Here is a 72089-nt window from a genome sequence, read left to right as displayed (position 1 = left end):
AGGCCTATAAATTTTAAAAATCATTATTATACTGTACCACACATAACAATCATTCTCACATCTCAGCAGCCAATGCTTTTAAAGGTTATAGTTAAAAACATATTGGCAGCAATAATAAGAAGGGGCATGGAAATGTACAATAAAATATCACATAATTATTCCATACAACAAATATTAGGTAAAATGAAGAGAAAATAAAACAACTTGGATGAGTTTTGAGCTCTTCATCCTTGTGCAGAGGGTCATTTATGTCCGCAAAGAGACAAATGGTGCATAGGCTTTCTGCTGATCTTCACATGGGTAAATTTCACCCTACATGTATAGCACTAATATGTAGACTAACCTTTGTGTCTAAGGGCCAGCAGCAGCCTAAGCTCAACACTATAACTGACCTCCAAAAGATGCATGAGAACAGAGGCAGTACGGTTACTTTGGGGCAGGGACTGTCTTTTTGTTGTGTTAGTACAGCACCTAGCACAATGGGGTTCCGATTCCTGATTGTGGCCCATCAGAACTACTGCAATTGAAATAAATAATAATACCTAGTTAAAGAAATGTTTACTTGAGCTGAAGTGGAAGGGGCCTGTGCTTTTTGCAGAAGAAAGAAGCTGGCCAGAACATTTCTGTCAAAACAACTTTTAATCAGAAAGAAGAAATGTTTTTTCATAGACATTTTTGCAATCTCTCCTTAGTGCCCTTGTCTAGCTCTATGAGATAACTCAAGTTCAATCCCAGTTTATTACTGTAAAGTTCTGGATGGCTACTGTGTGCGTGGCATGCTGGTGAATGAAATCTCTGTGGCAATACATGGCCATAGTCTCAGTTTGGGTGGGACAGCCCTGAGTTTCTGATCTGTGTTTCCAGGCCCTCCTGTATGTCCAAGGTAGAAGGAAATGAAATATATCAGTATTGGTTGCAGTACTGGGGCTCACCACGAGGGGTCTACACATCCTGAAGCTGTTGCACTTGTAGTGGCTGCGTCTCCTTGTTTCTTCCTGTCGCTGCCTGTTTAGGCTGTCTTTGTGAAGTAGAGCAGGCAGGCAGAGTGCAAGAGTGGAGAGGGAAACCTGCAGCCCTAGGGAGAGAAGGCTGTGCTGGCCATCTCGCCGGCTCATACATCTGCTGGCCCTACCTGATGGCAGCAACAGTTGTCAACTCTAACAATTCTTTTCATGAGTCACAGGATTTCAGGTTGGGCTGGAGCTGCAGTCCCCTCTTTTGAATTTCAGCCTGGCCTGAGGGAAAACCTTGCTGATTGGCTGCCTGGCCTACTTGCTCACCTCCTGTTAGAAACTCAGCAGTGCTTAGCCTTAGTGGTTGGAGCAGAGGCAGTCAAACCTAGTGTAGGGACCAGAGATCAGAGCAGGAATCTAGAACAAAGAGAGGGGTGTAACAAGGCTGGAACAGAAGCAGGCACAGGCTGGGGTTGCAACAGAAGCAGGAATGGGAGCAGGAGCAGGCAAAGGCTGCGGCTAGTGAAGGAGCAGGTGCAGTCTGTCAGAACCTCCAAGCAATGGAGAACACTTCTGATGAGGTAAACATGTTGAGCAGACTGGAGTAGATGCTCTCATTGAAGCCTATATCCCAGGCCTTGGGGTCACCTGGTTAGACCTTAGTCTGTGGGTTGGCTGAATCCTGGTTGATTGACATGGAGTCCTTAGGTAATTAGGTTCAGAGATGACTCATTACATTACTCTTCTCCCTCTCTCCCCGCCCCCCCAAGATATTTACCAGGTGTCTTTGGACCAGGTTTATTGACGTGTGACCAATGGAGTCTCCTAGTAGGTCAGGTCCATGTATGTTTTCAGCTGGTTCCCAGGAATGATCAGCTGGACCATAACCCTCCCAATCATCAAGGTACATGAGCTTTCCTCTGAGAATTTTGAAGTCTAAGAGGTGCTTCATCAGGTATTCCTCATGCTCCCGGTCCATGAGAGGTGGAAGTGGCAGTTATACTTCACGGTGTGCTTTTCCAGCAAGGAGATGTGGAATTCTGGGTGCAATTTCATCACCCAAGGCAGTTGGAGTTTGAAGGCTACAGGGCTGATCTGATGGATGAAGTGGAATGGGCCAAGATACTGGTAATCCAGCTTCCTTGAAGGCTGTGTAGAGTCCAAGGTGTCGTATTGAGAGCCATCCTTTAACTCCAACTGTGATTTGAGAGGTTGCCTGCCGACAAAGGTCAGCGTAATGCTTGTAATCTCTTTTGGCTGACTCTAGGTGGGTTTTCACTTCTTCATGAATGCGGTGAAGGTGTTTTAATAGGTCAGAGGTTGCAGATACATAGGAGGCTTGTGGCATGGATGAAACCGAGGGTGGCAACTGTAGTTGGCATGAAAAGAACTCTGGTGGGTTGATCAGTGGACAGAATTATTGTATGTGAATTTGGCTAAGGGAAGGAGGGCAGCCCAGGGATGTTGATAATAGGTAATAAAACAATAGAGTATTGTTTCAGAATTTGGTTCATTCTTCAATCTATCCATCAGTCTGGGGGTGATAAACTGAGGAAGCACATAGTTCACATATTCATCATCCAGGAGCTTGAACAACTCCTGCCAGAAGTGCAAAATGAACTGATACTCAGCCAAATGTAATAGTAGATGGTAGGCCATGGAGTTTGAAGATAGAGTTGAAAAACAGTTGGGCTGTTACCTCCATGGTAGGAATTTTAAGGCATGACATGGAAATGAGAAATTTTAATAAGTAGTTTGATAGCATTGCCAGGTGACCCTGAGCGTCAGGTAGGTCAGCAATAAAGTCCATGGAAATGAATGACCAAGGCTGAGATAGAGTTGGCAGTGGTATCAGAGCACCAAGGGGTTTGGTGTGGGGGGGTGTCTTCATTTGAGCACAGACATTACAGGAGTTGATGTTGGACTCAATGGACAAATGTCATTTTGGCCACCAAAAATATTGAGAGACCAGCTTCAGTGTTTTCCACTGTTCAGAATGGCCAGCCAGGGGCTAGTCATGGCATAGTCAGAGTATTGCTAGACATGGTTCATCATCAGGGACATAGGTCCAGTTCTTAAACATGAGAATCCAATTCTTGACAGAGAATTTTGAGTCAGGAGTTAAGTCTGTACTAGTTGACATAAGGTTTACTGGAAATGGATGATGGGATAGGAGGGGCTTCACAAGAGAAAGCAAGTCATTGTTCACATTACATTGTGAAATGGCAGAGTTTCGGGACTGTGGCAGGTTTGAGAGCCATATATTTCTTGTGCAGGTATCATCCTTGCAGGACAGCACATTGGATTGCCATTCCAGGTACCTGGGCAATAAATCAGGGTGAAAGCCAACAAATTAGTACGTCAAGAACTTGTGGTAATGGTATTCCTTCACTTTTGTGCACTTTTGATCTCACACAGTGTATGTGCAAGATCACACTGCACGGAGGAAACCATTTAATATAGAAATGATGGGGGTGGGTCATATTGGTTGTGGGCTGGTGCAGGTTTGGGATATGTACACTGAAAAAATCAGGACTACACCACTGGTGAAATCAAACCTGGAGATAAAAAGGGACTGACGGTGATTGAGAGCCATTGCAGTTTGCAAGCACTTCAGTTTCTTGAGGTCTATATATACCTGAATGGGAAGCATGCACCTTTCAGGTGATAATACCATTCTTCAAAAGCAGCCTTGATAGCCAGTAGTTCTTTATCACAGATTTCATTGTTTTGTTCCACCAGCATCAGATTCGGAATAGAATGTACAAGGGTAGAGCACATTTTGGGGTCCCTGTTGCTGTGACAATACTGCTCTGACCACATAATCGGTGGTGTCTGATTCAAGAATGATGGGTTTGCCAAGTCCAGATGTACCAAGATGGGTGCCAAAGTAAACGCTTCCTGTAATAGGTGAAAGATGGATTAGGTTTTCTGTGTCTAAGTAAATGTGGTGCTCTTCTGGAGCAGTTGGTAATTGGGGTCACCACCTTTGAAAAGTACTTGATGAATCTTCAGCAAAAATTGGGAAACCCCAGGAAGCATTGGACATCACGAACATTCCTTGGGGCTTCAGAGTCTACAACTGTGCATACTCTCTAGGGATCATACCTATTCCATCAGGGGCAATGCTGTAGACTAAGAAGTCCACAGAAGGGTGGTTGAACTCACACTCCTTGGGTTTTCTGTACAGGCCATTTGCTCTGAGGTGCTCAAGTACCAGATGGAAAAGTTTTGATTTTTCTGAGAAGATGAAGATGTCATCTAGGTAGATCACCATAAACTAAAACACCCTGAAAATGTAATTGACAAAGTGCTGGCATGCGTCTGGAGCTGTAGAAGAGTGTTGTAGGGCCCCTTTGCCTTCTGCCTCTGCTAGGTTCACAGAGTCACTCGGAGACCCTGGGTTCAGTAACCACTGGTGCTCTTTATTCTCAGGCTTGTTCCCATCACCGTTTCACCATTTACAAGTAACCCTTCACTGTCCATGGGAGGGAGAGGCAAGCTACTTCCCTGCTTCCATTCCCCACCTTTATCCTTTTCTCCTGCTCTCCCCAGCTTCCTTTGCCTGAGGCTTTTATGCAGCCCCAGGCTAATCAGGTAGCAGCTGTCTCAACTTTCCCAATTAGGGCCAGCCCACTCTAATTTGTTCCCCTAATGTGGAGCGGGTGTGACAGAGGGCTGAATCTGCAACCGTTTGCCCAGCACCCTGTCACAGGGGCATTAGAGATTGAAAGGCATAACCAGGATTTAATAATGGGTATGAAATGTTGTTTTCCATTCATTGCCCTTCCAGATATGGACTAAGTTGTAAATGCCATGGAAAATACCTTGGCGGAACCAATCCTTTCCAACAGCTCATTGAACAAAGGCAAAAGCGACTTGTTCTTGATGATGATTTTGTTCAAGCACAATAGTCCACACAAAGGTGCAAAGAGACATCCTTTCCCCCCTGCCCCCCACAAACAAAATTGGGGCCCCATTGAGAGACATGGATGGACAGATGATTTCTTTGCAAGTTTCTCATCAAGGTATTCTTGTATGGCCCTGAGTTCTGTTTCTGATAAGGCAGGGGTGGGCAAACCTTTTGGCCTGAGGGCCATATCTGGGAATAGAAATTGTATGGAGGGCCATGAATGCTACCAAAATTGGGGTTGGGGTGCAGGAGGGGGTGAGGGCTCTGGTTGGGGGTGCAGGCTCCGGGGTGGGGCCAGAAATGAGGAGTTCAGGGTGTGGGAAGGGGCTTCAGGCTCAGGCAGGGGAGTGAGGTACGGGTGGGGGGAGATGAGGGCTCTGGCTTGGGGTGCAGGCTCTGGGGTGGGACTGAGGATGAGGGGTTTGGGGTGTAGGAGGGTGCTCTGGGCTGGGATCAAGGGGTTTGGAGGGTGGGAGGGGGATCAAGATTGGGGCAGGGGATTGGGGCCTAGGGAGAAGCTCAGGGGTGCAGTCTCCTGGTGGCACTTGCCTCAAGTGGCTCCTGGAAGCAGTGGCATGTCCCTTCTCCAGCTCCTATGCAGAGGCACGGCCAGGTGGGTCTGCATGCTGCCCCGTCCACAGGCCCCTGCAACTCCCATGGGAGTGCCAGAGGGTGCCATTGGAGTGGAGCCATTGGAGTGCATAGGAGCCAGAGGGGGACCATGCAGCTGCTTCTGGGAGCTGCGTGGAGTGGCTCCCAGCCCTGCTCCATGGCTGGAGTGGGACGAGACCCAGATCCCCCTCCCCAGTGGGAGCTCAAGGGCCAGCTTAAAACAGCTGGCGGGCCGGATCCGGCCCGCGGGCCATAGTTTGCCCGCCTCTGTGATAAGGAGTAAATCCATCCCAATGGAATTTTAGTCCCTGGCTGAAGATTGATGGGGCAATCGTAGGGTCTATGGTCTATACATCAGCAAGCTGTTTATATTTTTCAGGGATTAATGAGCCATTGGCTCTTTGAATCTGCTGGACATGGAAGGCAGTGGGATTCTCAGCACTGGTTCTTGTTTCCTTGGCCCTTGACTCAGCTAGACACCATTGTCATTATTAGCTCAGCTGCAATCATACCGCGAGTGTCTTCCATGAGATGTGTGGATCATGCATTGAGAGCCAGAGAATACTGAGCACTATTGGAAAGCGTGGCAACGAAATTAAGTTAAACTGCAGAGTGTCTAGGTGATTTCAAATTTCAACCTGGAGGGACACAGTTTTATGGGCAACTGGACCAGAGGACAGCATTCTATTGTCAATCATTTCTATTATATCTGGGGTGGGCTTACTTTGCATTGGAAGTTGATAAGTCTCAGTGAATCCAGAATCCATCAAATTGCTAGAGGCACCAGAATCTGCTTGCACAAACTGGGTGCAATTCGCCTCAGGTGTTGTTGGGACCCAGAAATGGAGCAAGACCTGCAGGTGTGGAGGATGATTGTTTGAGGCTACTAGGATACATGTGGGCAGAAGAGGGGGTCTGGTTGGAGGACCTGACTCCGAGATTGTCCAGCCAAAACCCTTCTGATAGGTCTGGATGTGATAGTTTCCCTGGGTCTGCCAAAGGTCTGGATTTCAGTGGCAATGTGGTCCTGCCCACCCACAGTACAGGAAAAGATCATTCTGCTGCTGATACCTCTTCTCTTGCTCCATGAGACCTCTTTGTGTTGCATCAGAGGCTCTGGCTCTGGGGCAGCTTGAGGGGATGGCTGAAACAAAACAGGATGAGACTGGAATTGTGGGTAAGCCCTCTTCTTGGCATCATTTGAACAAACGACTATCAATCTGGAGACACAGTTTGATATACAAGTCCAAACTAGTGGGAGGTTCAACCCTTGCCAACTCATCCTTCACATGGTCATTCAGACCCTGGCAGAAATGGTAAATCTGTGCCACCACATTCCACTCTGTATCAGCAACCAGATGCTGAAAATGGGCAGCACAGGCTGAGATGGGCCGATGGCCTTGCTGGGAAAAACTGCAAGGTGGCTTTGGCAGTATGGATGTGATTTGGATCATCAAACATTACAGAAAAGGTGTGGATGAACCCATGAAAGTTATCGAGAATTGGGCTGGCCTGTTCCAGGAGTGGCGAAGTGCAGTCCAGAGCTTCACTAGTCCATAAACTGATAATAAGTTCCACATTGGTTCATTATTGGGATACATCACAGGACTTATCAGGAACAAAAGGTGGCACTAGAACTTCTGGGTGGTTCCTATGAAATCTTTCTGGCAGTGGAACCTTTGGTCTGAATTCTAAAGGCACCAGGGCTAGCTGCACTGAGGTTACTAGGGCTGTTGGGATCTTTGAGTACAGGGAGGCATTCTCCAGATGCAACTGGTAACTTGAACCAGAAGGCTCTGGACCAACTCTGTCAAATCAGTGATGGATGTTCCAGGGGACTCCATCTCCTTTTGCACCAGGCTCCAGCAGCTGAGGAGTCTGCTCAAATGGTCAGAAACTGAGAAGTGGATGGTCTGGCTTGTGCTTGGAACCGCGGCAGTCAGGCCTAATAGTTGGGCCAGGGGTCAGAGCAGGCACCGGAAACCAAGAGTGGAGTTGGAGCAAAGCTGGAGCAGGAGCAAGCTCAGTCTGGGGCTGGAACAGGAGTAGGAGCAATCTGTCAGAACCACCAAGTGGTGGGGAATACTCCCGGAAGGGTAGCAATGTTGAGCAGACTGGAGTAGCTGCTCATTGGGAAGGTACATCCCTTGGCCTTGGGGTCACTTGGTTAGACCTTCACCTGTGGGTTGGCTGAGCTCTGGTAATCAGGCTCAAAGATGACTCATTACACCTCATAGGGAAAAGCAGTCAATCAGGGCTGCTGGAGAAAGCATTCAGAGCTCTCTCCCACTTCCTTCAGGAGCCAACACCTTTCTCACAACAGCTCAGCGCAGTTCTGTTTGCTCCTCCTCCCGCTCCTCCTGTGAGCAAAGGAGGGCTCTTCTGCTCCTTCTTCTCCCCTCTTCTCCCTGCAATGCCTGGTCTGAGCAGGGGGAGAGAGGGAGTGAAAAACTCCTGAAGCTAGAGAGGAGTAGAGATGAGGCTTGCTGATGTGACTGAACAAATGTGGGGTGTGGGGGCAGATGGGAAAATGGGGGACAGGATTGATTTGGGTGTTCAGGGGTAGAATTACAGGGATGGGCAGAAGTGGGGGTGAAAGCTCCTACAGCACAGGCCAAAATCATAGATTCATAGATACTAAGGTCAGAAGGGACCATTCTGATCATCTAGTCCGACTTCCTGCACAGCGCAGGCCACAGAATCTCACCCACCCACTCCTATGAAAAACCTCACCCATGTCCGAGCTATTGAAGTCCTTAAAACATGGTTCAAAGACTTCAAGGAGCAGAGAAGCCTCCCTCAAGTCAACCATGCCCCATGCTACAGAGGAAGGCGAAAAACCTCCAGGGCCTCTCCAATCTGCCCTGGAGGAAAATTCCTTCCCGACCCCAAATATGGCAATCAGCTAAACCCTGAGCATATGGGCAAGATTCACCAGCCAGATACTATAGAAAATTCTTTCCTGGGTAACTCAGATCCCATCCATCTAATATCCCATCTCAGGGGATTTGGCCTATTTACCCTGAATATTTAAAGATCATTTACTTACCAAAATCCCATTATCCCATCATACCATCTCCTCCATAAACTTATCGAGTAGAATCTTAAAGCCAGATAGATCTTTTGCCCCCATTGCTTCCCTTGGAAGGCTATTCCAAAACTTCACTCCTCTGATGGTTAGAAACCTTCGTCTGATTTCAAGTCTTGGCCAGTTTATACCCATTTGTTCTTGTGTCCACATTGGTGCTGAGCTTAAATAATTCCTCTCCCTCTCCTGTATTTATCCCTCTGATATATTTATAGAGAGCAATCATATCTCCCCTCAACCTTCTTTTAGTTAGGCTAAACAAGCCAAGCTCCTTAAATCTCCTTTCATAAGACATGTTTTCCATTCCTTGGATCATCCTAGTAGCCCTTCTCTGTACCTGCTCCAGTTTGAATTCATCCTTTTTAAACATGGGAGACCAGAACTGCACACAGTATTCTAGGTGAGGTCTCACCAGTGCCTTGTATAATGGTACTAAAACCTCCTTATCCCTACTGGAAATGCCTCTCCTGATGCATCCCAAAACCGCATTAGCTTTTTTCACAGCCATATCACATTGGCAGCTCATAGTCATCCTATGATCAACTAATACTCCAAGGTCCTTCTCCTCTTCCGTTACTTCTAATTGATGCGTCCCCAACTTATAGCTAAGATTCTTGTTATTAATCCCTAAATGCATAACCTTACACTTCTCACTATTAAATTTCATCCTATTACTATTACTCCAGTTTACAAGGTCATCCAGATCCTCCTGTATAATATCCCGATCCTTCTCCGAATTGGCAATACCTCCCAGCTTTGTATCATCTGCAAACTTTATTAGCACACTCCCACTTTTTGTGCCAAGGTCAGTAATAAAAAGATTAAATAAGATTGGTCCCAAAACTGATCCCCGAGGAACTCCACTGGTAACCTCCCTCCAACCTGACAGTTCGCCTTTCAGTAGGACCCATTGCAGTCTCCCCTTTAACCAATTCCTTATCCACCTTTTGATGTTCATATTGATTCCCATCTTCTCCAATTTAACTAATAATTCCCCATGTGGCACAGTATCAAATGCCTTACTGAAATCTAGGTAAATTAGATCCACTGCATTTCCTTTATCTAAAAAATCTGTTACTTTTTCAAAAAAGGAGATTAGGTTGGTTTGGCACGATCTACCTTTTGTAAAATCATGTTGTATTTTGTCCCATTTACCATTGACTTCAATGTCCTTAACTAATTTCTCCTTCAAAATTTTTTCCAGGACCTTGCATACTACAGATGTCAAACTAACTGGCCTGTAGTTACCTGGATCACTTTTTTTTTCCTTTCTTAAAAATAGGAACTATATTAGCAATTCTCCAATCATTCGATACTATTCCTGAGTTTACAGATTCATTAAAAATTCTTGCTAATGGGCTTGCAATTTCAGGTGCCAATTCCTTTAATATTCTTGGATGAAGATTATCTGGGCCCCCCGATTTAGTCCCATTAAGCTGTTTGAGTTTCGCTTCTACCTCTGATATGGTAATATCTACCTCTATATCCTCCTTCCCATTTGTCATGCTACCATTATCCCCAAAATCCTCTTTAGCCTTATTAAAGACTGAGGCAAAGTATTTGTTTAGATATTGGGCCATGCCTAGATTATCTTTAACCTCCACTCCATCCTCAGTGTTAAGCGGCCCCACTTCTTCCTTTTTAGTTTTCTTATTTATGTGGCTATAGAACCTTTTACTATTGGTTTTAATTCCCTTTGCAAGGTCCAACTCTACTTGACTTTTAGCCTGTCTCACTTGATCCCTACATGTTCTGACCTCAATTAGGTAGCTTTCCTTGCTGATCCCTCCCATCTTCCACTCCCTGTATGCTTTCTGCTTCTTCTTAATCACCTCTCTAAGATGCTTGCTCATCCAGCTTGGTCTACAACTCCTTCCTATGAATCTTTTCCCCTTTCTTGGGATACAGGCTTCCGATAGCTTCTGCAGTTTTGATTTAAAGTAATCCCAGGCCTCCTCTACCTTTAGATCCATAAGTTCTTCAGTCCAATCCACTTCCCTAACTAATTTCCTTAATTTTTGAAAGTCAGCCCTTTTGAAATCAAAAACCCTAGTTGCAGATTTATTTTTGTTAATCCTTCCATTTAGTTTGAACTGAATTAGTTCATGAGCACTTGAGCCAAGATTGTCCCCTATAACCATTTCTTCTATGAGGTCCTCGCTACTCACCAAAATTAAATCTAAAATGGCATCCCCTCTAGTTGGTTCAGCAACTACTTGATGAAGGAATCCATCAGCTATTGCATCTAGGAAAATCTGAGCCCTATTATTATTATTACTAGCACTGGTCCTCCAGTCTATATCTGGGAAGTTAAAGTCTCCCATGATCATGCAGTTTCCATTAGTATTTACTTTATTAAAGACATTAAAAAGGGCTTTATTCATATCCAAATTAGATCCCGGAGGTCTATAGCACACCCCAAGCACTATCGTAGGAGAGGCTTTACTAGTTTTCTTCACCAATGTAATTTTTGCCCAGACAGACTCTGTCTTATCCATTGCATCGCTTCTTATTTCTTTACATTCTACCTCATCATTGATATACAATGCTACTCCACCCCCTTTACCTTTGTTTCTGTCTTTCCTAAAGAGCACATACCCTTCAATTCTGCGGAAAAGGACCTAGGGGTGACAGTGGACGAGAAGCTGGATATGAGTCAGCAGTGTGCCCTTGTTGCCAAGAAGGCCAATGGCATTTTGGGATGTATAAGTAGGGGCATAGCGAGCAGATCGAGGGACGTGATCGTTCCCCTCTATTCGACACTGGTGAGGCCTCATCTGGAGTACTGTGTCCAGTTTTGGGCCCCACACTACAGGAAGGATGTGGATAAATTGGAAAGAGTACAACGAAGGGCAACGAAAATGATTAGGGGTCTAGAGCACATGACTTATGAGGAGAGGCTGAGGGAGCTGGGATTGTTTAGTCTGCAGAAGAGAAGAATGAGGGGGGATTTGATAGCTGCTTTCAACTACCTGAAAGGGGGTTTCAAAGAGGATGGCTCTAGACTGTTCTCAATGGTAGCAGATGACAGAACGAGGAGTAATGGTCTCAAGTTGCAATGGGGGAGGTTTAGATTGGATATTAGGAAAAACTTTTTCACTAAGAGGGTGGTGAAACACTGGAATGCGTTACCTAGGGAGGTGGTAGAATCTCCTTCCTTAGAGGTTTTTAAGGTCAGGCTTGACAAAGCCCTGGCTGGGATGATTTAACTGGGACTTGGTCCTGCTTTGAGCAGGGGGTTGAACTAGATGACCTTCTGGGGTCCCTTCCAACCCTGATATTCTATCATTCTATGATTCTATGATTCAATACCTGTAGGCCAGTCATGACTACTATTCCACCATGTTTCTGTTATCCCTATAATATCTGGTTTCACTTCCTGCACCAGTAGCTCTAGTTCCTCCATTTTGTTACCTAGACTCCTCGCATTGGTGTACAAACATCTTAATTTTTGCTGTTTGGCCTCGCTCACATTTTGTACCCTATTAGGCACAGTCATTCTACATCCAGTATAACCTATTAGACTAGTATCCACACCGCCCTCACTCCTTATATACATTCTCCTACCCACGGCTGTATCCATTCTTACTTCGTCTTCTTCCCTCTCAATGCTAAAATCTGGCCTGGAGATTTTCTGGACATCTCCCATCCATCTCCCCCCAATTCCTAGTTTAAAGCTCTCTTTATCAGTTGTGCCAGTCTCGATCCTAGAAGTCTATTTCCTTCCCTACTCAGATGAAGTCCATCCCGAGAGAACTGACCTCTGTCCGTGAATGCCTCCCAGTGGCCATACATCCCAAAGCCCTCCTTATAGCACCACTGCCTAAGCCATCTGTTGACAGTCATAATCTTGTCACATCTTTGTTGCCCTTCTCTAGGAACAGGAAGGATCCCGCTAAAGATCACCTGAGCCTCAATTTCCTTAAGCGTCTTCCCCAGCCTAGCATAGTCTCCCTTGATACTTTCCAGCGAGAATCTAGCCATATCATTTGTTCCCACATGAAGGATAATTAGGGGATTCTTTCCCGCTCCCTTTAGGATCCTTTTCAACCTCAGGTCTACATCCCGTATCTTAGCACCCAGAAGACAGCACACCCTTCTATTCTCAGGATCAGCTCTAGTTACAGGCCTGTCTATTCTTCTCAATAAAGAGTCCTCGATCACATAGACCTGCCTCTTCCTGGTGACAGTGCTATTCTCCAGTCTCTCCCCTGTTCCCTCTGGCTGCAAGTTCTTTCCATTCCTATTTTCCCTTACAATCCTCTTCAACCCATCCTGTATCCTCCTGGGGCTCATATTTGGTGTAGTCTCCCTTTACTCTTCCCCTTTTTCTATAGGACTACCCTCTCTTCTCTTCTTCCTTACCCTTCCACCTTCAACAAGTACCTGCTGAGCCCCTTCTTCATTTTCCAACTCTGCAAACCTGTTCCTAAGCTCTATTTCTCCTTCACTAGCCCATCTTTTTCTCTGCCTGGTTCTTTGAGTCACATGTTTCCACTGACCACTTTCCTCATCCAGTCTCTCCTCAAAATTCCCCAGCCCTGGTTCCATCCGTGAGTCTGAGCTTTTCCCTTCAGATACCTCATATCTTTGCTCCATCATCTGCTCACACCCCTTCCTAAACTCAACCAGACTTTCCACCTGCATCTCCAAACCTCGGATCTTTTCCTCCATCAGCTCTATCAGACGGCATTTCATGCAGAAAAAACTCTTACCGGTTCCCCCCTCCAGGATCATGTACATACTACAGCTTCCACATCCAGTCATCCTTAATGTGTCTTTCACTACAGGAGTCACTCCCACAGCTGCCTCTGTATCTGTCATCTCCTTCCCACCTAAATCCTGTTAATCTGGGAAACACAAGCCACACCAAGACCACCACCCTCCCCCAGCAAAAGCAAACCGCAAACAAGCACCACAATCCAAACTCCCCTTTCAAACTCCTACTCAAACTCCCCTGTTTAGAGCTCTGTTTGCTAGCTCCTGTGCCGCTGCCTGACTGGCTGGCTACCTTTATAGGGCCCCTAGTCAGAAGCCCCACCCCCTAGGCAGGGCTCAGCTGCTCTCCCAGCACAAAACCCCTACACACACACACACACACAAATACTAAAAATACAAAACCAAGTACAACTACCTTCTCCTCCAACAGAACTCCCACTCAAACTCCCCTGTTTAGAGCTCTGTTTGCTAGCTCCTGTGCCGCTGCAGCTGTCTGGAAATCGCCTTACCCAATACATTTAGAAGAGTTGGCAACACTAATAGACACACACCCCACTACTTGATAGAGACACACACACACCACTACTAGACAGAGACTGCCTTCCTCACCAATAGATACACACACACACACACTGAGTGGGCAGGGGGAGTTCAAAAATTAAAAGATGGAGCAAAAATCCCAGTCTAACCTTTAAAAATCCTCATGATTTTTGGGCCTCTCTTATAGTCTTGGGGGGGTCCAACATATTATTTTTGAACCTTTGGGAGTGGCAATACTGCAGCAACTTCAGCCTACTAGGGAAAGAATAAGAGAGAGGAAGCACTGGGGAAAAGAGGAGAGAGGGTGGGAAACACCACAGAGTGGGAAGGGAAAACCCTGTCTGGCATGAGGACCTGCAGCTGCGCTTGCCCACTCATCAGGTAGTCCATAAGTACAGGTGGGCCAGAACAGAACCACCTGACTGGCTAAGGAAGGCAGGTGGCTTGTTGTTAAGCCCAGCAGCTGCAGAGGATTAGTAGCTGCATGATGCACATGCTCATGGATTCTTTGCCTGCCTGTGCTGGCTTCATTTAAAGCCCTGCTCCTGTCTAGACCCTGACCAAACACAATCTTGTTCTAGACCTGTCCCAGACTTGCTCCTGCCTCCTTGATTTCAGGTAACCTGGTTCTGAGTGTGTCTTGACCCTTGGTTCTGGCATTCTAACTCTGACTACAATTCTGACCCTCAGCCCTGGTTCCTGTTTTGGAATCTGCTTTGGCATTTAGACTCTGACCACTAGGCCTGACTGCCTACGACCCAGTCTCCTAACATATGAAGAATATAAATCATATTAGAAAAGTGAGATACAACTCCTGTTGAAACTGCAGGAATAATTCTCCCTCATTCCTCTAGCTGATGCATCCGCATCACTTCTGGCTTGTCTGGGTCCAGCCTTGGACAATTTGCTTTCTGATCCAACCCTCAGTAAGGAATCCAGCAATCATAGGAATAGCAGTATCCTGGTTTGAGAAAAGAAGAGTTGAGTGAGTTGGATAGAGCTGAGTGTCACCCCCATGCTGCTGATGCAGCATCCCATAATGCTTAACAAATCTTCCATGGTAGCTTCTCATACATACTGGATGTGGGAGGTGACAAGACCTCCCCACCCGCACCTCCACCACCCTGCTTCTGAATGCTCTTAGGGAGGAAGAGAAATTATTCAGAGCCACCATCTGGAATCTAAGGCTCCCCAACTACTCTACAAGGCACCACAAAGAAGTCTACAAGGCATTTAAAGACAGAGGAGATGGATGTCCTAAAAATATCTTAGACAGAGACCAAAACTTTGTGGTCAATTGTATCAAAGGCTGCCAAGAGGTATAATAAAATCAGCAGAGAACACCTTTTCAACATCTATCAGGAGCAGATCATCACAAGATGATATCAGAACTATCTCTAGGCCATAAACAGATCAAAAACCTGACGGAAAAGGATCAAGAAAATGTATAGATTCCAGATGTGACTGGATCTGCTTCATCATCACCTTCTTGGCACTTCCCCTAAAAAGGTAAGGGTAATAATTCACAAAATGGCTAATGGCAAGAGATTTTTCTTGAGCAGGGGCCTAATCACTGCCTCTTTAAAGGCAACTGGAATCTTGTCCCCCTGAAGGGCAGCAGTAATAAATAAATAAATAAATAAACTTTCAGTAGAAGGCACAGGCAAGGTTCCTCTGCATGGATAAAACCCTACCAAAGAAGGGAGGACACTTGGCACCTCCATCTCTGACCGTAACTCCAGATAAACTACCTGGAGCAGTCTATTTAATTTAAACAGCATATTAATTACTGTAATTTTATATTTATAAAATGCACCTCCATTAACATGTCTGAGTACATGTACCAAAATAATAAACTCACACAGGTCCAGATTCTCAGCTGGTGTTCAGCTACTTGACTCCATTGATTTCCAATCAGGCAAGAGCTGCTACTTTATATAAAACACTGTAACACTAACTGCAAAATATTGAAGGATATATTGGACAGACGTATAGTATTTTTTGGTTACATGCAAACTGTGATTGCAGTACAGATAGAATGTGATTAAAGACAAATATCTGGCCTGATACTGCATTCCCTGAATATCCCAGATTTCTACTGGCTTCAGCACATTGACTTCAGCAGGAGGTTTGGGTGCCCAAATAATGCTGAATAGGGTAGATCATATTCTCTTTCCAGGTCTCACGTGTGTTTGAGTAGAATGGTATAAAAGTTGGTGGTGGTTTCCCTTTCCAGGAGATGATCTGAATGTTGTGGTTTGGTGTGGGGGTCCCCCCCCCACTTTGGTTTTTGAGATCACCAAGTTGTCAAACAAATCCAAAATTTCAACATAAAACACAGCTAAAATTGCCAAGTATCACTGAAACAATACAATACTGCGAATTCTGCATGATCAGATGTAAAGCCAGAAACCGGTCCAGCTTTGTTTAAAAGGTCTGAACTCTAGTAAACATCTTGAGGAAGATGGTCTGAATTTCAAGTTTGTTATTGGAACCAAGCAACTTTGTGTAGTTCTGAGTTTCACTGAGAACATTATGCACAGTTGACAAGGAGCCTGATCCTGTGAGGTGCTGAGGGCACTTGGGACCTTCCAAGTGGTGCGTGGCACCTAACAGGATTGGGTACATGTTGGCTGAAACTCCATGCTGGAAAGCGAATATCCATCTTTTATATAAACCCTGATTCAGCAAGGCACTTAAGCATGTGCTTTTTGAATTGGACTGCCATAGCTAACCAGATGGTGGTCAAAAAAACTTGTAAGCAGAAACACATACATGGCCATAATTGTGATTTAACCACTGACCATATTTGCCAGAAGTATGGATAAGGAAATGCTTTTTAGAGCCAGATCTCCACACAAGCCTGTGTCTGCCAAAATAAACATAACATGGTATAAGTTGTGCTACCCTTATAGTGTATGGAAATATACCAGTTTTCATGTAGCTCACATTTATCTAACAAAATCCAAAACTGAATCTGTGGAAATCACACCTCTAAGTATGCAATCTGTTTTTAGAGGCCAGGGACAAGCATGATGCTTCCTGGCGTGCTTTAGAGAGTACATAAGAATGGCCATACTGGGTCAGACCAAAGGTTCATCTAGCGCAGTATTCTTTCTTCCAACAGTGGCCAGTGCCAAGTGTCCCAGAGAGGATGAACAGAACAGGTAATCATCAAATGATCCATCCTCTGTCACCCATTTCCAGCTTCTGGCAAACAGGCTAGGGACACCATCCCTGCCCATCCTGGCTAATAGCCATTGATGGACCTATCCTCCATGAAATTATGTAGTTCTTTTTTGAACCCTATTATAGCCTTGGCCTTCACAACATCCTCTGGCAAAGAGTTCCACAGGTTGACTGACTGTGCGTTGTGTGAAGAAATACTTACTTTTGTCTGCGTCTTTTTTTTTTAAACCTGCTGCCTATTTCAATTGGTGACCCCTAGCTCTTGTGTTATGAGAACACCACACCAGTCATGATTTTATAGACCTCTATCATATTCCCCCCCCGTCATCTCTTTTCCAAACTGAAAAGTCCCAGTCTTATTATTTTCTCCTCCTATGGAAGCTGTTCCATACCCCAGCCCTTTTTTGAACCTTTTCCAATTCTAATAGACCTTTTTTGAGATGAGGTGACCACACCTGTACACAATATTCAAGATGTGGGCATACTGTGGATTTATATAGAGGCAGTATCATTTCTGTCTTATTAGCTATTCCTTTCATGATAATTCCCAGTGTTCTGTTTGTGTGGTGTGTATTATTTTTTGACTGCTGCTGCACATTGAGTGGATGTTTTTTAGAGAACTATCCACAACGATTCCAAGATCTTTCCTTGAGCTAATTTAGACCCCATCATTTTATATGTATAGTTGGGATTATGTTTTCCAATGTGCATTACTTTGCATTTATCAACATTAATTTCATCTGCCATTTTGTTGCCCAGTCACCCAGTTTTGTGAGATCTCTTTATAGTTTTTCACAGTCTGCTTTGGACTTAACTATCTTGAGTAGTTTTGTATCTTTGGCAAATTTTGCCACCTCACTGTTCACCTGTTTTTTCCAGATAATTTGACTATGTTGAATGGGACAGGTCCCAGTACAGACCCCTGGGGGACACCACTATATACGTCTTCCATTCTAAAAACTGACCATTTATACCTACCCTTTGTTTCCTATCTTTTAACCAGTTGCCAATCCATGAGAGGACCTTTTTTCTTATCCCATGACAGCTTACTAGGCTTAAGAGCCTTTGGTGAGGGACTTTGTCAAAGGCTTTCTGAAAATCTAAGTACACTATATCCACTGGATCCCCTTGTCCACATGCTTGTTGACCCCCTCTAAGAATTCTAGTAGATTAGTGAGGCATGATTTCCCTTAACAAAAACCATGTTGACTCTTTTCCCAACAAATTATGTTAATCTGTGTCTGACAATTCTGTTCTTTGCTATAGTTACAACCAATTTGACTGCTACTGAAATAAGGCTTACTGGCTGTAATTGCCAGGATCACCCCTAGAGCCCTTTCTTAAAACAGGCATCACATTAGCTATCCTCCAGTCCTTTTGGTACAGAAGCTGATAAAAGATAGGTTACAAACCACAGTTAGTTGTAGACCTCTCACTAGCAGTACTTGCTACATTCTTGAAAAAAGCATAGCTTGCACTCCCCCTGCTGCATGCTGGCACACAGAGGGGCAGGACCATGGACACACATCTCTGCCCAAACACACATCCACTTGGGTGTTGAGCCCTGATGGTAGTAGCCCTAGCAAGGAGTCCAAGCAGCTTGGTTGCTTTCTGTGTAGGTGCATAGGGTAAAAAGGGGGTTTCTGCTCTCTCTTAGGTTGTAACTTTTTATATATATTTTTCAACACAATCACTTTAAATCTTAAGAGGTTTCCTGGTCATACTTGCAGACTAGGGGGTTTTGAGGGAAGCATGTGATCTTGGTTCTGACTCCTTAACAGTCTGCGAAAGAACCAGTCAGGACTAAGGTAGGCTGAGTTGTGCCTCTCTGCCTTAGGAAGCAGCCTGCTGTGTCTCTTGCTATATTTGGTGGTTGTGTTAACATTTGTTAGACTCCAGAAATCTATGTTGCAATCTTTCAGGAACAGAGTTTATTTTGTTTCTAGCTCCATGTATATGCTGTGACCATAACACTTCAATCTGGCACACTCATGCTGGAGCAGCTATAGTTTGGTCCCTAATATTGCTCATCTCTAGCCTCATGGCATTTTTGGAACACTGTTTGTGGTGTCGCTGTTAGTTATTGGGTGGGTGGGTGGGTGGTAAATAAGATTAGATAACAATATTATGCATACAGCAATTTCTTTATGCTGTAAAATGCACAGTTTCTGAATGTTTATTGTCAGCAGTACTTTACCTGCTGGGGCACAGGAGACTTTCCTGAATATTTTATCGGCAAGAGAATATTTTTGATTGGCTGTAGTTGACCCTCTAAAATCTCTGCAGTTCATTCATGCTTCTCCCGTCAGCAAGTGTCATTCTGGAAAAAGGAAAATATTGTAAATCCCAGAACTGAAGCATTTGGCTGTGACAAAGAAGAATGAAATGTTTGCTTAAAATATAGCTAGGATAGGTTGCCCTGTATTAAATAAATTGCATCTCATAGTGGAATAATTTCTAAGAATCATTGTATCATCTGTGGAATAATTCCACACAGTTGAGAGGGTATAGATCAAAGAAGCAAACCAAACTCCTGGTTAAAGCTGTCTCCCTCGTGTGTGTGTGTGTGTGTGTGTGTGTATGTGTGTGGTGGCTTTTTGTTCTATCTTCACACTTTCACTCACACTCATGCCTATTCTATTTAGAATTATAAAAATGGTGATCTCTGTCAATCTTTATTAAAGGTTTATTGCTTTAGTTCTCTTAAATAATATATAGGTCCTTGTCTACACAGGGACATCCAGGTTAGTTAATCTGAATTAACTAACAGTGTGAATTTGAAGTAGATTAGTTTAGTTAAACTGTATGAAATCCCTGTGTGGATGCTGTTCTGAATTAGTGGCCTTAATTTGGTTTACTTTTTAATTCACTTTCAGAGTGAATTAAACTAAACTGATTTAAGGGCACTTTAATTCTGAATTAGGATGTTCACATAGGCCTTTAATGCAGTTTAACTAATCCACTTCAGATACATGCCTTTAGTTAGTTTGGATTAACTTTTGTGGATGTCCCCAGGTAGATAAACTCATGGAGTCAATGGGACAAATTCTGATCTCAGTTACACCAGTGTAAATCTGAAGTAGCTTCACTGAAGAAACTGGGATTTACTCCTATGTAACTGAAAACAGGATTTAGCCTTATGTTCTCAGAAATGGACTGTGTAGCAAGAACAGGAATGTTAAAAATCATATAATCCTTCTAATAGTTATTATGGCATATATAGCCCCTCAAAGTGCATGTGATTAGTTGCAGCCTCTATAATATCTAAAAGTTGTTCTGCTTTCTGTTAATCATGGCAAGAAAGATTACTGCTGGGTTACAAGAAAAGGATACACTTACTACAATAATAAGGGACTCACTTTCTCAGGCAAATCTCTCACTGAGGTCAAATGGGAGTTTGCGCATGAGTGAGCACAGCAGGACAGGGACCTAAATTTGGCTGCAAGGAGAGCAGAAATTCATTAAAACTAAAATTAACTTGACATTTTCAACTTAATTAAAATTAAATAATATAGAGTATACTAAAAATATAATGGTACTATGTTCAGCCATCTTCTTCACTTCTCTTTTAATAAGTTAATATGAATGTTGCATCCCCTCATCCTCATGAACTGCACATCATTGTCCATGCACACTGAATGAGGTCAGGCTCTATGGAAATAATAGCATGTAATTGAAAACTGTACACTAATGCAGAGGGAGGCAGAGTCATGGTTGTTTGTGGAGTCCTAATTTTGGCATTTCATGACTTTTGAATGCTTAATTTTGTAACCGTAATGGTCTCAACATATTGTAAGGCATATGTGTGTATGGTTGTACTTCAAGTGATTTGTGTATGTCCATTAAACACTGTGTGTGCGTGCATGACTTGTGCTCTGGTGCTGGAGAGTCTTCCCTAGCTATACATGTAGGGGCAGCCACACTGTGCCGTGGTGTTCTTTGTATGCCAAGCTGAGAATACGAAGGGGTGGAACCACTTGCCTATTCTTCAGTTCCTTTTTATTGTCCATGATCGGTGGTTGAAGCATGCTGTCTGTTCATTCCTTCAGTGAACATTCTGTTCTAGTTCTTGTTGTTGGTTAGCTAGCGGTATGTGGATTTGCATCTCTTCTCTTTGTTTTTTGTCTGTTCACAGTTAGTAGTCAACTCCAGCCTCTGCCCAGTACCAAGGGAACCTATGCCAAAGTCCCTTGACTTCAAACCTTGTTCTGGGAGTCATCAAACTGATGCCTGTGAGCAACTCACTGCCTGGAGTGCTTGGATGAGGCTCATGTTGGGAACAGGTGTCCAATTTGTCCGGGCTTCAAGACCAGAATTAAGAAGCAGAGAAAAGAACATCTAAGGACATCCTCATGGAGGCTGTTTTTGGTCGTGCATCAGTATCACCTTGGTCAGCTAGATGGAGCTCCTCTCCATCCAGGAGTGCCCCCTTGGTCTTACCTGGGAATAGAGATGGAAGGAGAGTTCTTTCACCAGGACAGTCTTCAAAGAAGAACAAGGGCTTGGACCACTCTTGGCCTCCAAAGCCAAAGATGAGGACTTCACAATCATCAAGTTTTTGGTGCAGAGACTAGCCACCCTCATACCAAAGCTAGAGCCATGCCCTTCAGCTTGTCACTCTTTTTAGTTCCTTCATCCTAGTGGCTCAAACAGACCAGAGCCCTTGACACTGGTTTCCATGCCGGGATCATCAAGGTTGGCTACTTTCTTGGTGCAGACGCTGGAGCTATTACCTCTGTTCACAGATGGGCAAAAGCTCATTTTGGTACCCACCATCCAAGAGCATATGTTTCTGGAAGGGATCCGCTGAGCCTCTTGCTGTCACTCACTGATTTATGCAGGCTGACAGTGCCTTGCCTGGCCTGTTATCCAGGGTGCCGATGTTGGTTACTATGGCAGGACTCATTACAGTGCCAGTGACTTCAGGTCTGGTATTGCTTCCAACAATTTTTGATGCCAGTTCTGAGACCAATGGTAATTGCTCTTCTGCAGTGTATGGTACTGACAGATGGGAAGCTCCTGATACCACAGGGTCATTGCAGATCTCTGACCCTGATCTCCAGTAAGGCCACCTGGTAGCACTCCACACTGGCCTTTGGAGGACTCATACGCCTCCCAAAGAAGTTGAAATGGGTTCCTATATATCCCACTTCAGGGACTCCTCTCATAGGAGTCATCCTGACAAGACTAGAATGAAACTGGAGTGCCTGGCTTAGATACAATTGGCCTCCAGTACCATACCAGCCCCATCATTGGTCCTACTACGTACCATTGGGGATGCCTCTGGAGTTTAGATCCTTGTCTCTGCTGCACTAGTTGGTCCCCGAGAAGGGAAGCCCCCCCTGCCAAGTACTGAAAGATGATCTGAAGTTTGTACTGGGCAACTGCTACACTGTGGAAAACATCCCAGAGGGAGAAAGTTTCTTCAGGTGGTACTGATAGACCACTTGATATTGGTACTGAGCTTCTGTGGGCCATCAAGAATTGGCATCACCTACTATATGCTTCAAAAGTCTCCTAAAGCTTCTCTTGGACTATTGAAGTCAGAGTATTAACTTGCCTCCTCTGAACACCTCGCCGCCTCATCAGATGAGGTCCTGGTACTAGAGTCTAGTTTTCCAGTACTAGATTTTTTTTTTTAAATTTTACAAGGAGTTCCTGGAAAGGATGGCTAAATCTCTGAAGATACAGATAGATCTTGTGGAGAAAAATCCCCACAAATTCAGACACTTCACACCTGGCTACATCAGGGTAAGTTGCTCTTCCTATAACAAAGCAGTTATGCAGCCTATAAAAGTTTTATGGGGAAACCCTGTCATCCGTCAGGTCAGTGGCAAAGCACATGGAATGCAAGTACCAAGTTTTACCAGCACGCCACACCAGGCTTCCTGGCAGTGGTGGCAGTGAGGAAAGACACCACCAAGGTAGAGCAATGTGACTCTCAAAGACAGAGATGCAAAAAATGTGGACCTTTTTGGCAGAAAAATTTATTCTAACTGCAGGGTTACAACTACACATAATAAATCTGGCCCTTTTGTCCCATTATGATTATTCTAATTGGGATGAGTTGGCCAAATTCATGAACAAACTGCCAGAGGACTCCAAGGGTGAGTTCTAGACTATCCTGGTGGAAGGTTGGCAGGTTGCAATGTCTGATACATCCAAGGAAACCTATAGAGCAGATACAGCTTCCAGGGTCATGGCAACATCATGGATCCAGATGTTTGGGGTTCTTGTAGAAGTACCACAGACCACTGCAGATATCCCCTTTGAGGGTTGTTTCTTCTTTTCCTTTGACAGATGAAGCTCTGCATACACTGAAATATTCAAGGGGTGTGCTGAAATACCTGGGTTTGTGTAAACAGCCCCCAAAAACAAAGTTTTTTGCCCTCAGTGGGTGCTAAGCATGGTGAAATCAGGATATATCCTGCAGTTCCTGTCCGTCTTCAGAGACCCCTCTGAGTCTGTACTAAAGCAAGAAATGCACACTACATTCTTTTGGGAGCTAAAAGTGCTCCCTCAGTTTTGGATTGGGGTTCCACTACCACTTCTTCCTAATACCCAAAGTAAGAGTGGGTCTCAGACCCATTTTGGACCTTCAGAACTTGAACAAGTACATCAAGAAGCTACAGTTCCATCTGGTTTCCCTTGCAACTATTATCCTTTTTGCTAGATCTGGGAGATCGGTATGCTACCCTCAACTTAGGGATGCATCTTACCATGTGAAAATCCCCTTTGGCCATAGCAGTTTCTAAGGTTTGTAGTGGGAGGAAACCACTTCCAGCTTGCAGTTCTTCCCTTCTGCCTGTCATATGCGCTGAGGGCTTTCACCAAAGGCATGGCAATGGTAGCAGCCTTTCTCTGCCATTGGGATGTCCACATACATCCACCCAGCTTGCTGGTGTGGGGTTGCTTGCATCAGCAGGTAGAGAGAAGTGTCCATCAAATGTTCCACCTATTTTTATGCTTTTGTTCACTTCCAGAACTAAGAGAAATGGATCCTCACATTCCCCGCCCAGAGAATAGAATTTATTATGACAGTTCTGGATTCGACCCTAGTCAGAGCTTTCCCTGCTGCTGCTGCTGAGGTTTCTAGCTTTATGGGATCTTGGTGCATCCTTCAACCTCAGTGAGAAATTGCCTCAGGCTCCTGTGGCATATAGCAGCATGTACTTCTTTGACTCCCTTCCCTCTGCCATGCCAAGCAGCATCTCGGAAGTTTACAGACATGGCTCAACTCAGTATACCACTCTGTGTGCATCCCAGACAGGATCCTATCATCCCTGGATTGGTGGATGAACCAAGACAAAATTTGCTCCCCATCTTTTCCCTGTATGGCTCTGGTAATGGATATTTCAGCCATGGGGTGGGGAGTGTAGCTGGGGAAACCTGTAAGCTCAAGGCTTGTGGTCCACCCAGGTGACTAGGCTGCATGTAAACATTTTAAAGTAACAGGCAATTGCCAGAACCTGCCTCTGGTTTCTATCCCGTACAAGGGGAAGAACAATCCAAGTTCTTACTGACAACATCACAGTGATATCCTATCAAACAACCTGTCAGGAGGCAGTCAGACTCGAACTTCTGAATATGGAATTCACTGACTTATAGCATCACACTGGGGATTCAGAAGGGCTTAGCAGACCAACTGAGCAGGTCATTCAGCTCAGACAATTAACGTCTCAACATGTCCATTTTAAGATCAATATTTCAAATAAAAGTCGTCACATCAATGGACTTATTTACAACCCATCTGAACAGCATATTCTCCCTTTTCTGTCCAAGGGCAGGCCACAGCCCTGGGTCCATTCCAAATGTGTTTTTCCTTCCCTGAGTCAAAGGCCTGCTCTGTGCCTACCATCCAGTGCCACAGATTCCCAACTGCATTTGTAAGCTGAAGCAAAATGATGCTCATTGTGCCAGCATGGGCAAGGCAGTCATGGTTCTCGGACCTGTGCAGGTTGTCTGTGAGGGATCCCTTACCCTTGCCTTTAGTTAAGGACCTGATATCCCAGAATCAAGGGCAGGTGTTGCACTGTAACTGTCAGTTGTTACTACTTAGATGGATTACTCAGTGACTAAACCCAGAGGAAGCTTATTGTTTTGGAAGCAGTCTAGGAAGTCTTACTGAAGAGTAGGAGACCATCCACAAGGTCTAATTACCTACTATCTGGGCAGTTCCTCTGAATTCTACAATTCAAAAGATTTTTTGGATTACTTGTTACAGTTAGTCGGGTTTTGCAATCAACTCCATCAAGGTGCACCTGGCTGCAATTGATGTTTCACCCTTGTATCATGGGTAGCACTGTCTGTGATGCTCTGTACCTCGGGGGAACACCCTACATCCCCATGTTAATATTTTATAAAATGAATGATTGTGTGGTATCCAGTACAAAGTTTGTCATGTTTGGGTGTCTTCAGAAGGCTCATGATGCACTAAGCATGTTTGTTATAGTGATGTTATAGTAATTGTTATAATAAGGTTATAGGGTATAATTTCATGTATATAGTTACGAGGCTAAAAATGTATCCTCATGGCTTAAAATAAGCCCAGGCAAATTCTCTCCAAGAGCAGAGAATTCACACCTCATCAGGGCAGGTATGGGACAAACCCAGCCCTGCCTCACAGGAACAAAGGCCGCTGGCCTAGGCAGCAACAAAAGAATCTATTAGACTCTCAAAGGAGTCGCCCCCCTTCCTTTGGTCTGTTTGGAAAGGCTCACCTGACTCTGAAGGTGGGGGGGAGGGGGTGGCAAAGCCAAGAGGGAAGAAAGGACAAGATAAAAGAGAGAGACATTTGCCATACTCTTCTTCCCTCTTCTACCTACATCTACAGACATCACACCAAGTGACTGAAGCACTGATCAAAGGGGAGAGCCTGACTGAAGAGCAACCAGATGCTTCTCGCCTCTCACCACAGGCTGGCTAAGTTTGTAAGGGCACTGAAAGTGTTAAAATCATCTTAGAATGCATTTTTGCTTTTATTTCATTTGACCAAATCTGACTCTTTATGTTTTGACTTAGATTTTAAGTGATTTGTATATTAATAAATTTGTTTTTTTTTACGTGAAGCAGTGTGTTGGGTTTGAAGTGTCAGAGGCTCCTCTTGGATAACAAGCCTGATACATATCAACTTCTTTGTTAAATTGACAAACTCATACAAGCTTGCAGCGTCCAGCGGGCATAACTGGACACTGAAAGACTGAGGTTCCTAGGGTTGTGTCTGGGACCGGAAATATTGGCTAGTGTCGTTCAGTTGCACAATCCAAGGAGCAGCTTACATGCCAGAGGCTGTGCATGAACAACCCAGGAGTGGGGGCTCTCACAGCAGAGCCGTGTAAGGCTGGCTCCCAGAGTCAAGGATTGGAGTGACCTAGCAGATCACCAGTCCAGATAACACCAGAGCAGAATGTCATGCTGTCCTTCCATAATCCTATGACTACCAGGATCCTTAAAGGCACAGAAAGATGGTTCCTACCTATCTGGGACCCTCCACAATGGGATTTGAACTTTTTTTATCAGTACTTATGGGTTCCTCTTTTGAACCATGAGCCACCTGTTCATTGTTACACCTTTTAGTGAAAGTGGTCTTTCTAATAGCCTTCACCTCCATGAAAAAGTAGACAATGGATCCTCCATACAGTATTCTTTTACAAGGACAAGGTATAGTTTAGGCCGCACCCTAAGTTTCTCTCCAAGGTAGTATCTGATTACTACCTCAACCAATCCATATATTTACTGATCATCTTTCCAAAGCCACGTGCTGATAAAGATGAACAAAAGCTCTTCAGTGTGGATGTTCACCAGCATTAGCTTTTTATCTGGAAATTCAACCAGCTCAACCAGAAATTCTCCGACTCTATGGCATTAGTGGGTAATATCCCTGTCATGGACATCTGCAGAACAGCTATATGGTCTTCAGTTCCCACTGTTGCTTGATGTTATCTGACTACTACTGCATCAAGAATAGATGCAAATGGGGGGAAAGCAGTTCTGCAGCCCCTCTTCTGATGAAACTCCTAGCCCCACCTCCACTGGAAACTGCTTGGGAATCATTTGATGTGATGGACATATGCAATCACTTGAAGGAACAGTTACCACCTTCTCATAACTCTTGTTCTTCAAGATGTGTTGCAGATATCCATTACATGATCCACTCTCCTTCCACAATGCATCAGTGTCTATAATCTAATCATCCGGTATGAAGGAACTGAAGGATGGGTGGAGCAACTTCACCCCTTTATACCCTCAATTTGGAACATGAGGAACACCTGGGTGCAGGTAAGGTGTGGTTGCCTTATAGTGCATGAAATGCACACATACACCTTGTGTAATGAACATAGGCAACAGATCTCAAAGAACAACAACAATGAAAAGGTAATTGTTTTTAAAAATGTGTGTCAATAATATATTAATACTTTACATCTACAAAGTACTGTACTAACATCCTATGAGGTCAGTAAATATCATTATCCCTGGCTTAGATGTAGTGAAATTAAGACCGAGATGATGGTGGTTTGATTTGTCCAAGGCCTGTCACTGAGTTAATGGCAAGGCTGCAATTTATTTAATTTATTAATACTAGATTCCTGTTTCCCAGTCCATTTCTAATTCCTCAGGGGTGTGTGTGTGTGTGTGTGTGAGGGTATGCTAGATACACCACCTTACACATCCCCTATGGATTTGGCCCTATAGCTAGAGCTGTGCATACCGTGGGCCAAACATGAGCCAGACTTGCCACAAACCTGAGCTGAGTTTTTAAGTGAGGTTACGTTAACTTTTGAGTGACGTTCGACTGACTTCCTAATTAACTTTGGCTGAGGTTTGGATATCTGAAAGGATTTCCACTTATAATTTCTTCTAGAAACAATGTGAAGTCTAGTGGCTTCATATAGTTTCAACTAGAGATGGCTTGAACAGAAAACCCAGATGTATTGCACCCCTGTGTTTCAGGAAAGTTTGGGTCTGGACCTGATTTTGGCAGCTGGACATATCTTAAAATGGGCTGAAGTAAAATCCTAGATTCAAATACTCCTGGATTCTGAAAATGACGCATACCTAATTAAAACCTGAAAACAGGCAAAATTCAGTGGTTTAGGCTCAGTTAAGCTTTGTTTGAACCTAAAAGTCAACACAAAACAAATCTACATAAAGTTAACACACAGCCCCTGCAAACCCAAACCACCAAGTTGCACTCGGCTCTAGTAGTAATTCCCCTGTCTATAACTCGCCTTTCAATTGCATAAATGAGAGTTGTCAAAAGATGAGCAAGTTTTGCTACCTCCGGCGGGGGGGGGGGGGAAATAAATGCTGTAGCTTTGAAACATCACTTTCTTTTCTCGTTTAACCACAGTCAGAATAAGATTTCTGTGTGAATGGAAACCAGACTGTAGACATCTGTCAGGAGATGAAATGGTCTCTGTCCCAGCCTAGCCGTAGTTAGCTCTTGCTTAACTATAAAATAAGGGATTTTGGTTGAAACCTTAAAGAGAGATTTCCATGCTGACCTCCATTTTTGAACTCTGTTCCAAAATGTCTTGTAATATTATAAATTACATTCCATCCCTTTTCAAAACTTCTTGAATCAGTCCCTCCAGCAAATCATCCAAGAATTCTCATACTTTTTATTTTAATTTTAAGGGTCTGATCTTCAGAGGTATTGAACACCTGCAGCTCCCAATGACTTCAATGGGAGCTGCATGTGCTCAGCATTTGTGAAAATCAAAGCCTTATTCCCTATGAAGTGATGTAGTATTCTTCATCTCTGCATTAACCACACTCAGAAGGTATTAATTTTAGCAGAATGTTCCTCAGTGCTTATGACTTCAGAGTTCATATATCCATATAATTGATCAGTTTACCTACTAGCTGATCCATTTCCTTTTTCTAATTCCCAAAATATTTTCATAGGCTGAAATGCCGTAATTAATTATTGGTAGGAGTGGGAGGAAAGGAGAGGCCCAAAGAGCCTTTTAGCTGATTAATTCAGCTTCCAGATATAGTTCTAACACTTTTGAACCTTTTATTAACAAAGACCATAGACATGTTCAATATTAAAATTAGATTGCAGGTAATCTGCAATCTTGTGTGTGTACAAATTAGTTTGTCTTGACATTGCTGAAAGGTACATTATAGGCTCAAGGAGGAAACTGCACTTAAAGTACAGGGAAAGGGCAGACCTTGGAGTTTTAAGGGTCTCTGAAATACAGCTTTAAGTCTGAATTACATAAGACGTATTTAAAGTGGAGCTTATGGTGCACAGGGGTGGATTTCACTGAGTATTTGTGCTAGCAAGATTCAGTAATATGATTTCTTGGGGAAAACAAACACTACATGGGTCTAAACCATAGGAGCACCCACGGGGAGGGGGGAATGAGCAGGTGCTCTGCACCCACCAGCAGCCAAGCTCCCCCTCTTTGCTGCTGCCTCCTCCCCCCCCGAGCGTGCCGCGTCTTCCCCCCCCCCAAGCTAACAGCTGTTTGGCAGCGCTTAGGACTTTCCAGGAAGGAGGAGGAGGAGCAGGAGCAGGGACGCTGCGCACTCAGGGGAGGAGGCGGAGAAGAGGCAGGGCAGGTGCGGGGGCTTTGGTGAAGGGGATGGAATGGGGGGGGAAGGTGCAAGGCTGGGTGGGAAAAGGTGGGGTGGGGCTGGAACTTTGGGGAAGGGGTGGAATAGGGATGGGGGCAAGGGTGGTGCAGGGCAGGGCTGGGGCTGGGGGGGGTTGAGCATCCCTTGGGCAGGCGGGAAGTCAGCGCCTATGGTCTAAACATTTAATGAGCTGGGCTCTTATTTAGAGCCATCAAAGTCTTAAGACTTAAGTCCTCATAAAAAGGCATAAGTAGGATTTAAATAGTGCACAGGCTTTATTCAGGCCCTATGCACAGGGGTGCTTTTCACCCTAAAAATCATTGAAAACCACTGGTCTAGACCAAACTTTTTTTTTGTGGACCACTTGAAAATTGTTGAGGGTCTCGGCAGACCACTTAATGATCTTTCCAAATGTTGTTTGAACCATTAGGTAACTATTGTAAAGCACTTTGGATAAAAGTGCTATATAAAAAAACTTATTAAAATAGGATATTATTTGTAGAACAAAAAAAGTAATTGGCAGTAGTCTTACCTTTCTAATGCAATGGAAGTCTCTGTCTCTCTCTTCAGCTGCGGCCTCCCCCCACTACAGCAGCCCCCGAGCTGGGGCTGGGAAGGAGGGCCATCTGTCTCTGCCAGAAAGTCACCTCTTTCTCTGGTTGCCGCAGCCCTGCATGTTCCAAATTCTCCCCATTCCCTTGTCTCACCCACTGCCCCTTCCATCTACCTCCTAGTCCCGTCCCCCCCCACCCCCCAAGGCCACCACCTCACCTTACGTGTGCATCTTCTCCAAGGTCCAGGCACCTAATTAGTGGAGCCACATCTGCACAGCTCCACTAATTAGTTGGGTGGCCCTTCATTCTCTCATGTGCGGCCGCCCAGGTGCGCACTTTAGAGGGAACTATCCACGGACCACCTGAATGCATAGCCACTGACTCTGTGGGTGCTCTGAGGCTGGAGCACCCACAGGGAAAAATTAGTGGGTGCTCTGCACCTACCGGCAGCCCAGCTGCCCTGCCTCCTCCCCTGAGTGCGCGTCCCCACTCCTCTGCTTACCTCCCAGCACTTCCCACCTTGCTGCCACCAAACAGCTGTTTGGCAGCATGCTGGGAGGGAGGCGGAGAAGTGGGAACACGGTGCGCCCAGGGGAGGAGGTGGGGCCGGAACGGGGATTTGGGGAAGGAGTTGGAATAAGGAAAGGGAGGGGGCGGAGTTGGGGTGGGGACTTTGGGGAAGGGGTTGGAATGAGGGTGGGGCAGGGGCACAAGGGAGCGGGGCAGGGGTGGAGTCAGGGTGGGACCGGGGGCAGAGTGGGGTTGAGCACCCACCGGCGGGAGCAGAAGTCGGCGCCTATACTTGAATGGAGCTCGCGGACCACTGAAGGTCCACGGCCACAGTTTGAGAACCTCCAGTCTAGACTCTTTTTGGTGGGGTTTTTTGGTGGTGGTGGTTGTGGTTGGTGTAAACCTTTGCAGCTTCACTGAAGTCAGAATCAGATTAGATGTATCCAAATATTTTGTAAAGGAAGAGATGTCAGAAACTTCAAAGTCCTTCACTTTCTCCTGTGTTTGATCATTCTGATTTTCAGAACCCTGAATCCATCCACCTATGGCAGGTTTCAGAGTAGCAGCAGTGTTAGTCTGTATCCGCAAAAAGAAAACGAGGACTCGTGGCACCTTAAAGACTAACAAATTTTTTTGAGCATAAGCTTGTTGTAGCTCACAAAAACTTATGCTCAAATAAATTTGTTAGTCTCCAAGGTGCCACAAGTACTCCTTTTCCATCCACCCAAGTTATTCATCTGTGGAAAAACAGGGTCCAGTTCTCTCTCACTGACACTTGTGCTACTCCATAAAATTGTCTGGGTGGAATTGAGATCAGAATTTGGCCCTTAGTCTCTAACTTGCCCTCATCAGAGGTCCCAGAGGCTTTTAATATTCCACTGCAAGCTAGAAGCTTGTGCTGTATTTCTCTAAGAGCATTCTTGATCTGAGGTCTCACTTGGAAAACTCTCCTAGACATAGCAACAGCTGAGAAGATGGCAGTTGAATGCCTGTCATTAGTGCCAGAGGACATGGGTGGGGGGGGGGAGTCTTTCTCCCTTTTTAAATTTAATTTTTTTCAGCATTTTAACTTCAAATGTCCATCTAGCGATCTCTTACACAAAGTCACTTGCCACACATAGATCTTTAAGGTAGAATTAGTGGCACTTTTCAACAGAAAATCTGCTTCAGCCCAGAGAGCAATCCCACTACAAAATAAAATTAACTTTAAAAAGGAATAAGATTTGTCAATTGCTAATTTAATAGCCGTGAACCACATGTTTTAAACAAATTTCTTTTTTGTTAGAAGGAGGAGTCATTTTTAGTAACAAATACCAGACTGTTTTTCCTTCTACTTTTTTCATTGTTAGATCAAAAGTGGGCTTTTTCTGAATTCTGTGTTGAATCTTTCAAGGATATTTGAATCTGCCACTAATAAAAAGTATCTCTAAAAATGCTAGGGTGGAGGATCCAATTAAAGGTAGAGGAAAAGGGGGGGGAGGAATTGGCGGGGGGAAGAAGAAACATCTTTATAGATGTTTAACTCTGTTCTTTAGATTTTTACTGGGCTCCCAAAAACTCCAGTAACAAACAAGCTTTCTCTAGTATTAAGTTTTCAAAACATTAAGACTGGCCAACCTCTAATATTAAGTCCTAGCAGTTAGCAGTGTTTACATTCAACAATATCACTTTGAATAACTCATGCTAAAACTTAAAATTTCCCTCCACCCCCAATGATCTTTCCAAATAGATTGATACTGTGAGAAAAAAAATTGAGATGGACCCCTTCATTATAAGGAATTTATGAAGAAAATTAATTCCATACAGCATGTTTGCACAAGACATTTTTGTTAACTCTTAATAAAAAAATGCCATTCAGCTGCTACTTTCATTGTTTTTATCCTGGGACCAATACAACATTGTCATTATTGGATCTAAAGTGCTGTAAAAACAAATCTAATTTGTAAAGTTTATTTTGATAAGAAATAAATATAAAGGTAGTGCATAGTTTGTATAGTGTTGTTATCATAGTACTCCTGGGTATAATTTATATAAAAAGAAAATAAAAAAGCCTACATAACTTTCTAGTTGATTTCCTTTAACAAGGCTAATTGAAAACAGTTTGTTATTTAAAATTAATTTATTTTAAATATACTTTTTAAAACAAAGTTCTTATTGATCTCCATTTTAAATATAATATCTCAGTGTGGGATACAAGTAAAAGGTCAAATCTTGTAGGAGTATTTTTTTCTATATGACTCAGTTCTGATCATAGATAAGCTATCTGTGAAACCAGATTAGTTAACCTTTTCAGAACCAAAAGCTTGTTTCAATAGGCAGCAACTGTTTCTTTCACAAATACATACCTTCAAAGCTAGCATCTTTTGTTCTGAAACATGAAAAAGAGACCAATAATTTCCTTTTTCTTTATTTGATAAAGTGAGCTGGCTAATGATTTTTGAACATATTGGACTTGCTAAGACTGTATAAAATACACTAAGTAATTTTTGTGTGAAAAATCATAGTATTTTAGAAAAAATATACCATTGATTACTGTCTAATATTAGAGTATTTTCCACCCTGTACCGTAACATAATCCTTATATATGATTCAGTTTACTGGAACATTAAAGTATACTCCATACATATTATATCTAGGGAAACCAGCCTCTTTCCATATCACTTTACATGTTGTTCAATTTCTGTCAAGCTAATTGGTTTGTTACATATTTCAGAATCCACTTCAGCTCTGTTTCCTTCCTATATGTATAGTGGTAGTGCACTAAAACAGCACTTTGTGTTGACATCAATAAGGCCAAGATCCACATAGATACTTGGGCATCGAAGTCCCAGTTTTAGGCACCCTGTGATCCATAAAACCCCTACTTTGCTGTTCAACCATGTAGGTACCTAAACTCACTCGATGCCTAAGTTTTTTTTTTTGTTTTTTTTTTTTTCAGGGTAAAAATTCACTAGGTGACAAAATTTCTGTCTAATGATCTCCAAACACCTATCTCCTACCTAAAACTCAGTGTGATCCATGAACTGGGGAAAGATAGGTGTTTCTATGCCAAACTCACTTGTGTGGCCTAATCCAATAGATGTGCATGGAGGCCACCTACTGACTCCATACAAAATCTGGCCAGAGGAGGGGACGATGCCACCCACCTTAACTTTTAGCCCTGTGCTTAGAGCACTCACCTGGGATATAGGAGACCCAAGTTCAATTCCTTTCTCTGCCTGATAGGAAGACAGGGTTTGAATAGGGGTCTCCCATACCTCTTGGGGTATGTCTATACTATCCACCGGATCGGTGGGCAGCGATCGATCCAGCAGGAGTTGATTTATCGTGTCTAGACTAGACACGATAAATTGACCCCTGAGTGCTCTCCCATCGACTCCTGTACTCCAGCGCCATGAGAAGCGCAGGCAGAGTTGACGGGGGAGCAGCAGCAGTCGACTCACTGTAGTGAAGACATCGCAGTGAGTAGGTCTACGTATGTCAACTTCAGCTACGTTATTCATGTAGCTGAAGTTGCGTAATTCAGATCGATTCCCCCCCCATAGTGTAGACCAAGCTTCAGAGTGTTCTAACCACTGAGCTGTGAGATATTCTGACATGAGGAATCCTGCAATTTCTCCTACTGAAACTGTTCCACTTTGGATAAATAATAAGCAAGTGATTGGAGCAGGGGGACTGGACCCTGGGCCTCCTACATGAGTGCTCTAACCATCAGGTTACAGAGTAATTCTCACTCTCTTGTTCTGTCTCTGGCTCAATGACTATTGAAGGCTTAGGTTACACTGCAGAGTTAGGTCAACATAAAGCAGTTTACATTGCCCTAACTCTGTAAGCATCTACGCTACACTAAAATGTAGCTCCCATCAACATAACTTGCTCATTACACCAACTTAGTAACTCCATCTCCGTGAGAGGCATAGCACTTAAGTCAATATAGTTAGGTTGACAGTGTCAGTGTAGACATTGCACTGCTTACATTGACTGTTTGCTGCCTTTCAGAAACCATCCCACAATGCCCCACACCACCAGTTAAATTGGTGCAACTGCTCCTGTTGAGGATGCATATTGCTGACACAAGGAACATGGGGTGGATGTGTAAAACTGATTCAATTACTATGGTGGCTGTACATTGACATAACTTAGGTCTACTTAATTTTGTAGTGTAGATTTGCCCTAAGTATTTATCCAAAGTGGAACAGCTTCAAGAGGAGTGATTGTGAAAGACCCACACCAGAATATCCCAGAGCTCCATGGTTAGGACACTCTCCTGAGAGGTGTAGGAGACCATTGTTCAAAATCTCTTCTCCCTCTCAGGCAGAGCGGGGAATTGAACTTGGGTGAGTGATCTAACCACTAGGCTAGAAGTTTAAAGATTGGCACCTCCTCCTCTTTCATCTGTTTTGTATGGAGTGAGGTAGATGCCTCACTTATTTTCCCAAGAAATGACTTAGTTTACCTAAGCTGCCTGCCTCCAAGAGCGGGGTTGTGGAATGCTAGTAGACACAGGCATCTCCCTGCAGCCTACACTTGGGTGCCTGCCTCAGTGAGAGGGACTGGGCTTATGGCACAGCTCTCTCCTCAGCCTTTCCCACTGTCAAGTTAGATGGCTCCCTGCCTAACATGCTGGCTTTTATAGATCACATTCTTAGATGCTTCTCTCTCCCCATTCATTGTATAGGGAGCCTAGGCACTTAACTCAGGTTTTGTGGATCACAGTGATTTTCTAGGCCCCTAGAGTGCCATTTTGGATCTGGGCCTATGAGTCTTTTTGCATGGGTAATCTACCAAATGTTGCCCAATGGATAGTTAAAAATCTTTACATTATTCCCTGCATGAATGATTTTTGATACATCACTTTCTAGGAGTATGGAATAATAACAAACAAGGAATGATTTTGTCACTCTCTTGTGAAATTAAGTTTCATTTGCATTGATAGGATAATGTGATTCTCTGGGTGGATCATGGGGCAATACTCCACATATTTGGGCAGTGAAGATATCCTTTGATTCGATGAATAAAAGATGATTACTCCGTGAGTCATGCTAGGTCACCCTTAATTATTAAAATGAAAGAGCAAATTCATAGTTTACACATAGACTAGTCAGACCATACAGTATTTTCAGTTTGGTTCCGTTGTTTAAATATAGATTGTTTAATCAGACTTCCTGGTAGTGGTTGTAAGTGGAGTGTGACTGAGAATTTGGTAGGTGAGTTAATTTCATTTTGACTCATATATCTCCAAAGCCACCCACTTTTCTCTCCTCTGACTCAAGGTCGTAAAAGCTTTTGCAGATTTTGAAAAAAAGGGACCAAAAATAAAGAGGTTTGCCACTACTCCTCCATTTTCTCTTCTGTGTTACTTGTGTCTCCCCTACTTTTCCCTTCCAGATTTTTCATTGTCCCCTTTGCCTCTTCTCTTCTTGATTTTTTTTCTCTCCCTTCACCTCATTCATTCCTCATGCCTTGAGACTTTAAAGGACAATAAGGGTACCAGAAGGTTGGGAGGCAGTATGGCACTGGCAGTTTGGCAGCAGTTGTCCCCATCAGGTGAAATTCTGGCCCCACTGAAGACAACAGCAAAACTCCCATTGATATCAAGGGGCCAGAGTTTCACCCAAGATATGGATATGTGATCAAGTGCTCCAGGGTGAGTGTACGCACAGTCACAACACTATGTTCCCCACAACAATGGAAGCAAGGAAAGCTTTATTTTTTAATTGGTGGATTTGATTGCAACTTCATCAAAGCTGATCCTGTAGCTAAAAATTAATGAATGCTTAACATTAAAAATACAAGAGTTATAAATGACTGAAAAACCTTGCCCTTCTATGGCATCACTGTATAGTCTTCCTGTCTAGTGTGACAGGGTCAGGCCAGATGGCTACAAGAGTGTGGTCGAAGGTGGATACATTAGTTCCAGGTTAAGCAGGTCCCTTTTCCCTGGGTAAAATAACAGGGACTATTCCAGAACACTCAGGAACTTTCTAGAACTAATTAAGGCAGGCAGGCTAATTAGGACACCTGTAGTCAATTGGTAAGCTGCTGGAATTAATTAAGGCTAATCAGGACACCTGGTTTAAAAAGGCTGTCACTCCAGTTAGAGAGTGTGAGTAAGAGTAAAGTTTAAAAAAAAAAAAAAAAAAGAGAAGGAGCTTGGAATGAGAGGATGTGCTGCTGGAGGACTGAGGAGTACAAGTGTTAACAGACATCAGGAGGAAGGTCCTGTGGTGAGGACAAAGAAGGTGTTGGGAGGAGGCCAAGGGGAAATAGCCCAGGGAATTGTAGCTGTCCTGCAGCTGTTCCAGAAGGTACTCCAGACAGCTGCAGTCCACAGGGCCCTGGGCTGGAACCCGGGGCAGAGAATGGGCCCAGGTTCCCCCCAAACCTACCAACTCCTGACCCAACACAGAATTTTCCACCAGAAGTGAAGGTTTCTCAGCTAGTCCCTGACACACATGGTGGATCAGCAGAAACTGCGGGATTGTTCTTACTCTTTTTTTCCCCATGCTGGCCAGTGATGAGGTTATCTGAGTGAACAGCAGATTTGAGCCATGAAAGTGGCCAAACTGAGGGCTGCCGTGAATCTCTGAGCTGAGCAAAATCCGCCAATAAGCGCAGGACCAACTAAGGTAGAGGAGGAACTTTGTCACACTAGCTTGTAAAGGGGGGCTGAAGCAGGAATGGGACTGCTACTCAGGCTGTTATGGGGATAATTAGAATGAGGGAGATTTCAAGTGTCTCATTGAAACAGACAGCAAAAGCCTCTAAACTTTGTCTCGTTATCAAGGAAAAAACACAGCCTTGATGAAAACTGGTTTTAAAAATTGTGCATCCTGTAATTTCTGTGTTTCACTGTAATTTTTGTGCACTCTGCAATATTCTGTAGCTCCTGCACACCTGTCTAGGCATGACCCTTTGCATTTGGCAGAGCCAAAAAAGTAGCAGCCCTAAAGTGGCCATTTTGCAACTGGCTACATAGACTGCACCTCTCTTTCTCTATGCCTTTCTCCTCCCCCAGCTGGTGAGTATCTGTCTGTTTGCTCCAGTGCTCCCTTTTTTATTGCTGAGAAGATTAATAAAATCTTTTCTGATGAAAAATGATGCTGTCACAATGTAAACTGGTGCAGTGTTAAACTTTGTTTTGTAGAACACTTTCTCCAGACAAATAATAGCAGCTGCCAAAATGGAGAACTTCAAAGCCTAATTGGGATCTTTTAATGCTAAAATGATCATGCACTTTGTTTTTTCCTCCCATTTACTGCATCTCTGAAATAAATGTTGACAATTTCAGTTGTAGTTGGAATCTGCTATTGACTGTAATATTCATAACTTCATATAATTCACACAGCACTATATTAAAAAGATGCCAATTATAATACAATATATACTGCAAGGTAAGTTGAACTTGAGCAAATAAATGTTGTAGTGGCTAGCAAGGGGTGGGTCTATGAGGTAGAGTGTGCCTTAAACTCAGAGTTTAGAGTTTGCAGCATCTTGGAGGATCAGGCCTCTGAGCCTTCATTGGGAATTACAAACTCAAACTCCAGCTGCCATGTTTGAAGAGATGTGATCCAAATGTAACTTACTGAGTTTTATAATGTGGCCTTCAATTGCTGTTTCCCTGTATATGCAAGGACCAAGCTGATCAACAGCAAGTTTTTATTAGTGGTGGTTTCAAATTACAAGCAATTTCTATTAATCTGTCATGTAAAAGCAAATACTATGGTTATGTGTATTTTATTACACAATTTATGTACACTTTATATAATTGGGTGTAGTCCCCTGGTTCCAGCAAGTTGGTGTTGCAAAGTTTTGAACACCTCTTGTTTAGAGACCTAAGATTTTCAAGGAAATCAGCCTTCCTGAGTCGAGCAATAAAATCAGGATTTCTGCTTCTTTGGTCCTCTGTGCAGCACACATATGAATACAGATGATCATTATTAGTAATTATGGACTTCATCCTTTTTGCAATTACTGTGGTTGCAGTAGAACCTATAGTGAGATACTATCACCAAGCATGGTCCTGTCATATTTGTGGGTTTTGTGGTCTTTCCTAAATGTTGAATAAACACATTTGTCCCACCACAGCCGATTTTTCACTACAGTATATTCTCTTTAATGTAGCAGAAGCCATACAATTTGCTTATTGTCCTCCTACTGCATTTTTATGCATTGAGAACAAAAGTTCAAACTTTTCTTAGTTAATAGTGACAATATATACATTTTTAAAACAAAACTCATCTGGTTTTAGGATTAGTATCATACTTTGCAGAATTCTCTGGTATGCAAGTAAAGAAGATATGTTTGTTTGTCCTTTGGAATGCATATTTGAAAAATTAAAAGCTGGAATGCTGTCCAAGAGTGGCAATATATGCAAGGACTTGCTGTGCCTAGGGACTTGTATCCCTGATGCTGCAAACTGGAGAGCACCTCCTGTGAAGTGCTGAGGGGTTCTCAACTTCTCCTGAAGTGCATGGGCACTAGGCATCTTGCAAACGGCTTAAAACCCCACAGAGGTTGCATGGAAATTCTGCTGTGCTGGAAGGCCCATCATGTAGGGTCTGATTCAGTGCAAGTCTTAGTTTTCTTCTATGACCTTTGAAGTCAATGGGGATTGAGGACACATTGGGCCTGATCCATATCTCCTTGCACTCATTCAAGCCCTTACTGCCTCACCAGTAGCACTGTACATCTTGCAGGACTTGGCCCTTTATTTCCTCAAGTTGAAAAATAATATTTTGGCAGCGTGTTATTTTTTTAAAATGCCCATTGCATAGAAATAAAGGACCTTGAGAGGTCATCTAGTCCAGCTCTTGCACTGAGACAGGACCAAGTAAACCAGACCATCTCTGACAGATGCTTGTCCAACGTGTTCTGAAAACCTCCAGTGACAGAGGTTCCACTATAAGGCCTATTCTAGACCTTAATTATCTTTATAGTTAGTTTTTTTTTTTCCTAATATGTAACCTATATCTCCCTTGATGCATAGTAAGCCAAGTACTTCTTGTCCTATCTTCAGCGGACATGGAGAACAATATATCACTGTCCTCTTTATAACAGTCCTTTAACATATTTGAAGATTATCGGTCTTCTGTTTTCAAGACTAAACATGCCCAGTTTTTTTAACCTTTCCTCATAGGTCAGGTTTTCTAAAATTTTTATCATTTTTGTTGCTCTCCTCTATACTCTTTCCAGTTTGTCCACATGTTTTCTTAAAGTGTAGCACTTGGAACGGGACATGGTACTCCAGCTGAGGTCTCATCCATGCCAAGGAGAGCGGGATAATTACTCCCACCTAGCATTGCTAAATTTTCTCTGCCACAATCCTTTTAGAACACAGCCTGCTAGTGAACTGAGTCCCACATCCAATCTGGTATTGTGCTAGACAGAGAGCTCCTTCCCACCTTCAGTACATGCATTAGCTTATTAAAGCAACATTTGAAAAAATAAAACAGGAAATGATTTCAGTAGGGGATGTGGTGGTGGTGTCTGATAGAGAAAAGTAGAGTAGGTCTGAAGTGTAGTTATTTCTTTTAAATGAGCCTTAAGTTCCTATAGAAATTTCACACTAGAATCTCTGCATGGACTTTAATATGGTGGTAGGGTCCATGTTTTTTGTTGCAAACATACTTGCATTGATGCTCCTCACAACCTTTGTCCTAATGCTGCCATTTGTTATGTACAGAGTATTTAACTGAGAGCTCACTCCCACGGATAGGTTTGTAGTGTAAAATTACTAATTCATGGAGATTTTTAGTTACTCATTCCACAGACCCACTATTCCTTCTATTAGGCAGCTTAATGTCTGGTTGAGCTATTGCACTGAAGATCTTAAAAGGGCATAATCCTGCAAGTTGCTGAGATTCCTTCATTCACACTGTTTTCCCTTCAGGGGCAGATTTGAGGAAAGAATGCATTGCTGAGCGGCTTCAGGCTGTCTGTGAATCTGGTGGCCAGATGGGTGCTTCATGTCCTCCGGTGTCTTCTTTGGAGCTAATATCTTGGCCTTGGAAATACTCCAGACCACCTCTCTGCTTCTATCAACTCTATAGTTGATGGTGAGTATTTATTTATTGGTGAGGGTGGGATGCGAAAGACCTTTCTATTATATAGTATTTTTAGTGCTTAGGTCATTGGCTGGGTGCCTAGAAAGGTCTTGTATAAATTTAAATAAATACAGTGGAACCCAAAAAGAGGACATGTGCACAACACTTTGAGCCTTTCAAAGTCTGTGAGGCAATCCCTTCTCAATTGGGAAGAGCCATTGAAGCTGTCTAGATTAATTTATCATGTCTGGCTGTCTTTAATGGTCCAGGAGAGTAATTGTTTTGGCCACCATCACACCAGCCAGGAATACTGGGGAGACGGCAGGTCTTTCTGACTGATAGCTTTCATTATTTAAATAATAACACAGCCTCTTTTAGGACTACTCCTAGCTTTGTTCCTAGGTTTCATAGAAATCAGGAGATCTATCCATCTTCCTTTTGTTTTTAACCAATTTATTTCAAAGAAATGATCTGTGATTTTTATTGGCATTGTCCAGTCCCTTAAGTTACTCCTGAGGACATTCTGCGCCAAAAAATTAAAAATTCTGCACACAACATTTTAAAATTCAGCAAATTTTATTTGTCAAATAAATGTGGAGGCTCCAGCATGGCATTGGGGAGCACAGGCCACTGGCTGCACATATGTCAGAAATCACTATGCAGCTCCTCCCCAGGACATGGACTCAGCAGCGAGGCTGCACCCAGAAACACCTCAGGACCCGGTCCCTCTGCGTCAGGTGCACCAGGTGTGGGCAGGCAGGCTCAGCAAGGCAGGATCCAAATGTGGAGATACTTGGGGGGGGGGGAGGGGGTGATCCAGAGGTGGGTTGAGAGGCTTCTGTGTGGGTCAATCTGGGTGTGGGTGGCTCAGTGCAGGATCTAGGTGCGGGGTGGATCTGGATGCACAGGAGCTTGTTGGGTGGGTTTTAGGTGCAATGGTAATGGGATTCTGCAGGTGGTCCAAGTGAAGGTGGTTGGGGCTCAGCAGAGGGGAGGGCCTGGGTGTGGGGGGGGGATAGAACTTGGTGGGGGGGTTTGAGTGTGGGTAGTATAGGGATCCATGTGCAGCTGGTTGGGGCTTGGTAGGGTGGGGATCTGGGTGTGAGTGGCTTATCAGGGTGAGTCCAGGTGCAGGGTGAGTGGGGTTTGTCAGTGGGGGTTCTGGCTGCGAGGGGGGTGAGGCTTGACAGGAGGATCTGGGTATAGGGGGATCTGGGTGCATGGGTGTTGGGCAGATGGGGGAGAAGCTCACTGTACAGTGATCCCTTCCACTGCAGCTGAGGAGCGATGGGCACAGGAAGTGCGGGGGCGAAGGGGGGGAGGGTAGTCTGCAGAGCTTCCTACAGCTGGGGGAGAAATCTGGGGGTGGGTCTGACATGGCCCTGGATGCCGTGCAGGGGAAGAGGAAGTCCCCTCCTCCCCAGCCCAGCTGAGACTAGCAGCTGAGTTCAGCACAGGGTAGGAACCATCAGCCGGGTCTTCACTGTGGGCAGGCAGCGGGACTGGGGATTTACCTCTCTGCCGGCTGCCCTAGGCATCCAAAACATACTGCTGGGGAGAGTTACATGACCACTCTTGTGGCTTCCCTTTGCTTCCCCGTCAGTCATTTTTTTGTGTGGAAGCAAAGAAATCTGTGAGGCACATAAATTCTGCACATGCACAGTGGTGCAGAATTCCCCAGGAGTACTTAAGTATTAAGAATGAAAGACATTTAATTCCCTCTTTGTTAAACTGTAAATCTCCTTAACAAGTGTAAGTATCAAAGCCTCTCATTCTGTCTTGTCTAAATTGAGCCTCTCCTGTATCAGAGAGATTTGCCTACTAGCGGGTAGGTACCGCTTATCCATTGTGTCTTGTTGCACATGCTATGAATCAATCCATGGTATTTGGGATGTTACAGGATGATGAGTTCTGAGCTATCTTCAGTCAGCCAAAGAGCATTTCAGAAGTCACAAAATAATTGTATAAAGTTTGTTTAAAACATTTTTCTGCCTCTGGCTGCCCACCACAGCTTGTTTAGTGAGAACATTCAGCACGGAAATCTGTGCTAACTCAATTTGGCTTTGCAGTTTACTTTTAAAGCGTTTACATGACATATGGCAACTTTGTTGCTGAGAGAGAATCTGCATCACTTGATGGAAACTGCTAGGCAGCCAGTTGGCAATTTGTACACCAATTCACCTAGTGATGTAGGGTGGATGTAAGCGCTCCTAGGATATTGTACGGGGTTGTGTATATTGAGTGCAGTCAATTGAGGTAATCCAATCTAGACCTTAATCAGTTTTTATTGTCCTTCCTGAGCAGAGGCTTTTGTGCTGCTAGACAAAGACTGTGGGAGGCTCAATCCAGACTGGGGGAGAATTAAGGAGGAAGGGAAATTTGTTCCTACTAAAGATGGGCTCAAGCCAGAAAATCTAAATCAGGATGAGAGCTGGCTGGGAATTTTTCAGTGAAATGACTTCTCCATCAGAAAATATGGATTCATCAAAACTGAAACTTTCTGTGGGACAGCATTGGTTGTGATGAACTTCTTGTTGGGAAGTACATGATGGACTTTCTGGAGGGGGGGAAGGAGAGAGACACACACACACACACACACACACACACACACACACACCCCCTCTCATTCAGAGTACGGACTTGAACCTGGGCTCTTGGCTATTCTGAGCTCTCTCTGGTTTTTCATGAAATTTTTTTGAACAGACTCAGATTTGTCCAGATGTGGAATGGGAAAATTTTAGAAATCTCAAAAATTTTAACAGGCTGTGAAAACTGTTTCCCACACAGCTCTAGGCAGGATTTTAAACAAGCTCTGAGGTGGTACGATGCAGGGTTTTGTTTTTTTTGACAGGTTTCAGAGTAGCAGCCGTGTTAGTCTGTATTAGCAAAAAGAAAAGGAGTACTTGTGGCACCTTAGAGACAAACAAATTTATTTGAGCATAAGCTTTTGTGAGCTACAGCTCACTTCATTGGATGCATTCAGTGGAAAATACAGTAGAGAGATTTATATACATAGAGAACATGAAACAATGGGTGTTATCATATATACTGTAAGGAGAGTGATCACTTAAGATGAGCTATTACCAGCGGGGGGTGGGGAACCTTTTGTAGTGATAATCCAGGTGGGCCATTTCCAGCAGTTGACAAGAACATCTGAGGAACGGGGGGGGGGGAAACGGGGGGAAAATAACATGGTCATTACACAAAGTAAAACTATTTCCCCCATCCACTCCCAGTCTCTATTCAAGCCTAAGTTAATTGTATCCAGTTTGCAAATTAATTCCAATTCAGCAGTCTCTCATTGGAGTCTGTTTTTGAAGTTTTTTTTGTTGAAGAATAGCCACGCTTAGGTCTGTAATCGAGTGACCAGAGAGATTGAAGTGTTCTCCGACTGGTTTTTGAATGTTATAATTCTTGACGTCTGTTTTGTGTTCATTTATTCTTTTACATAGAGACTGTCCAGTTTGACCAATGTACATGGCAGAGGGGCATTGCTCGCACATGATGGCATATATCACATTGGTAGATGTGCAGGTGAACGAGTCTGATAGTGTGGCTGATGTGATTAGGCCCTATGACGGTGTCCCCTGAATAGATATGTGGACACAGTTTGCAACGGGCTTTGTTGCAAGGATAGGTTCCTGGGTTAGTGGTTCTATTGTGTGGTGTGTGTGGTTGCTGGTGAGTATTTGCTTCAGGTTGGGGGGCTGTCTGTAAGCAAGGACTGGCCTGTCTCCCAAGATCTGCGAGAGTGATGTGTCGTCCTTCAGGATAGGTTGTAGATCCTTGATGATGCGTTGGAGAGGTTTTAGTTGTGGGCTGAAGGTGATGGCTATTGGCGTTCTGTTATTTTCTTTGTTGGGCCTGTCTTGTAGTAGGTGACTTCTGGGTACTCTTCTGGCTCTGTCAATCTGTTTCTTCACTTCAGCAGGTGGGTATTGTAGTTGTAAGAATGCTTGATAAAGATCTTGTAGGTGTTTGTCTCTGTCTGAGGGGTTGGAGCAAATGCGGTTGTATCGTAGAGCTTGGCTGTAGACAATGGATTGTGTGGTGGTTTTGTTTTTGCCAGTCATAGAGATGAGGCCATTTGCAAAACCTGGATCGCGATTCAGGTTTTGAATGCCTGCAAAGTTAGGGGTTGTCCAGTTCTGGGGATTTTGTTTAGCACCTTTTCTCATTTTATTTCTGAAAACTAGATTTCCATGTGCCAAATCCTGTCACCTTCTCTGCCCATTGGAACCACAGCAGTTGCCCGTCAGCCAGAGAACCACCACAGACATGGAGAAGGGGGCACGAGTTGTGTACTTTTACATTAGAATGGAAAACAATGTACTGTACTTTACAGTGCTTGCAAAGTATGCTGTTTCCAGTCATTTGGATAGCTTTTTTTTATTCAACCATTTTCTCAAACTTAGTAAACGGTATATTCCTCACTTAGAACTTTGTACATGCCATGTTACAGCTTTAAAAAAGATGCAATTTTTTTAGCTGTACCACTGTATCGAAGTACCAGTGTGAAATATGAAAAAGATTTTTTCCCCCTTCTGGAAACTTAAAAATGGCCAAACAGAATTTTACTAAACAAAAAACCACAACTCACTTTGACTATTTCAGCCTATGAACTTTTTCCTAGAAAGTTACAAGTACCTGGAGATGAAAGCACTTCCTTAATCTATTGTGGATGTTTATTGTATCTGTCTAACCTATCCTATTTGAAAGGTCTCTCTGGTGCTCAGATGGAAACTGATCCAAAGTCCTCTGAAATTAATAGATGTGATGTCCCAAGTCTCAAAACAGTGAGGTCCCAGGCACTCATTGCATCTTGGCCTTCACCCAATGTCTGCTGAAACCTGCTGGGCTGAGGAGCTAAGCTAGTAGGACTACAGCCTCAGCCAAGTCACCACTCACGGGATCCCTGACTGGAGGATTACCCTGCTCCACCAATTTGGTCCAACCATGCTATTTCTGCCCAAAGGTGACACAGGCAGTTGTCTGTGTTCCTGATCCTTGCCTTTTCTCCATTTCCTGCTCTTACACCTCACTTCCAGCCATCAGTTACCAGTCCTGGCTCTGATCCCTGGTTCCAACTTCTGACTCTGGCTTGACCCTTGGTTCTGACTGTTAGTATCTGACCCTGGCTCTGACCCTCTGCTTTGATTCCTGGCTCTGACTCTGGCTCAATCCCTGGCACCAGCAGTTGACTCTGGTGCTGACCCTTGACTTCATTCCCTGATTTGGATACCTGCTCCCTCACTAGACCTGACTCCTGCTCTGACCACTAGGCAAGACTGCCTACGTCCTGGTCCCTAACAATAAACCCCCTTTAACTTTAATGGATTTTGGATCAGGCCCTTATATAGAGCCCCCTGATTGTAGCATCTATAAGCTAATGTTCCTTGATATCTAGCTACTAGTGTTGTCACTAGAGCTGGTGCAGCAGTTTCTGAACCACACTGAGAATGGCTGTGTTTCTGAACCACAGTAAGAGCACAATAGCACTGTATTCTTATTGGTTGAGGCAGGTCCACTCCAGCACCTCCATATCAAGGATTGTTGATTTCCATAAAGTCCACTAAAAGGTGTTCTCAGGGCAAGTGTACACTAGAGTGCTACATTGGTGCAGCTGCGCTGCTGTAGTGCATCTGGTGAAGATGCCCTTTGCTGATGGGAGAGCACTCCCCATTGGCATAATTACTCCACCTCCTTGAGAGCCAGAAGCTATGTTGGTGTGGACAGCGCTTATGTCGATGTAACTTACGTTGCTCAAGGGGGTGTCTTTTTCACACCCCTGAGCGATGTAAGTTACATCAACTTAAGCTGTAGTGTAGACCAGCCCTCAGACAAATAGCATTTGATAAACCTGGAAGTTAATAGCTGCCCCTTTGAACTTCTGTAATATAATCTAAAGGTTTTCTTCCTTTCAATGGCATTACAAGAAAGTTTATGGAAGGATTAATAGTGTTATTTACAAATGCAGAAGGCATAAACATACAAGCAGCCTTAATGGAAATAACATCAATATATATAGAATACAATGGAGATCTAAGTCGGGGGTGGGGTGAGGAGAAGGCAGAGCTCCAAAACAGCAATTGACTGCCTGGTATTTTTTAACACAAATATTCCCACAAAATAGTTGGTCTCTATAGTCATTTTTCAAGAACTTGGCTGTGGTATCCTGTCAAGTTACCCCTACGTGAACTTACACATGTTCTTATATCTACACTCTTCACTTTAACAAGATTTGGTGAAAGTATATATGTCTCAAAACTCAACTGAAGAGAGCGTGTTTAAATAATAATGCAGTGTTTAAAGAATCCTTTGAAATTAGCCCTTGTCTGCTTGGTTCTGAACAAAATTAGGTACTTTTTTGACTACTATCCTGAACAGTACAGGACAATAACTCAGTCCAGTGGCAGGGACAGCTGTTGAGCTCACAGACACACACCCACAATGTCTGCAATGCACACAGCTGCTGCCTGGCTGCATTACAAAGGTGCCTCAGCAGAAGCATATGGGCTGTCTGAAATACAGTCTTTGAGCAGGCTATATTTTACAAGTTCGTTTTCTAATGTACTGCAAGCACAGGCATGCTTCTATGGCATCTAGAGCATTTTGCTGAATGATTTGGTAGTACACTACTGACCAGACAGCACATTTCCAGATTTAGATTATAAGAGGAAAACAGCAAGTGGTAAGTTCAACTACAGGTCAATGGATATGTTATACTAGAGTTCCTTCACTGAGCACTGGAGTAGTTTTATCCCTTGGGGACCAATACTGTAAACTGTACTCAACAGAGATGGCCTAAGGTGTTTGCTTTTATGACTACTAGTACCATTCACACTGGAAAAATGTTATCACATTGTAAACAGCACTTTTAATATCACAGGGTTTTTTTCTGTAGGCATTAGAAATCCAAACTAGAATTACAAATGTTAATTTGTTAATTATGTTATTTTCTCTATGTTAATTTTAATTTTGTTAAATGTTAACAATGTTAACTTTCTCCCTTTCTCTAAAAGAAATTAAGTTCTCTTTAGCCAGTATGCTATCAGGAGGTTGAGAGGAAGAAGGGTGGGACAAAGAGGTGGCAGAATATATTAAATCTGATGGCAAAGGGAATAGCACTTGATGAACTTTAACTGGCCACTAATATCAACAAATACAAATGTGGAGTGTAGCCAATTCAAAGCTGTAAACCAGTTCATGCCAGACAAAAAAATTCACTTAACCCTGGCAGTTGCAGTATGGATATGTATGAGAAGCTAATATTTTAACAGGATCAGCTTTCTTAAGAATGTTGTAGACATATACAAAAGACAAGCTATATTTAAACATAACGACTGTATTAATGTAATTTGATTATATACTTCAGAGTTGTTGTATCCCAGAATACAACAACCGGTTGTTCCCAGGATATTAAAGAAGCAAGGTGGGTGTAGTAATATTGGGCTGACTTCTGTTGGTCCAAGAGACAAACCATTTACACAGAGCTTTTCTTCAAGTCTGGTCTTAAATTAGAAGGAGTTGGAGAAGAGGAACTGAAAAAGAGCTCTGTGTAAGCTAGAAAGCTTTTCTCTTGCATTAAGACAAGATATTACCTCATCCATCTTGTCTCTCTAATGTGCTTCGGTAGCATATATGGAAAACAAGACAGCAATTTCCCCCCTCATTTATACCTATGCAGCCAAACTGAAGTCAGTGGGAGTTGTTCATGGAGACCTGAAGGAAGAATTGGGTCCTAATGATAAGGTTTAGTGGTTAAATTCTAGTTTCTCTCTCTCACTCACTCACTCACACTCTCTCTCTCTCTCTCTCTCTCTCAGTTATTATATGAGAGATGATAAAACCTCTTACTCTTTTGTTGTCATAGAAATAAAGTACTCATTCTCACAGTGGCTAGGTTAAAAATGTTTATGAAACTACGTGTAGGCCCAGCCATATGTCTGTTGACTAAGATCTAGCCCATGTAGGAGTTAATCACACACCCATTGTGGCAGTTCATGTTGTTTACAGATCTTCCACATTTTTTATCAAACAATATTTTTAATGTCAAAGTACAGTGAGCAGTGCTCCTGGGCTATGCTAAATGTGACTTTGTGAGAGGATGGTCTCAGAATTCCAAATGCAGAGATCCTGGTGACGCAAGACCAATTTTCCACTTGTCTAGGGTGGATTTGTTAAAATCTCACACAGGAATGAAAAATGCCAGCCTGGATGTTGAGCCGCCCCAAACATAAGTAACTTCAACCTGCAGTGTTTAAAACACTTAACATTATTTCATGAAGAGGTGTTTTGATGTGTACTGATTAGAGACACAATAAAACAAATTCAGATGAAAACTGCTATCTAGATGTTTTTCTGTGATCATGCTTCTTTTCTCCACAATGATTCAAATCCCATAGCCCTGCCTTAGTTCTTATTCAGATAGACCTCCTACAGATTTAGGATATTTTACTTTTGTCTGAGACAGATCTGACCAAAAATTTCATCATTTGGCCCACTATGTATAAACTGAACTTCGATGAATAAGACATTGTAGGGCTGAACTATTTTAATTTAACTTAGTTTCTGTATGACCTGAGCATATTCTGACTGGAAAGTACTACTATAGTACATAATATATAATAGGACAGATACAGCTAGTCAGAAGATAAATACATTGAAAATATTGGTAATGTCAGTGCATTATAAGCATAACAGAACCTTCCCCAGATTATCCCCTTTCACAAACACAGATCTCAGTCTCTCTCTCTCTCGCTTTGAGGATCTGGCTGTGATGGTATTTTGCAGATCTGTATTTATAAAACACATGGTCAGCGTTTAGCTAATAACTGGGATCATATCTTGGGCTTGAGCTGACTGTTTATAATTAATCCTCAAAATGCCTCTTGCTGGCCTCACTGCACACAATAGTCTCCCTGGTAATTTTCACTGATCATCTACCTAAAAGGGAATATCATTATCTGAAGCGTATTCATGTTTGTGCTGAAAGAAGAGGGTCCCAATGGATAATCTGAGAGAGTGTTTCATAATGGATCTAGCTGTACACAACCAAAATGTCTCATATCACATAAAAGCTCTAACAGAATGTAATGGGAATGGAGTCTATGCCAGCATAATATTAGGGGCAGTATAATGATTGTTTGTTTTTATATGCTTGACAGACTCAGTGGGCCAAGTACTATTGTGTTCAGTCTGAGTTCAGAACTGTTACTCTGGTCTTACAGCAGTGTAACTGAGTGCAGCCTTTGGTCTGATGTCTTCCAGGGAGGGTCATAAAGCCACAGAATGTTCATGAGTGCTACATTTTACACTGGGATCTCACATTTAGCTGACAGATGTGGAAAAAACCCCAACGCATGTAGCCAGACAACTCCCTACTGACCACACAGCTTCCAATACCGAAGAGTGCAAATTATTCTAGCTAATTATTTTAGCATTAATTTGTACTGAGAAACATACCCCAAGGTTTGCTCTTTGCTTCTGGCATTGTATTGTTTAGGGTGGATTTCACCTACTTTATATCTAACTACACCCCTTCCAGAGTTCTTTCAACACAAACACAGAAAACACATGCATGAAAAAATCTGTCCTTTTTTGGAAAGCTCCTTACTGAAGCATAGCAAATTTCAGAGCTCCGGGGTGCAGAGCTGACAGCATCATGCTACATATACTGCGTAAATACCATACATAGATTTTCATGCCTGCAAGAGTTAATGAAGAATTAAGTGAATTATTAAAGAGCTAGAGATGAGGATGAGAAACAAGGCTTTGGTACATTACTCAGCTGTTTGGTTTATCTAATTGCTTAGGTTTTAAAGCATATTAGATGTAACGTTTAGGGAATCATCACAGTATTTTATCATGCCTTACAGTAGGTGAAGAGTGAAGATTTAAATTTGCAGTAATTAATAGGTTGCGTGGGTTCATGGAAGGCCACCAAAGGCAGAGAAAGTTAGGGGTTAGTGCTGCTCTAAGCAGGTGTCACCATGCCTGCAGCTGCAATTTCAAGCAGGCTTATTTTGAATATGAAAACGTCAAGGAGGGAGGCAGAATGTTTTACTAAAAGGGGGAAGGAAGAGGAGGGAGGCCTGTGCAAAACTTTCTCAAAGGAGTTCAGTTATAATGTAATTGTTTGAATCTGTTTAAGGTTTGTAGAGCAGTGGAAGAGTTTTCCAGTTTTCTTTACTCTTCTAATGATGCTTCTAAAACCGTAGTTATTGCAAGAGATCAGAAATCTTAGACATAGTCTGTGGACCCCCAAGGGTCCACAGACCACAGGTTGAAAACCACTGTACTACTCAATGTGAGTAAGGGTTGCAGAATCTGACACTTGTATAGTAATGTCAGCATGAAGGGTACTTAAACATATAGTTCAAAGGAGTTTACAATCTAAGTATTGGGGCCAAATTCTCAGCTGCTAATTTCCAACAGGTCTGCACTTCCATTTGAAATTTTTAGGAGTCCGCAAATGAAAGGTTGAAACCACTGGAGTAGTACATACTCAGATGAGTAGCCCTACTGATGTCAATGGGACTGCTCATTTGAGTAAGTGCTCATCAGTGTGAATAAATATTGTAAAATTAGGCACAAAGTTAGTAATAATAATAAATTGTACGTATGATTTTGTTAAGTATTTTACTTTTAGTTCAAAGTCTTCAAATGTAGAAATACAAGTAAAATGCAGCAAACCATGTTTGGAAAAAAATGCAAAATGTCCTCTTATAAATATTCATCTGTACAATTATATTTTCTATCTCTATATCTATACACAAGCACACATATAATATTTTTAACTAGATAGGAAAATCTTACTCATCTCTGTAGAAAAACAAGGTAGAGATTTTAACCAGGGCCTGAATTTGAGACTGGGTGATATTTGTGTGTGTGTGTGCATGTGCAGTTTGTCAAGATGCTCTGGAAAAGGCTATGGTTTGGCTGACTAAACTGTGGAGTGATGTGTAGTGATAAAAGTGCTCAGGGGAATTTTTGGGGCACCCAAGAGCAAAACGTACATCACTGCGTGGGTGTTCTTCTTCTTTTTTTTTTTTTTAAAGACATTTTTCACTTTTTTTTTTTATTTAAAGTTTTTGAGCTTGCTGTCAGTTTATGCCACATGCTAGAAAGTTTACCTCTAATTCCCCTCACAAAATGTAGTGCATTACAACTGAACACAGGCTTGCTGAAGTACAAGACAGATTTTGGTTTGGATTGCCTGTTTTGATTGCAGTTTTGATACAGATTTTTGCCCTGAAATCTACCAGATGACAGCACATTTGGACACTGACCATAAAATCGGTGAGCACACAGCTAAATTGGGATATGCACCACTAGTTATTTGCAAAACGTTTTGCGTAGCAAACGGTCTAGAGGCGAGAGCTTCAGTGAGCTGTGCATCAGTTTCAAGTTCTTGGGAACAAAAGTCCTGCTGAGCTCATTGTGAGCTGACTGCCACACACCCTTTCGGATAATCATCCAGCCAAGGAACTGCTGCTGCTGCATGAATACTCTGAAAATGACCTCAAAGAATGGCAGTCTGCATTGAGAAAGCACTATGGGCCTGATCCTGAGAAGTGCTGAGTCACCTCAACTCCTATAGATTTCATTGTGAGTTAAGGGTGCTCAGAACCTCCAAGTGATTCTTAGACTCACACTGGGTCAGGACCCCAAGAAAGTTTTCATTTAAAAATATTTCTGTAGACTGGAGTTGGAAAACAGGGAATTAGGTTGTGATTCTGTTGCTTTAAAAATACATATGTGATGTGTTATCTTTCTAGAATAATTGCTTCTCTGGATATCTGAATGTGTGGGGGAGGGTTCAGCCGATATAACTGTTTCTGCTCTTAGACGTGTGTTATTGACTACCATGATAGTTTGACCCTCCTGGAAATTTCAAGATTTTTCCCAGCTGGAAGAATTTTCAGCATGTTTATGGAGTTAGATCTGGGGCTCTGGTTAGCTGGTGAGAACAGCACGCTGCAATACAGATTTGGAATCAGGGAGGCACAATCTCCCCTGCTGCTCACTGCCCATTGAAGGGGCACAATCAGCTCCATCAGTTGCTCCTAGCAGTGTGCTGGCCCTGCTCAGCAGGCTGGTATGGTAGAGAGGAGGGAGGGTCATCATAACGTCCTTTCTCTCCCATCTTGTCCTACCACAGTTTCAGGGCCCTGTTTCCTGGCGGGAGAGGAGGAAATGAGGAATCTGAGCTGGTGGGGAATGCAGGGGCGGGTCTTGTGAATGGCACAAGGAGTGAAAAGATTCTTGCTCACCTTTTCTGCCCTGGCAGGGCTGCTCAGGAGCCACTCACAAGCTATGTCTTAATTTTGTGTCACCTTGTTAAGATCTGGCTCTTATTGCTCTTCCTGGAATTCCAGATCACTGTTGGCAACTCTCCCAATTTTATCGTGAGTCTAGTGATATTTGAGGTTTTCTTAAAGCTCCAGCTAGTGATTATGTAGGAATTTTTCATTTTTTGAAAAACAGCAAGCTTCCAGCCCTCATGGTTGAAGTGTGGAGCTTGATGACATGACCCCCTACAAGCTCAAAAACCAGAAAGTAAATACCCACTCCTCCCAATTATTTTTAGTCTCATGATTTTTTGGTGCCTGATCCATGAATTTTGAATGCTTGGGGCTGGCAATGCTGTAACATCAACAAGAATTTTATGCATTGAGAGACCAGAGGCCCTTAAATAGAAGCCAGAATGGTATTTTTTGGACAGGAGCAGGAAGGCAAAGGAAACAAAGTCCTTGGGACAAATTCTACTTTCTTAAAACTTTTGCCCTGCTGACTGGTTTTTAGCTCTGTGCAGAATTTGTGTCCAAGTAGGAACAGGAGTATTTTAAAGTATGAGCAAACAACTGTCCTGAGACTGGTGGGATTCACAAAACTTTTTTTAACTTATTAAAAGGGTGAGATTGTCTTCCAGGTAGTGTTTTCTTACCTCTCTGATACCGATCTTTAATCTGCTAATCTTTAAAATGAAAACATTTGTTTCATGTCACCAAGAACTGTGTTGCAGCACATAGTGGTTTATATGGTGCTGTGAGCATTGTCATACTGAATACAGTAGAACATATTGTATCCTGTAAAGTAACGGAGCTAGCAAACACCACAAGGTAACAGCATAGTAAAAAAACAAGGTTCTCAGTTCCCTTTTTTACATAGACTTTTGGGTAGTGACATAGAAACATTTAAGATGAAATCAGATTATCTTGTGTTTTTCTTTTCTTTCTTTTTAAGTCTCAAACCATTTAAAAGCTTCTCCTTTTCCTCAGTCCCTGCCATAGTGCTTTGTGGGAGAGTGTGGGCTTGAAACAGCTTTCAGTCACTGGCATGTTCTAAATATGTATCAGTGGTGCATCTGGTTTTAGCAGGGCAGGCTGACTCAAAGCATTTTGTTCTCCGTCCCACTGCCACACAATTCATATTACAGTAAAGAAATATTTTTATGAGAGAGATTACACAATAAAAAGGGGGAAGCAGCATAGTCCAGTAGAAAGGGAGTCAGGACACCAGGTCTCTATTTCCAGCTCTTCTACTGTCTAATTCTGTGACCTTGGATTAGTCACTTAACCCTGTCTCTGCCTCAGTTTCCCGTATGGCATTATGGGGCTAAGGATATTTACCTACCTTTGTAAGGCATCCTGAATGCTAATTATATTAATAAACCTTTTCTGTCATGACCACTCATGATGGTGGGTCAGTTCCTGCAATTTTTACATTTTATTGGTTTCCTTAATGCCTATTGTCATGGAAGCAACGTGCTTTTGTTACACAGATTAAAATACATCAAAACCAGTTAATAAATGGTAAACAAAATGAACAAGTTTTTGCAGTAGGCCCTTAATGTCACTAGATTTAGGCTCTGACAGGCAATCTCCCTCACAATCTGATAAAGCTTTTGTCACTGCTCTCTCAGGTTGTGACCTCTTTTCATCTGATCCTGTAACTGTGGTGGCAGTGTTTGCGTCTAACCCGTCACAATTCCTGCTTTATGCAGTTTTCCTGCTCTAGAGCCCATTCCATCTAGTGCTTCTCTCACCTTCCCCTCAGTGTGGCTATATTGCATCTTGCTTCTTGTGCCTCTCCTCCTCTTCCTCCTCGGGGTTGACTCCTTGGTCTCTCTCTTCCAATACTGATGTCTGCCTCTCCATACCCTTCTCCCAGGCAACTTACATTTCTGTGACTGAAACCCATATACAGGAGGGGCCACAACTGGAGTTGTTATCCTTTGGATGAGATATAAAACTGAGGTCCTGTGGTCATAAGAAATAATGTGGCACTTTTCCAAGAGCCAGGGATGTTGCCCCTTTGTTCAAATTCCAGGTTTTCAATTCCGTTCTGCCGACCCAAATTCCCCCCACATTTTCAAAAAGATAAAAACATTCTTCTTTACTCCCTGTCCCTTGCACAATATTGCAGTATTTAAAGTCTGCTGTATCTCACCTCAGTAGTAGCTGCACTTCATTGGTAGATTAAATTATTTCTGTACTGTCTTTACGCTCCTTTGGATTGGATAGTGCTATGTACAAATAATTATCTCCTAGCAATTTGGAGTAGGTATTGCACTGGTGGATTGCTCACTGATTTGGACTTTTTTTTTGGCTGAGGCATCAGTATGAAAACAGGAAACAATGTGGGAAATGTTAATAAAACTTGCCAACAACAGCTCTGAAGGTGTTTGATCCACCACTCAAGTGTACATAACTATTACAGGATGAGGAAACAGGAAATATGCTAAGGGGAGGAGATGAGAACAGAAGAATAAAAAGAGAGAGAATGAACTTGAAAGATTCCAAGTTGATATTTCTGAAGTCAGTTGGCATGCAATAGACTATAATCAGAATATACAATATCTCACTTAGGTGCTATGCATGTAAACTACAAAGAGCCATAATTAAGATCCATCAGCAATAAATTCCATCTGGCCTCTGAATATGAGATCAGGTCATTGTTAATAAATATGAAAAAAGATTTGCTATTGTGCTTAGTTATTTTAATATTATCAAAGCAGATTGACCCTCTTATTTATGTTGCTTCAAACCTTGCATTTGTTAAGAGTTTGAATTACCTAAATGTCCTTGTGCTACTTTCTCTTTTTATTAAAAAGGACATTTTCATGCTGTGATCACTTTCTGTCTCAGTTCCCCTCCCCTCCATTCCCTGCTTGTGCTCTTTCAAAAGAATCTGAGTGAGAAAAAAGTCCCCTCTTTTTTTTCTGAAGCATTATAATGTAGTGGGGTTACGTGCCTACTTCCCTCGTGACTCACTGAAACATAGTCTATTGAATGTGTTAATTTTAAATGGATTGTGCAGAGAGGAGACACAGGTTGATTTGGAAATAACAATGAGAATCAACACTTATATCACCTTTTAATCTCAAAGCATTTAAAAAAGGTTTTAATTATGATCTGCACTTTACTGGTGAGGAAATTGATGCACAAAGTTTAAGTGTTGTCAAGATCACACTTTAAGTTAACGGTTTCAGAGTAGCAGCTGTGTTAGTCTGTATTCGCAAAAAGAAAAGGAGTACTTGTGGCACCTTAGAGACTAACAAATTTATTTGAGCATAAGCTTTCGTGAGCTACAGCTCACTTCCGATGAAGTGAGCTGTAGCTCACGAAAGCTTATGCTCAAATAAATTTGTTAGTCTCTAAGGTGCCACAAGTACTCCTTTTCTTTTTAAGTTAACGGTGTAGCTCAGGTCTTGTGACTTTCAGTTTAGTGCTCTATCCACTGGACTGTACTTTTTCCCATGGTCTGTAGCTCCACGAAGAATTATTTTCTAATGTATATCCATTACTGTCTTCTCTCCAGTATGCCTGTTATGGCCCTTGGGCCTTTAAAAACTGAGAGCAGTAGGTCATGTGACCGACTGGAAACTGGATATAAAGCTTTTTTGCCTTGTAGGGAAGGGGAGAAAATAGGAGAAGTCTAGGGTCAGGGAAGGACCCACCGTGGGGCCCAGCTCAGTAACCAGGAAGGGTTAAGAAAGGGGAAGGCTATATGGGTCCCCTTCCCAGCTGTGGAAAGTAGGAAAGGTTCCTAAGTGTCTTGAATTATTTAAAGCCTTTGTATCTTCTGTTGATTAAGCATTGTGGACTTAAACGTCAGCAGGTGAGATTTATTGGGTTGCCCTGAGTCAGGTTGCCAGGTGTCCAGTTTTTGACTGGAACACCTGGTTGAAAAAGGGACCCTGGCAGCTCTGGTCAGCGCTGCTGACTGGGCCGTTAAAACTCTGGTTGGCAGTGCAGACAGTCTCCCTTCCTGGCTCGGCATGGGTCTTGGGAAGTGGCAACGTGTCCCTCTGGCTTCTAGGTGTAGGGGTGGCCATGGGGGCTCAGCGGTGCCCCCACCCCAGTGCCGACTCCGCAGCTCCCATTGGTCAGGAATTGCAGCCAATGGGAGCTGCAGGGGTGGCATCTGTGCGCAGGGGCAGCATGTGCCATGCAGAGCCCCCTGGCCGCACATCTGCCTAGGAACTGGAGAGACATGCTGCCCGCTTCTCAGGAGATGCCTGAGGTAAGCGCTGCCCAGAGCCCGCACGCTTCCCCGCCTCCCCTTCTTCACCCAAACCCCCTGAGCCCCCTCTCAGATCCAAACTCCCTCCCAGAGCTCGCATCCCCTCCCGCACCCCAACCCCCTGCCCCAGCCCGGTGAAAGTAAGCGAGGGTGGGCGAGAGCGAGTGATGGGAGGGGGGATGGAGTGAGTAGGGGCAGGGCCTAGGGGAAGGGGAGGGGTGGGGCCTCGGGGCCGGGCTGGGTGCAGGGCAAGGATGTTCGGTTTTCTGCAATTAGAAAGTTGGCAATCCTAGGCCCCTGACTAATGAATCTGCCCAATGGCTTACAATGCTTCTTTTTCTTCATCATTTAGATAATTCTCTAGCACACTGGTAGCTTGAGAACCCCGCTGATGGATTCTGGTATGCTTTGGTCTCCTTTAACTTTTAGAATGGATGTAAGTTAATGCAGTAAAATAAGTGGACAAGAGATACGTGACATTATTTGGATGAAAGTGTATTAATAAGACTGACCACAGAATGACTGAAGAGGTGCAATAAAACATATATAGATAAACAGAAGTTCATGCAAAACTTGCATAACCTTTTATCTCTTTATCTATAGATCTATGTACATGTTGCTTCTGTCCCAGGAGTTTCCTGAATGCAGATTTCTAATGACGAGAAACCTGTTGCTTCTTTTGATGCTCTTCCTGGATTTGTTAAAATTTTGTAACTTATAAAAGAATTTTGATTACCATGACATGAATATGAATACCTGTACATGTTGTCTTCCATATATACTTAGCATTTCAGTCAGTTATGCAGGAAGTGAATGATGACTGATCTAATTTAAGCAGCCCACCCAGCATTGTGATTGTGTGTGTGTGTGTGTGTGTGTGGCAGCCCGCCCAACATTGTGTGTGTTCATTGTATACCCAATCCTTTTCAATTGCAACACATTGTTTATTGACACAACTGTCTGGTAAAATTTTAAATAAGCCACAAATTAAAATGATACCACAAAACCTGCTAAATGCAATTCTTGTAGAGAATTGGGTTCTTTTAAAACACTTTTTAAGATCTACTGATGAAAAGTGGTAGATATTATTACTATTATTATGATTTTATTCAAGACATTAGTATAGGCTTTAATATGCCTAGTCTCACTACCTGATATCTATGTAATGCTATGTGCAGTCTAATAATCTTTATCTTGGTATACAGTATCCTGATGGGGAAGGCTTGCTTTGATTAAAATGCACTAGCTGACTTATCTCCCACTACTTAAAAATTTAACACATTAAATTGCCCTTCTTTTAAATTTGTGAGCATCACTGCCAGCTTCACATGACTTGTCTCTAAAATGTTTTAATTTTCTGCTATGTTAGACCTGGTCACAAATTGCCAAGTTTCCCACTAAACTCACTGATGTCTCATCTGCTCTTTGGCCTGTCAGGTTACAGTAGGTACGGCCTTGGATGCTTTTCCATTTTTTTTTTAAAGCCAAGAATTATGAATTCTGTGTATTGTCTAACTGTGAAGCAGCCTTTTTATAGAAGATGAATTGTTCCGTGGCACAGTCTTCCCATGTATATTTGTCTGTTCATTGGATAAAGGTTGTTGGAAGCAGAAGAAATCACATGATGCTACAATATCCCATAGTTTTCTGTCCAGCATGTTACTGAGTGGCAAAAACAATGCACTAACCCTGGCACTAGCAGCAGGAGGCTGGCAGACAGGGTAGATAAGGGAATGAAAGAGAGAGAGGAAAAAGAAGCTGGAATCTGATGTTTTAAAATTCATTCGCGCCCCCCTCAAAGGAAACAATCACTCAGTCACTGAGAGGATGATCCAGGCCACCTCCAAGAAATGAGCTTGTAAGGGTGCAAAATCTTTTGGTGCTGTCAATTTTGTTTAATAACTTTTAACATTATTTATAATGGGCCGGACCCTCAGGTGTGCTGAGCACCTGCAACTCTTTTTAATTTAGTGGCAGTTGCAGATGTTTGGCCCCTCTCACAGGATGAAATTTGCTCCTGTGCAGAAGAATACAAGGCCTGTGCCCCAGGTAAGTCGCATTTAAGCCCTTGGGGCCTTGTGCTGTCCCACTGTACAGGGTGAAATTTGCCCCTGGGAAGCCAGTTAGGATGAAACAAGAACTTGCCAAAGCTAGGCACATTGGAGTCTGCCAAAAGCCTATAAAAGGCAGCCACAATGAAATGGCTGACAAATTGCTGATTCTGGCAGTCCATCCTTGGAACACAGAAGGGAGGCTGAGGCTGAAACTTCTGCATATGCAACTGAGTAGATCCTGGCTCTGGGACCCCTTTGGCATGGGTCAAAGAAAGGCAGGTGGGTTTAGGTTCTGGTGCTGCAAGTTTGCAAAACGTATAGCAAAAGCTGCACTGCTCCAAGCTTTCCCTGCCCCTAATCACTATACAAAACACACACACATGTAACTGTTTTATATAAGTGGTTGTCTTTAAAAGTGCTGTCAGCCCGTGCTACCCAGCTGTGATGCTTCATCCTTCCATGCAACCTTCCTAATTAAAATGGGATCAGAAGGGTGAAATGAAGATCCTGTAGTGATAGGGAAATAGTATGGCCTGATTCTCCTTTACGCTGAGGTCCACTTACACTCTAGCAATATAAAGGGGCCTTAAGGTGGGGTTCATAACTCTTTAATCCATTTTAAGTCCCCTTTTCCCTGTGTAAGTGAGAATCAGGCCTGTGTGTTACTGCAGTATCTCCCTCTGACTGTTGTGAGATTCTTTCTGAAAAACAAGGAAGAGCCCTCTGAGTGTAAGTGGGAATGCTTGCTTTAATATATCTTGAGGCTACATAGAAGTGAGATCCAGATTTTTCAGGCACTGTAGCCCTTTTGTGGCCACTGTTAGACACTGGACACTCCCTCCTGTTTGATGGTGATGTGGATAATAATGAGTTTGTCATTTGTCTCTTACATTCCAGCTTTCCTCCCACCCGCCTTTGAGTACTACCCTTACACTGCTGTGATTACGTGGACCTGGCAAATGCCACAATGATCTAAGAATGTGACACATCAGGATTCCGTGCTGAGGTAACTTTTTCCAGTTGTCCCTTCTCATATATTCTGTCTCAATACTTTTTCAGCCATTGTCTACTCTTTGAATATTTTTGCCTCTCACACTCAGATGCAAAACCATGTTATAGGGCAGATGCCCCAAGGAGTATACCATGTGGCTTTGTTTTGAATATGGTTTGGTCCACACAAAAAAACCCAGAACCCTGCTACCCTTGTAATTTGAGTCTGTTATTTCTGATAAAGGGCAGTCATGGATGTTTACCTATATGGACGCTATTTGAACAGTTACCTTTTTCTGCTGGTACTATGCAACTATTCATTAGAAAAGAGATTCGTAGAGGATGTGAACGAAGTGCATAGAATTCTGAGAGAAGAAGGTGGATGGTACAAAACTATTCAGTAGGTGAACGGGCTCCACATCAAGAGAGCACAAACAAACTGGAGCTGTGAAAGAACTGGTCTCTGAGGGTATTCAGAAGAAATTCCTTTACAAAGAAGGTAATTCACATCTAGAACCAATTGCCAAGGTTGGTAAAAGAAGTGATAATGAAATACATTTCTAAATAATGGGACAAGGAATTACAAGAAAAAACATTACATAATACAAAGTACAAACCATTACTAATATGTGGATTGACCTTGATGGTCATCTTTGATGCTGAAGGTCTTAATCCTGTGAGTCCTTGGACAGTGTTCATTTGGATGTGCAAGACTGATGCAAATAAGTGCCAGCTATGCATAGGTCAAGTAAAGTTATGTGCCAAGTGGAAACCTCTGCACTGAGGAAGTAGTTGGTCTCAACCCACCTCTGCATTTACTCTTTGACTTTTAATTTGGAATATGAAAAGGGGCAGGATGTGAACAGAGAATGAGCACGTCTGAGAAAACATGGTTTTAAGTGTGGTCTTTGTCATGCTAAAGGGGTACCTAGGCGTTATTCCTGCTAATAGGCCAGAACAAACTGGCAGTCATACAGCAATGTTCTGGTCAGCTTTCTCTGCCTTCTCTGTCCTGCAAAAATCACTTGTGGCCATGCTCTTGTAGACACAACACTCTGCATCTGCACTGTATAGATTTGAAGCCTAGAATGTTCCTACATTGTGGTGACTGAGCTGGTCTCTACAGCCTTAAAGTGGAGCTCCTTGTGTCCATTCAACCATCCTGACTCCTTTAGAAGGAGAAAATTCCTTTTTACCTTGTATCTCAATTTATCATTTTCTGTGATGTCAACAAGACAGTAGATAAGACCAGCTGACATAATTTAACTCTTTGACAAAGTCCCTCATAAGAGGCTATTTAAGAAAACTAAGTAGCCATAGGGTGAGAGGAGGTGAAGTTCTGTGCTGGATTAGAAACTGGCTAAGGGAAAGAAACCAAACAGTAGGAATAAATGGCCATTAACACCCTGGCAGAATTTTAACCAAGGGGTGCTCCAGGGAACTGTAGTAGGGCCCCAGTTTGGAAAAACTCTGAGAAAGGCAGAAGGAAACATGGAGCAGCAGTGAAATCTACCAGTTTTTTCAGGGGAGTTTTCCAAATGATTCTCAGTCTACCATATGGTATTAAATGAAGCTGCTTACTTGCATGTGTAAGCCAGAAAAGCCATAAATGAGCCATACACTTATAGGGATACCACGGTGGCATGAGGTGTTTTGGTAATGGAGTTCCAGAGACTAGTACCCCCCAAAATCAGGCTGTATGATCGTATATGACCAGGGGAAAATATGACATAAGGATGAGGAGAAAGCCAAGTCCTGGGAGGTAGAGCCAGGATGACATGAGATATATCTGGCCCCATCATTTTATTTGCAGTCAGAAGAGACACAAATATCCAGTGGTTGTAAAGACAAGAGGAAAGGCTGGGTTAAAGTAGAGTACTGCAGAGGGCATCTTGGAGATGCTTTGAGAGGGACTGTGCATACTGCTGCCAGCAACCACTTGGAGATACATGGAAGACAGAGGTTTGGATGCAACATTCCAAAGTTATTGCATTACAAACAGAGAAATGCCATCAAGTTGAGAGTCAGACCTCACTTCACTTGGCCACTGTGCCAAAAATCCTGGTTGTTGATACTTCTGGAAAAGAATCTTGCTTCATGTGAAGCTTTCAGACTAACAGACTACTGTTAAAGTCAATGTGGATTATTTCGGAAGGGCGTTGACTAAGGATTTCATTATTTGGGAATAAGAAGGCAGTTTTAATGTCAATTTGGGAAAGATATTAAATTTTAATAGTTGAGGATTGCTATTTAATTAAATGAAATAATCTTAGCTACTTGAATAAAATCTAGTGGCAAGGAAACAATTTTTTTAGACAGCGTAAAAGTTATAAACTAGACTTGTTTTAAACAGTTCTTGCGCACAAACTCTGTTAATACTGTGGAAACAAATATGGATAAATCCTTTCTTTTGTCTAATACAATAAAGGTACTTGCAAATATTTGTTCTTCTTTGAGTAGATGGATTCGTGTTACTGTATTCCACTTAGGTGTATACATATCCAGTGTAGCAGAACCAGAGAATTTCGCCTAGTAGTATCTGTAAAAGGATGGCACTCATGCCTCATGGCTATCGCCCTCTCCCTGGCTATAAGAGGTGCTGCCACCCTGGTCCCATCCTCAGTTTCTTTTTACCACCTGTGGCTGGAGTCAGAGCTCTGTGTAGTTTTTCACTTCACAATCCCTCTATTTTAGTGACTTTTCTAGTTTGTATATTGTTCATTAGTATTCTTAGTATAGTGTTACTTAGGTGTAATTTAACACTAATCTAGCTATTTCCCAGGTGATGCCCTCATCAGGGTTTAAACATGATCTGTCATGTGGGGGAGCAATCCCCAACAATGATTCCCACATGCGGTGCTTGCTGTGCCTAGGTGAAATCCACATCAAAGAGCAGTGTTTTTTGCAGATCATTCACCAAATGGAGCCGGGTGGCGAGGGTGTCCAGTTTTGGGCCCCACACTACAAGAAGGATGTGAAAAAATTGGAAAGCATCCAGCGGAGGGCAACAAAAATGATTAGGGGACTGGAACATATGACTTATGAGGAGAGGCTGAGGGAACTGGGATTGTTTAGTTGGCGGAAGAGAGGAATGAGGGGGGATTTGATAGCTGCTTTCAATTACCTGAAGGGGGGTTCCAAAGAGGATGGATCTAGACTGTTCTCAGTGGTAGCAGATGACAGAACGAGGAGGAATGGTCTCAAGTTGCAGTGGGGCAGGTTTAGGTTGGATATTAGGAAAAACTTTTTCACTAGGAGGGTGGTGAAGCACTGGAATACGTTACCTAGGGAGGTGGTGAATCTCTTTCCTTAGAAGTTTTTAAGGTCAGGCTTGACAAAGCTCTGGCTGGGATGATTTAGTTGGGGACTGGTCCTGCTTTGAGCAGGGGGTTGGACTAGATCAGTGCTTCTCAAGCTATCTGATGTGGGGGATTGGCAATTTTTTTTTTCCAATTTGCGCGCAGACTGACAGCCGATGGCTCGTGGACCAGTACTGGACTAGATGACCTCCTGAGGCCCCTTCCAACCCTGATATTCTATGATCTTTGTCTGAAGCTGCACTTGCTCAAACAGGCCATGCAGCCTGTTTCGGCACTGAGGTCCTCATCAGATCAGAGGTTGCCGTCAGATTCTGAGAGTGCTGCCACTTTGTGTGCTAGAGCTGATGCCTCTCCGAAGAGATGGAGGAGTTGTCCCCATTGAGTGCACTGAGGACAAGATCTCAGAAGACTGACCAAGTCTGCTCCAGGTCATGTGGAGACTCGTCTCCTGCCTCCAGAATGAACGCAGATCGGCACAGGGTGAACGCTGGTGCATGGGATGGTGCAGGTCCTGTCAACTGTGACAGGTGCTGCCAAAGTTACTGTGGCAGCACTCTCTGCCCTCAACTTAGGCACCATCTGTTACCTTGGTACTGCTGCCAACTTCAGGATCGACACTACTTTGGGCACTGGAAACAACAGAGATGTACTTGGTGCCATTGGTACTGTTTCCACCGTTGGCACCTGCTCCCTCATCATTCTGGGCTGTGGACAAGTTGGATTGGTTGCTCACACCTTCAGGGATGGCTGCATCTTTATCCCCTGAAGCCAAGGACTTTTCAGTGTCTAGGTTGGGATCTTTCTTCTCTAACTTTCCATCGCCTGACCTGCATCGGGGGCTGTTTATGGAGTGCTATGGGTACCAGGATTGGTGCTCATTCAGTGGTTGGATTGGGGGTCCCTGGACTGGCACCTACTGGCCACCAATGCTCTATCCATACCAGTGGCCTCCATGGAATCAGTGGAATGCTTCTCAGTTGTGGATGTTCCACTCCTTGTCTCGCTTGAAGGCATGACCACTCACCAGGTCTGTAGTGGTGACTGTCAGTCAGCCACAGGCCCAGGCACCAGTGAGCCTTCCCCTTGTGGAGCCTCTGCAATATGTCCTGTCCTGGGGCAGGATGTGGCTCTGGCACAATTAACTGCTTCATCTGCATCCCTTGACTATTCCGCGATGCTTGGCTCTTCCTCCCCTTTGATACTGGAGAATTTCAAGGCTTACTAGGGCCTTTTGCGGCATGCGGTTGCTTCCCATGGTATTCAAGTGAAGTTCTTGCAGAAGAAAATCCACAAGTTAGCGGGTATCCTGCAACCATCTGCCTTGGGAGAGTTGCCCTCCCAATTAATGATGGACTCCTTGAGCCTGCTAAGGTCCTCTGGAGCATGCTGGCTTTGGTACCACCTGCAATAAAGTGCATGAAGAAGCACTACTTTGTTTTAGTGCAGGGATTTGAGGGTTTTTACTCCCATCGAGCCCCAAATTCCCTGGTAGTAACCATGGTGAACGAACACATCCAGCAGGGCAGGTTTAAGTATACTCCCAAGAATAAGGGCTCTGAACAAATGGACCTGGTGGGCAGGAAGATTTATACTACGTCTTCCTCACAGATGTGTATTGCTAAGCAGCAGGCATTGCTGCCCAAGTATGACTTTGTGAACTGGACAGCTATGTTTAAGTTTGCAGACCAGTTTCCTGAAGCCTTGAGAGAGGAATTTCAGGCATTTGTCACCGCAGGCTGTTTGATGGCTAAGACTTCACTGCAGTCCATGCTGGTTATAGTGGATATCATGATTCATGAGCCTCAAACCTGGGTCAACAGGAGCAGCCACACTTCAACCCTCCACTTGGCAGTCTGCTGAGCCAGGATCCATGAAGCCCAGCCCCAGTTTGAGGCTCCACCCGATAGTCTATTGGTAGAGTGTCAGAGCAGCTGAAGGGCCCACTGGCCCTACTTAAGACAGCAACAGAAACAGGAAGCTGTCTGAACAACTGAGATCCACACTGCTCTGGACTATGTGTTTTGTGCTTCATGCTCTTTCTCTCTGGCTTGGCTCCTGACCTCTGACTTGTGGTTCTGATCTCATGCTTCTGATCTCCCAGTATCTTGACCAAGCTGATCCCATTGACCCCTGACTGTGGACTCTGGCTCTGACCACGAGGTCTGACTGCTCATGACCTGGCCTTGGCAATGGACACTTCGGTCACAGTGATGGCCTTGGTGTTGACCATGACAAGGGTTTCCTAATTTCAGAATTCAGGCATTGCTCCAGATGTCCAGCAGGCCATCGAGGATTTGCCGTTCAATGGCAAAATGCTGTTTTTAGACAGGACAGTTAAGACTCTGCACTCCTTCAAGGATTCTAGAGCTACCCTATGTTCCTTGAGGTGTGTACATGCTGGCAGTACAGAGGTATCACTACTGTGGTCGACAGCAGCAGTATTGTCTGTACACACATTTGGGCTGCCTTTTCCTCCCCTGAAACAGCCATACTACCCCAGAAAGGGGCAAAGATCCCATAAGAGGAGGCAGTTGGTTCCGGGGTTTGGCCAGTCCACGTGCCTTCCCCCGGTCCCTCCAACTGCCCATTTTGACTCCTGGGTCCAGAGTAATATTTCAAGCTCCTTTCTTCCCATCCCCTCCATTTGGGAACAGGTTGGGCCTGCTTTTACAATGTTTGGGGTTCAATCACCACTGACAGTTGGGTCCTAAGCATTATGCCATTCAGTTTCCTCTATCCCTCCCCACCATCCTCCCTCCCTATCCCTCTTCAGGGATCCTTCTCATGAGATACTTCTCCTTGAGCAGCTTTGCTCTCTACTAGCTTTGGGAGCAATGGAGGAGGTTCCGCCACAACCCATGGGTCATGGCTTCTATTCCTGGTACTTTCTGGTGCACAAATCCTAGGGAGGTGTAAGACCCATTCTCGACCTTTACAGCCTCAACAAATATATCAGATACATGAGGTTCCAAATGGTCACTCTATTGGCTATCCTCCCATGTTGTCTCAGAATGATTGGTTTGCTGCTCTGGACCCTCAGGACGCCTACTTTCTGTGGCAATTCTGCCAGGCCATAGAACATTCCTTTGATTCACTGTAGCAGAGCACCATTTTTAGTGTACAGTGCTTCTATTCGGCCTCTCTTCTGTCCCTTGGGTTTTTATTAAATGCATGGTTGTTTTCCCCCCAATCATCCCACAGGCCATCTTTAAACTGAAGGCGGATTGGGCCATGCTCATTTTCACTGCCCCAGCATGGCTGAGGCAGTTCTGGTTCTCCAACCTTCTGATGCTGTCAGTTCAGCCTCCCATACCACTTTCTCTCCATTCCAAACTACTCACTCAGAATCATGGCTGCACCTTGCATACCATGCTAAGTTCCTTGCATCTCACAGCCTGGCTGCTTCATGGCTAGATAAAGAGGAAGAGCACTGTTCGGTGGCTGTTCACCAGGTCCTATTCAACAGTAGAAAGCCTTCTACCAGAATGGCTAATTGAGTTAAACGGAAACAGCTTTCAGTGTGGTCATTGGCCCACAGAATGGCTTTACCATAACATCTAGAGCTGGCTGGAAAAACAATTTTTTTTTCACAGAATTTTTTTTTGACTTTTCAGTGAACAATCAAAATTCAACTGATGCTGGCTTCTATCCAGGATATCTTGGTGTATTTGCTGCACCTTCAGTCATTGGGACTTGCACTTAGCTTATTGAGAGCGCATCTGGCAGCGATATCAGCATTTCATGCCCCTATTCAGAGAAGTTCAGTCTTTTCTCCAGCACCATGGTAGCAAGATTCTTAAAAGGACTTCTTTGTCTCCATCCTTCAGTCTGAGAGTTAGTTCCTCCATGGGATCTTAACATGGTCCTAGTGCCTTTTAATGGGACACTGATTTGAACCCCTGGCATCTTGTCCCTTTCTGCTTTTGTGTCAGAAGACTGTGTTCCTGGTAGTTTTAAGTATGTGAGTTGCATGCTCTGATGCAGAATCTCCTTATACACAGTCCTACAAATACAAAGTGACTTTACGACTACACCCCAATTTTTTGTCTAAAGTGGTTTCTCAGTTTCATTCCAACCAGGCCGTATATTTACCTGTGTTATTTCCTAAGCCACATTCACCTCCAGAAGAGCAGTGTCTCCATACATTAAATGTCGGGTGACGTCTAGCCTTCTAGACAGGACTAAACCATTTCATGCTTTGCCTCTTCTGTTTGTGTCATATGCAGACCATATGAAGATCAAGTGATCTCTTCACAGATGATCTCTGTGGTTAACATCCTTTATCAAGACTGCATACGAAATGGCTTTGTCTTCACCTCCTCAGTGGGTGCGAGCTCATTCTACAAGAGCTTGAGCAACATCAATAGTGACATCTCAGTACTGGACATTTGCAGGGCTGCTACATAGTTGTTCATACATATATTTATGAACCATTACGTCATTACTGCATTTTCCAGAGTGGATGCAGGTTTTGGTAGGGTGATCCTGCAATCCTTGTTTAGATTCTGAGCTTCACCCTTTGGGAGTACTCCTTGTGAGTCACCTAAGTGGAATACATAGCTGCATCTACTCAAAGAAGAAACGGTTATTTACTGAAACTTGTGGCTCTTTGAGATGAGATGCAGATGTGTATTCCAGGACCCACCCTCTGTCCCTTTTGCATTGGAGTCTACTGTGGGTATTCAGTGTGAAGGAACTGTGGGGGGAGGGGTTGGGGTGGCACTGCCTTATGTAGCCAGCATGTGGGGCCACACACGAGCACTGCCCCTCTACGGGTATTGCTAGGCAAAGTTCTCCAGCTCTGGTGTGCTGGGCGCGCACACACCTAAGTGGAATACACGTCTGCATCACATCTTGAAGAACCACAGTTGGAATAAGTAACCATTTCTTTTGCTGTTTAATAATTGCAGGTTTTACTTTGACAATTGACTATTGAAACTCTTAAGAAATAAGAACTGCTCATGGGAACAAGAATTATAAACTATTAGAATTTTTCTAAAAGAAAATAAAGCCTATTGTTTCCCAAAGTAAATAGTTACTTAGCACAGTTAAAACTATGTGTGATATGGTCCTTTCTGAACAGTTGCTTTTAAAATTTAAGAGAATAATCTGCACCTCTGAATAAGAAGTCTGGGAGGGGGGAAGAATTAGCTGGTCTGGTTAAGTGACTTACATTTCACTAGTTTCCTGGTAAAACATATTGGTAATTAATTGATAAAAATATTTGAACTGGCAACCAACTTTACTACTTGCCTATGATTGTTGTAGTACATCCACTCAATCTGAACACCACGGCTTGTTTGTCTGGGGACATGTAATGCTTCCCGATATCTTATATCTTGTCCGTAGTTTTAAGTCAGTGCTGTTGGGGTCCACTATTTATTGTCCAGATTCTCTTAAATGTTGTTCAAAGCGATAGACCAGGTTGCTCAAGAAGTGAAGGGACAGCTCAGGATTAGAGCTGCTGTAAGTGCTGGCCTCTCCAAAGGGGTTGCAAAAAGCTTTGGGAGATCCTGGAGCCGCACCCCACTCCTCTGCATAAGCTGAATTTGAGAGTGCAGAGGGAAGCAGGTGCTGCACCCTCTTCTTTCCAGAATGGTGCAGGCATCATGCCCCTCCTGTGTATCCAAGAGCTGCTGAAGCCATTTGATCTGCCTGAGACTGAATTCCTGCAGGGGCCCTCACTGAAAAAGTAAAGGAGGACATGTGGCACCTTAGAGACAAACAAATTTATTTGAGCATAATCTTTCGTGAGCTACAGCTCACTTCATCGGATGCATTCAGTGGAAAATGTAGTGGGGAGATTTATATACACAGAGAACATGAAACAATGGGTGTTGCCATACACACTGTAATGAGAGTGATCAGGTAAGGTGAGCTATTACCAGCAGGAAAGTGGGAGCGGGAGGGGGAACCTTTTGTAGTGATAATCAAGGTGGGCCATTTCCAGCAGTGACAAGAAAGTCTGAGGAACAGTGGGGGGGGGGGGGAAGGAATAAACATGGGGAAATAGTTTTACTTTGTGTAATGACCCCTCCACTCCCAGTCTTTATTCAAGCCTAAGTTAATTGTATCCAGTTTGCAAATTAATTCCAATTCAGCAGTCTCTCGTTGAAATCTGTTTTTGAAGTTTTTTTTGTTGAAGAATTGCCACTTTTAGGTCTGTAATAGAGTGACCAAAGAGACTGAAGTGTTCTCCGACTGGTTTTTTGAATGTTTATAATTCTTGACGTCTGATATGTGTCCATTTATTCTTTTACATAGAGACTGTCCAGTTTGACCAATGTACATGGCAGAGGGGCATTGCTGGCACACGATGGCATATATCACATTGGTAGATGTGCAGGTGAACGAGTCTCTGATAGTGTGGCTGATGTGATTAGGCCCTATGATGATATCCCCTGAATAGATATGAATATGAATATGATATGATGATATCCCCTGAATAGATAGACACAGTTGGCAACAGGCTTTATTGTAAGGATAGGTTCCTAGGTTAGTGTTCTTGTGTGGTGTGTGGTTGCTGGTGAATATTTGCTTCAGGTTGGGGGGCTGTCTGTAAGCAAGGACTGGCCTGTCTCCCAAGATCTGTGAGAGTGATGGGTCGTCCTTCAGGATAGGTTGTAGATCCTTGGTGATGCATTGGAGAGGTTTTAGTTGGGGGCTGAAGTGATGGCTAGTAGTGTTCTGTTATTTTCTTTGTTGGGCCTGTCCTGTAGGTGACTTCTGGCTCTATCAATTTGTTTCTTCACTTCAGCAGGTGGGTATTGTAGTTGTAAGAATGCTTGATAGAGATCTTGTAGGTGTTTGTCTCTGTCTGAGGGGTTGGAGCAAATGCGGTTGTGTTGTAGAGCTTGGTTGTAGACAATGGATCGTGTTGTGTGGTCTGGGTGAAAGTTGGAGGCATGTAGGTAGGCATAGCGGTCAGTAGGTTTCCGGTATAGGGTGGTGGTTATGTGACCATCGCTTATTAGCACTGTAGTGTCCAGGAAGTGGATCTCTTGTGTGGACTGGTCCAGGCTGAGGTTGATGGTGGGATGGAAATTGTTGAAATCATGGTGGAATTCCTCAAGAGCTGCTTTTCCATGAGTCGGGATGATGAAGATGTCATCAATGTAGTGCAAGTAGAGTAGGGGCATTAGGGGACGAGAGCTGAGGAAGCCTTGTTCTAAGTCAGCCATAAAAATGTTGGCATACTGTGTGGCCATGTGGGTACCCATCGCAGTGCCACTGATTTGAAGGTTTACATTGTCCCCAAATGTGAAATAGTTATGGGTGAGGACAAAGTCACAAAGTTCAGCCACCAGGTTTGCCATGACATTATCGAGGATACTGTTCCTGTGGAATCTTTGTGTGGAATGTTGGTGTAGAGGGCTTCCACATCAATAGTGGCTAGGATGGTGTTTTCAGGAAGATCACCACCAATGGATTGTAGTTTCCTCAGGAAGTCAGTGGTGTCTCGAAGATAGCTGGGAGTGCTGGTAGCGTACGCCCGAGGACGGAGTCTACATAGCCAGACAATCCTGCTGTCAAGGTGCCAATGCCTGAGATGATAAGGCATCCAGGATTTCCAGGTTTATGGATCTTGGGTAGATAGAATACCCCTGGTTGGGGTTCCAGGGGTGTGTCTTTGCGTCTCAGTACTGCTCCCATTCAGTGGCTGAGAATGAAGGTCCCATCGGGACTTCAATATATTTCTTCTGAAGGGGCCTGAATGTTGGCTTTCAAATTGTGAAATGCTGCTCCATTCAATTCAGTATAGAAAGAGTTGACTATTCAGTGAAAAAAGCCTCTGACTTTCAGATGCAAAAGTTACTGTAATAATCCACTCCCTTTTTAAAAACTAATGTCTTGGCTCCACTTTGTCTTATAGAAAGTAAGAGAATCTAAGTAATAAGTTTTCTGCTTGCAATTAATGAGGCATTTTGCAGTGTAACTGCCTCCTGTGAAATAGTGGCTGGCATTTGGTTGTCATATGGCTGCGCTGTATAATTATAGAACATGTTATGGTTTGATGGATGAAGTCATTAAGAGCACAGTAATTAGTACCAGCCTGCTACTTTGAACTGCTGTGTGGTGACAGTGAATTACATCTGTACACACATGATATGGCTTTCTAACCATCTGACGCCTCAGGCCTACATACTCTTACCCTGTAACCATGGTGGACATTTTCATTTTAAAATCTACAGACATAAAACCAACAGACAGAAGATATTTGCTTATTACATCTTTAAAATTCACATGAAATCTAAATAATCTCAGAGGGAAACTTAAAAGGCTAGTTAAACTACATTGGATTACTTGTGACATTACAGTTGGCAGAGGAAGTAAAGTCCTGTTGTGGAAAGGCAAAGAACTGTGCTACAATATGTAAGACCCAGATCTAGAATTATCCTAGGATTGGACCTGCTGACTCAGGGTTTCTAAGGAGAAGCTAGCAGTGCAGCAAGATGCTAGCTGTGAAGCAATTCACTTCACTTTCA

The 72089-nt window shown here is 43.4% G+C and overlaps 1 long non-coding RNA gene across 2 annotated transcripts; it reads left to right on the top strand.

Annotated features, from left to right (window-relative positions):
• The first annotated feature begins 14245 nt into the window (after positions 1-14245).
• Positions 14246-62719, top strand: LOC119846115. Of its 2 annotated transcripts, XR_005289765.2 has the most exons (4): positions 14403-15334; positions 40556-40721; positions 60191-60299; positions 60528-62673. It is a non-coding gene; the product is annotated as an uncharacterized LOC119846115 (long non-coding RNA). The 2 variants fall into 2 exon arrangements; XR_006277700.1 differs by having other exon boundaries at positions 14246-15334; positions 60191-62719.
• The last annotated feature ends 9370 nt before the right edge of the window (positions 62720-72089 follow it).

Source organism: Dermochelys coriacea, chromosome 1, assembly GCF_009764565.3.
Source record: "Dermochelys coriacea isolate rDerCor1 chromosome 1, rDerCor1.pri.v4, whole genome shotgun sequence".
Taxonomy (NCBI): domain Eukaryota; kingdom Metazoa; phylum Chordata; order Testudines; family Dermochelyidae; genus Dermochelys; species Dermochelys coriacea.
The sequence above is the reverse complement of the archived record's forward strand: the minus strand, read 5'-3'. Positions and strand labels throughout refer to the sequence as shown.